Source organism: Miscanthus floridulus, chromosome 5 (assembly GCF_019320115.1).
Source record: "Miscanthus floridulus cultivar M001 chromosome 5, ASM1932011v1, whole genome shotgun sequence".
Classification (NCBI taxonomy): Eukaryota; Viridiplantae; Streptophyta; class Magnoliopsida; order Poales; family Poaceae; genus Miscanthus; species Miscanthus floridulus.
Genome location: NC_089584.1, coordinates 111,841,521 through 111,912,460, shown reverse-complemented (window position 1 = coordinate 111,912,460; position 70,940 = coordinate 111,841,521). Strand labels below are relative to the sequence as shown.

The following is a 70,940-nucleotide window of genomic DNA, read 5'->3' as shown; positions in this document are numbered from 1 at the left end:
CACCGTGACGATTACAGGAGCAAGCGTGCTTGGGAAGACGACGGTGAGGTCAACACCGTTAAAAAGGGTGGCGGATGTCATAACTATGAAGACGACTATGCCAAAGCATTGAAAGGGCCCTGCCAGCTCCATCCTAAGTCAAACCATACCATAGAGAATTGCCACGTCCTCAAGTCCATCTACACGCATCAACAGGCTCCGGATACGTCCGACAAGCCTAACGACATAGGGGAACAGCGCAACGAGGATAACGACGACGATGATGCAGACCCTCATCACAAGTACGTCAAGCCAACCGATCGTGTGCACACTATCATCAGAGGCAAAGTGTCCATCGAGACCAAACGAGAACGCAAGCTGCTCGCCCATGCTTGCTTGAACATGGCCAACACCGACAATCTCCTCACCGATCCGTGGCTCCCTCCGTGGTCTCACCGCAAAATCTCCTTTAGTAGAAAGGACTAATGGGCCGCTATACCTGAGCCAGGGCATTTTCCCCTAGTCCTTGATCCTTGTATCAACAAGGTTCAGTTCGACAGAGTACTGATCGACGGCGGCAGCTCCATCAATATACTATTCAAGAATAGTCTGCCTGCCCTGAAGATAGCTCAGGCAGACCTCAAGCCATACGAGGCATAGTTCTAGGGTGTTCTCCCCGGACAGAGCTCTACACCTCTCGGGCAGATCACGCTACCTGTGCAGTTTGGGACCCCGGACCACTTCCACACCGACTACGTCAACTTCGTGGTCGCTGACTTCGACGGCACCTACCATGCTATTCTTGGTCGACCGTCGCTCACCAAGTTTATGGCCATACCTCATTACAGGTATCTGGTGCTCAAGATGCCTACCAAGAAAGGAGTTCTAACCCTCTGAGGCAACGTGTACGTAGCTTATACCTATGAAGATGACAGTTTCAAAATGGCAGAGGCTCACGACCTCTCTATTCACATGGCCTAGACCATGCTCGATGCCAAGAAGACCTCGACCGACCACCAGGAGATCCCAGAGCTCGAGGCTCCATGTAAGAACATCAAGTCCAAGGAGCACAAGGTGATCCAGCTGGTCGATGGTGATCCCTGCAAAATGGCCCTTATCGGGGCCAACCTGGATCCCAAATAGGAAGATGCGCTCGTCAGGTTCTTGAGGAGCAACATGGATGTGTTCGCATGGAAACCTGCTGACATGCCTGGTGTACCTCGAAACTTGATCGAGCACTCCTTGAATATCAACGGTAAGGCCAAACCTATCAAGCAGAAGCTATGATGGTTTGCTCGCGACAAAAAGGAGGCGATTAGGGTAGAAGTTACATAGCTTTTGGTAGCTGGATTTATCAAAGAAGTGTATCATCCAGAGTGGTTAGCCAACCCAGTTCTTGTACACAAAACGAATAATGAATGGAGAATGTGCGTTGATTACACTGATCTCAACAAACACTACCCTAAGGACCCCTTTGGCTTACCTCGCATAGACGAGGTCATAGATTCAACCGTCGGTTGTGAGCTCCTTTCCTTTCTCGATTGCTACTCTAGTTATCACCAGATCGCTCTCAAAAAGGATGACCAGATCAAGACATCTTTTATCACGCCCTTCGGCGCCTACTGCTACACGACCATGTCGTTCGGGCTCAAGAACGTCGGGGCTACCTACCAACGCGCTATACAAGCTTGCCTCAAAGATGAGATAAAAGATGACCTCATCGAGGCTTATGTTGATGATATAGTTGTCAAAACCAAGGAAGCTCATACCCTTGTTGACAACCTAGAATGCACCTTTGCATCCCTTAATACATTCCAGTGGAAGTTAAACCCAAAGAAGTGCATCTTTGGTGTTCCTTCTGGCATACTACTCGGCAACATCGTCAGTCACAACGGCATACGCCCTAACCCAGAGAAAGTCAAAGCTGTCTTGGACATGAAGCCACCCAAAAAGGTGAAGGATGTTCAGAAGCTTACCGGATGCATGGCCGCCCTCAGCCGTTTCATATCAAGATTAGGCGAAAAAGGATTACCGTTCTTTAAACTACTCAAAGCATCCGAAAAGTTTGAGTGGTCGGAGGAAGCAGACGCTGCCTTCACATAGTTAAACACAATACCTTATGTCACCTCTGGTCCTCACTGCTCTAAGAGAAGACGAAATACTCCTGCTATATATTGCGGCTACTAATCGAGTGGTCTCCACGGTCATGGTGGTCGAGCGAGACGAGCCCGGCCACATCTACAAGGTACAGCAACCAATCTATTTCATTAGTGAGGTACTCAATGAGTCCAAGACTAGGTACCCACAGATTCAGAAGTTGATCTACACCATACTAATAACATCCCAAAAGTTGAAACACTACTTCGAAGGATATCGTGTGGTGGTCATGATTGAGTACCCTCTACGAGACATCATTAGCAACAAGGATGCGAACGGGCACATCGTCAAATGGGCAATGGAGCTATGCCCCTTTTCCTTGGAGTTTGCAAGCCGCACTACAATCAAGTCTCAGGCACTTGTCGATTTCATTGTCGAGTGGACAGACTTAAGCACGCCTACCTCTCCCGGATCCGATGAATATTGGACGATGTACTACGATGGCTCTCTCAACATTGACGGTGCGGGAGCAGGAGTCCTTTTCATGTCACCATCCAAGGAGCAGCTCCGGTACGTCCTCAAGATTTATTTCCTAGCATCTAATAATGCCACCGAGTACGAAGCATGCCTACATGGTTTGCGCATTGCAGTTGAGCTTGGCGTTAAACGTCTCTATGTCTATAGAGACTCTGCTCTAGTTATCAATCAACTCAACAAGGACTAGGACACAACCAGCGAAAAGATGGATGCATACTAGAAATTGATCAGAAAGCTGGAAGGCAGGTTCTATGGCATTGAGTACATACATGTGGCCCGGGACAAGAATCAAGCAGTGGATGCACTGTCAAAGTTAGGATCATCCCGAGCAAAAATCCCCCATGGCGTATTCATCCAAGACCTGCTCACGCCTTCCATCGAAGAGGAAGATTCCATGGCAGACAAGCCTCCAGACCAGCAATTGGTGGCTACGGTTCTGACGTCAAGCACCACCGAGCCCCCTTCGACCACTCATGAGCCCGACTGGAGAATACCTTTCATCAAGTACCTAACAGATGGCAGCGGTTACACTGATCGGACAGAGAATGAGCGCCTGATGCGTCGTAGTAAGCAGTACCTGCTCGTCGATGGCAAGCTATGGCGCAAGAATGCAAAGGAGGAAATCTTGATAAAGTGTATAACCCAGGAGGATGGCGAACATCTCCTAGACCAAATCCACTCTGGCTCCTGCGGCAACCACACGACCTCAAGAACGCTGGTCGGCAAGGCTTTCTGAGCAGGGTTCTATTGGCCGTCAGCAGTAGCCGATGCAGAGAAGCTAGTTCGCCACTATGAGGGTTGTCAGTTCTTCACCAAGAGAATCCACGTACCAGCACATGAGATCCAGACAATACCAGCCTCCTGGCCCTTCGCATGCTAGGGACTGGATATGATCAGGCCCTTCAAACCGTCTCCAGGGAAATTTACATGCATCTTTGTACTGATCGACAAATTTTCTAAGTGGATAGAATACATGCCTTTGGTACAGGCATCCTCAGAAAAGGCTGTCACGTTCCTCGACCAGGTCATCCATCGTTTCGGCATACCCAACAACATCATCACTGATCTGGGTACTCAGTTCACCGAGAACGCTTTTTGGGACTTCTGCGATGAAAGGAGCATAGTAGTAAAATACATCTTGGTGGCACACCCTAGAGCTAATGGATAAGTCGAGCGGGCAAATGGCATGATCTTGGATGCGTTGAAGAAGAGGATGTATAGAGAAAATGACAAAGCTCTTGGAAGATGGCTCAAAGAGTTACCAGCCATAGTCTGGGGACTCAGAACTCAGCCCAGTCGTAACACCGGCGTCTCGCCATACTTTATGGTTTACGGCGCTGAGGCAGTCCTCCCTGCAGATATAGCTTTCAGATCAGCATGGGTAGAGAACTTCGACAAAGGCAAGGCCAATGAAGTATGAGAGCTAGAAGTGAATAGCATAGAAGAGAAGCGGCTCGATTCGTGTGTACATACGGCCAAATACCTTGCTGTTTTGCGCAGGTACTACAACAAGAATGTAAAAGAGCGGTTCTTTGTGGTCAGGGACCTAGTCCTAAAGTGGAAGATGAACTAGGCTGGTGTCCATAAACTCACAACCCCATGGGAGGGTCCCTTCATGATCAAGGAGGTCACACGACCAACGTCTGACAGGTTAGCTCACCTAGACGGTACGGACGTACCAAACTCGTGGCACATCGACAAGCTTAGACGTTTCTATGCTTAACTACTGAGATATGTACCCCTCTTGTACTTTCGATTTACTTCAATAAAGCTATTATGATTTCTCCAACCACTCTAATGTGTCACTTCGACTTTTATGGTTATTCTAACTTAGCCAGTAAAAGTCAACCACCACTCCTTCTATGGTTTTCAGAGCAGGACCTCTCTCCGGTTCCTCCCAACACGTGCATGGGATCCGCTCTCTACGTTATGGGTGATCGGTAGGTCCCCCTTGGTTTGACTTGTCCACGTCTGCGTGTGCATAGGTCACGCACTACACACTCTGACTACATGGCAAACTAGGGCCGCACAAACTTTTTAGGATGATGTGTCGAGCAAAATGGTACAACTAAACAGAATGTTATCATGTTCTCATTCAGTTACACCAACATAAGTTTCAAGCTTAAATACGTTTTATACAAAGCAAACAAGCTTATAATGATATACAATTATGTTATTACAAGCTTGCCTAAAGAGGCCCAAGTCTACAATAACACAACTATGTCCTCCTTCTACAGCTCTAAGCCTATTACATTGGCTGGTCAGGGTGCGCGACACCTACTGCTCGCTGCTTCTGATATCCTACTCGAGTCTCTGGGACTCTTGTGCTAGTCAAGCTGAAGGGGATGGCCCCGCCAATGCCTGGCTAGTCGAGGTCGCAGGCTTCGTCGATTGGCTTGCAACTGATGGCGTTTCCAGCTGACTTATCGATGGCTTACCCTGTACAGGTGTTGTCCCACCTCCACACAGGTTAATGTCACCAATTATCTTTGACAACAGGTCCAGCTGGGCCATCCGAAGCTCCTCCGCCTTGTCTGGGTCTACCTCCTTTGGGTATCCAGCCTCCAGGTGCTTGAGATCAATCAGGGGGTAGTGGGCACGCACCATACTTAGCACATGGGCACCCGTGTACTCACCCGCCTCCTTCACAAACTCTTGGAACCATCCCCATGCTTGTCTGCATCTCTTGACCAGCCCAAGCTAGGGCATCCTTGGCTCTTCCTCTGTGAGCGTCGGGTCAACAAGGTCAAGGATGGGCAAAATGCCAGTCGCCACCTCCTGGCACCGGTTCTTCCATGTGTCCCGATCCTCGATGGCCTCGAGGCATCGTGCTTTCCAGCCGTCACGCTCTTTCATCATGGCTTCTAGATGCCTCTTGGCATTGACTTTTAAAACTGCACACCATACAAGACATCAAATGTAAAGGCACGATAAGATAAGGTGGGCAATAGAATGAGAATGGTGGTCTAGAATACTTACTCTTTAGTTCCTCCTTCATTTTGGTGGTGTGGTCCTGGAGTTGAGACTGGCTGCACACCAGTTTCTCGTTGTCCTCCTTTAGGCGACCACACTCTGCGGTCACGCGGCTATTCTCCTCTTGGAGGCGGGTTACCTCAGCTTCTAAGCCTACATTACAGCTATCATTACCAACAACGCAACAACACGTGTCATACACTTGCTGTGATAAATGACAACTTACTTGTTTTTTCCCGCTCTTTGTCATTAAGCTGGCCAACCAGGTTCTGGTTCTGTGCTTCTTGCTCTATCCTCTCCTAGTCGGGGGCTTCAAGTTGGCGGCGCAAGCATTCCACCTCGGCCGCCAGTTCTCTATTGTTCGTCATGATTCCCTCAATCTGGTCGAAGCACCTCTTTCGGTACTTTGCGGTCTTCATCAAGTCCGGCATATAAATAGGCTAAGTTAGACAGTTCGACTACATAATAGGGTCAAGTGGTCAAGCCAAACATACCTAGACTTCTATCACCAAATGCTTTGCTGCTCGTTTAACTTTTAGGGTCTATTCGACCTCTGGGATTTCTTCATACATAACCCACTCATCGTTCTGCCAGCGCGACACATATACATGTTGTCGTTTGTCTTTGGGATGGCCTAGGATCTCTTTGACTTCGTCCTCTTCGGCCTCTTGTTCAGGGGGTGGCGCTGGTCCGGAGATAGTAGTCTCCGCGACCACTATGGCTTTCCCACGAGCCGTAGCATCGACAAGCATGCTCTATGCCAACTCTGGTTGCTGCTCCTTAGCTTGGTCTGGTTCCCTTGGTGCCAAGGTATCCGCCTCAGCAGGGTTAGTGCTTGGAGCACTTGTACTTTGCTCAGCTATCTTCTCGACCAGCTGCTCAGGGACTAATGTTGGGCCACTCGTCTGCTGAGGTTCCGATGGAATTTCTTCTATAGGTTCCTCTGTAGTCGGCTGCTGAGCAGTTCTTTCCACCAGTACTGGCGAAGCCGTGCCACACCCGGCTAGCTGGTTAGGATTTTCGGTGGACGCCGACTAATATACCAGAGAAAAGTTCAGAAGACAATAGTATTCAATACAAATTATAAGATTACATCAAAGTTACAGATACTTACAGCTTGGAAGCACGGAATGACGTGGCGAAGGAGCGTCTCTTCGACCGCGCCTGCTCCACGTGCTCGGCGGGTTCCACCGGGTCTTTTTCCACCACCGGTACTGGCACTGGGGTTTGGTGCTCGACACTTCCCCCGCTTGCCACCCTACTCTGTTGACCCCATTTGTCTCCTCCTCTTTCGAGGGACGAGTCAGAAGACATCCGCATCTTCTGTTTCATCATATGAAAGGGGGAAGATGGCCTAGCGACGTTTGTTGGCAGCTGGCCGCTTGCCAGCAGCCCTGGCTGTTGCATCCTCCCCAACCCTGAGTACCGCCCAGTCGACGTCTTCGGTCCTGGCACTGGTCTAGGTGGTTGAGCCGGCAATTTGCGGCCAATCCACACCAGGGGGCAGAGACACGAACACTGCTGCCCGGTCATGACCATTACTCTGGGAAACATAAAGGAGACAACAGTCAATTTTTTGTTACAACATAATTCTACAGGTACAAGGAAGCATCATTTACCTTTGGGGGAGATCGGGCCAGCTTGAAGGCGTGCTCGATATCATTTAACATGACATAATTGGGATCAGCTAGGTTGAATAGCTCCCCAATTCTGGCCTTGATTTCTATCTTGTCGAGCGCCTCTTTTCTGGTCCTCATTGGATCTGTGCTCCCCTGGTACTCGAAGCTAGGATGTACCCTCTTCTGGCAGGGCTGGATCCTTCAGCTGATGAAGTTCCCGACCATGCTTGGACCATCCAGCTTTCCCCACGGGATCATCCCGTGCAGTTCTGCGATCTGCTCCAAGTGCTCGGGCTTCTCCGACCAGCTGTTCTTCTTCTCCAGAATCAACCCCACGTCGCACAGGGTGATCGTGTTCGGCTCTTCGCGGATGTAGAACCACTTCTTGTACCATTCGTCCAGTGAGGTGTTCCAGGGGCAGTGCAGGTACTGGGCCTTCATACTGTCACGCAGATTGAGGTATACGCCTCCGGCTATCTTTGAGCCACCGCTCCCTTTCTTCTGTAGACAGAACAGATAGCGAAAGAGGTCAAAATGGGGCTAGAAGCCATCATAAGCTTCGCAAAGATGGATGAAGGTGGAGACAAGAAGAATCAAGTTGGGATGCAGATTGCAAATCCCAATCTCGTAATACAAGCAGAGCCCCTGAAGGAAAGGGTGCACTAGAACCCCAAAACCCCGCTTGAAGAAATCCTTGAAAACCACAATCTCACCTGGTTGTGGATCGGGGAAGCTTTCTCCTTCCGGTGCATGCCATCCCACGAGTGCTTTGTTGTGGAGCACTCCCATGGCGACGAGGTCTTCGATGGTCTGCTCATTGCTCCTTGACTTCCACCACTCCTTCACCATGACTCCGCCTTTCTTCTGGTCTTCTCTCTTCGCCATTAATCTACCCTTGCTAAGGGGGTGGATGTGGTGGAGGGGGATTGGTGGTGATTTTTAGAGGAGTAGGGTTTGGCAAGAGGAAGAAGAAGGTTGCGGCGGTGAATGACAATGGGGATCGATAAAAAGTAACTTACCAGCTCTATATTATAAATAACCAAGAGCTCTGTCATTTCGTCTGCCCGAGATTCTTGGGAGATGTGCGCACGCACCGTAGATGGTTGTTTTCACAACCTCAAGATCTACGCCAATAAATGCGCCTCTTCGTTTCCAGTGTACGCGCCTCTTCATTGATAATGTGAGAGGGCCCACACTAACGCACCTCCATACAGGCACCAAGTGACTGTTTGCTAGAAAGAGTAAGAAGGCAGAGTGATATGTTATATCCATCTACTTTTTTGACCAGACGTGGTAGATTGGACTTAACAGAGTAAGGAGATAAATAAATACACCAAATAATAATACAAGCGGCGTTCATTTTTTTCGCTGCATGTCTTGAGCTCAATGATGGACCAGACCACTGCCATGCTCGGGGACTGCCCAGACCACTGCCATGCTTGGGGACTGCTTCGGCTACTACCGTGCTCGGGGACTGCCTAGACCACTGCCGTGCTCGGGGACTGCTCCGTCTACTAATGTGCTCGGGGACTATCTCGACCACTGCTCGGAGATCATTCTTCTCGGCTACATGTGATTTGTACTCACATACAGTTGAGAGACATTTATTTAGACCTTGCTACAAGGCTCATACTTCACCTTCCAGCAAGCTCGGGGACTACATCGGTACGATGCACCTGCCGGTGCATCTCGTATTGCTTGTACGACGATTGGATTCTTAACTTTAATGGAAATTCTTTTTTAGACCCTGGCACCACGTGCCTGTGTCACCTACTACTAGGCTCAAGGACTAAGTGGGCACACTTCACCTTGCGGTGAATGTGTTTGTTTAATCGACCCTTATGCTTTGACTGATTGTAAGGATTACTATTGTGCTCGGGGACTGTCCCGACCACTGCTCGGAGATCGTTCTTCTCGGCTACATGTGATTTGTACTCTCATACAGTTGAGAGACATTTATTTAGACCTTGCTACAAGGCTCATACTTCACCTTCCAGCAAGCTCAGGGACTACATCGGTACGATGCACCTGCCGATGCATCTTGTATTGCTTGTACAACAATTGGGTTCTCAACTTAATTGGGAATTCTTTTCAGACCCTGGCACCACGTGCCTACGTCACCTACTACTAGGCTCAGGGACTAAGTGGGCACACTTCACCTTGCAGTGAATGTGTTTGTTTTTCGACCCCTATGCCTCTGATGATCAAGGACGCTACGCTTCAAGACGCACTTATATTTCTGTTCAGAAATACAAGTGGGCACACTTCCTAGGACGGAAATCTTTTTCTTTTTTCTTAAGAGCACCATATATTCTTCGGACAACCTACTTCTTCGGTGACAATGGTGATCAGAGATGTCAAGGACTCAAGCCTTACTTGTCAGAGAAGGTTAAAATGGCATATCGTAGCATAATACATGGTGCTCGAGGACTAGCTGTGAGGGTATTAACCCCTATACCATTATGGCTAAGCTTGGGCTAGCCTAGATCGGTGGGTCTGGTCCACCAAAAGATGACGTGCGGCCCGGCTAACCTGATCAGAGTCCCGCATAAGGAGTCAAGGCGGATTTGGCGATCAATCAAGATCTTGGTCGGTTAGAATAGGAATCCTTATCCGGCCACATATGGCAATTGTAACTGGCTAGGATTAGTTTCTAGATCTGTAACACTACCCCTTGGACTACATAAGGCAGGCAGAGGACCCCTCTAAAAAACATCTCTCATTGATATACAACAATATAAATCAGACACAGGACGTAGGTATTACGCCTTCTTAGCGGCCGAACCTAGATAAAACCTCATGTCTGTCTTGCGTCACCGTCTTATTTGTGGCTTGCGCATCTGTTTGCTGACAATCTACTACCTTGGGCATACCCCTAGGTAGACTGTCGACCATATTTCATCGACAGCCACTGGGCCTCATCTTGGTTTTTCTCCCCTGGCTCTATTTGATAGGAGGCGACCTCAAGCCCTTTGTGGGCTAGCATTCAAACCTCGGCCAGTTGTCGCTCATATCGAATGAGGCGACTACCGCTTCATAATGCGACGTGAAGCGTTGAGATGCGGCAATTGCATATGCAACGCTTGAATATATCTAGTGAATGTACAATATAATGGAAACAAAAGCGAGGGTCGGTGATGTTACCTTGGTGGCATGAGTGATGGAAAGCTCTTACCAGACATGTCCGTGAGGGGTTCGGGTCCGACGTTTGCGATGGGGCCAGTGTAACCTACATGAGTATCATAGTTTTTTGTTTCTATCTCTTGACAGTGATCCAAGCCGTTTGATCAACTTGGGTGACCTGATAGCTTCTCCTTGAAGGAGATTTCGTAGGTAGACCCCTTAGAACCCTTTTTGAAGGTGGATGCTAAAGCTTGGGGTGAGGGGACAAAGAATTTGCTCACACTGGTGAACAAAAACGCCCTTGCTGCTGTGGTGTAGGGTCTAGTGGTTCGACTAGTTTTACTCAAATTTTACACCAGCACACCATGCTTCTGGTTTTTAAATGTAAGGAGGGGTCAGGCGAAGAGAATGTCTAAACAAATAGACACTTTTGGCAGCCCCAAGCGATGTTCGCACCCCTACCATTGCTGGGGTCGGAGGCTCAGTAGTGAATTTGATACGTAAAGTAAGTAAATAAGGGTGCTTATCTTTTGGCGACCATTTGGTGCCTCAACCCCATCGCTCGGGGTTCGCCTGGGCTGTCCAATCGATTTAGGAGGTCCAATGGTCTCTCCTTGATGAAGGTTCCATTATGGGGCCCTTCTAGGTCCTGCTTGGGAAAGCGAAGCCCAATCGCCGCTCTCGTCATGCCCACCAAGCGCGACGCAGGCGGGATCACCCTGACACTGCGCAAACCCAGGGCAACACGCCACACTCTGCCGGTATCCCATGCCTAGCTATTGGCACAAGGTCCCTGGTTGGGGACCTGTTTAGCCTGAGCCTGGACAAGGGAAAGACGCCGGTGGCATGCGGTGACACCCTGTCATCAAGCTCTGCCCCGCCACCTCCTGAGGAGCCAGCTCTGGTGGAGTAGAACCTGGTGATGGCACCATCCCCGTACCCCTTCGGGTTGAGAAATGCCTCCGCCTCCTACGCTTATGCCTACACTTCTGCTCACGCAGAGCCCTCAGGACGCCGCCAGCGCTTCACCCTCGACATTGACATCACAGCTTCGACCCACATCCATGTTGACTCCTCAAAGGAGGACGAGGTGTGGGCTAGAGCGAATTTCTCTAGACTCCACGACCCTGAAGCCATGCACCGCTTATTGGTCGCAAGCGACTACTGCTTTGGCTACTCCGACTCCGACGATGAAGGCACCTATGACCCCACTCGCGAGTGCTTTCACATCAGACTCAGGATGCCGAGAGCGGGTGAGGAGGATGAGGGGGTAGGCAACCGTTCCTCACTTCGCCAGGGAGCAGGCGCCGCCACACCTCCACGCGTTGTCCCACCAGCAGCACAGAACGGGAACCTTGCCCCCACACAACCTCAACGCCCAGACCTAGAATAGCTCTACGAGCTTCAGGCCAAGGTCGAACAAGATTGACTCCTTCTACAGCAGCTTCGAGACACTCTCGAGCAGGAGCAGCGAGGTCGCGGTGATGGCGGAGGAGCCCGACGGAGGGCCCGCGATGTCCACCACCACATCAATGATGATGAAGGGAGTGAGCAACCCCCAATCTTCAATCACGCTAGCCAGAATGTCGCGGCTGCAGCGATGCTAGTCTGCACGATGCCCAAGCCCTCTACCATGGAGGGGCAACAGGTCCACGACGAGCTCTGGGATCTCCTCGAGACCACCACGGTGTAGTAGGCCAAGAGTTTTGCCTCCCAACGGCATGGAAATGCCTCGGACCTTCCCATGGCACCGCATTAGTAGGATAGGGAGGCCTTGGTTTGTCCTGAGCCTGCTCAGGCACCGACAATCAATAGGGTCCCCATGCTGCGCGACCACCTCGACAACCGACGCGAGGCATGGGACAACCATGAGGTGGTCAGCAGGCGACGACGCCACGACAATGAGGGGCCCACCCATGGCTACCATCCACACCAAAGCAGCCGCTATGATAGTGGGGAGGACCACAACCCTTCTCCTGAACCGCCTAGCCCCCGAGTCTTTAGCAGGGCCATCCACGGTGCTTAGTTCCTAGCCCGGTTTCATCAATCGGCCAACCTCATGAAATACAGTGGCAAAACCAACCCTGAGCTTTGGCTGGCCGATTATTGCCTAGCTTGTCAGCTAGGCGGCGCGGATGATGACCTGCTCATCATCTGCAACCTCCCCTTGCTCTTGTCAGACTTGGTGCGAGCCTGGCTCGAACATCTTCCTCCCTCACAGATCCACGACTGGCGTGACTTGGTTAGGGTCTTCGTCAGGAATTTCCAGGGCACATACGTGCGCCCCGAAAACTCCTAGGACCTTAAAAGCTATCGCTAGAAACCGGACGAGTCTCTCCAAGACTTCATCCGGTGCTTCTCTAAACAGTGCACCGAGTTACCTAGCATCGGCGACTTGAAAATCGTCCAGGCTTTCCTCTCTGGCACCACCTACCGAGACTTGGTCCAAGAGTTAGGCCGGAATGTGCCAAGCTCAGCTGCCATGCTCCTCGACATCGCCACCAACTTTGCCTTGGGCGAAGAGGCTGTTGGGGCCATCTTCCCCGACAACGACGCTAAGGGGAAGCGGAGGGACGAGGCCCCCGAGGCCCCGGCTCCCCACTGTAACACCTCGGGTGTTAGCCTTGTATAACTTGACTTGCATAGCATGAGCATGAGCATCAAGCATTCATAAACAAGCATTTACAATTGAAACATTGGATTGAAACATCTGCAACATTTGCTTATTATCGCATGTTTCCTTGAACATATGCAACTTTTCTCATTATTTCATGTCTCCATGTGTATATGCATATGATCATGAGTGTACACATGTACTTGGTGGATGTAAGTCACACAAACATGTAGCAACACCTAGGTTAGCGAATAGGACAATGTTCATGGTCACCTTTCATGAACCAACACTTAAGATTTCATGTGATTAAACTAAATAGCACTATGAGTGACTAATACATGAAATGATTGTATGACCTTGCAATTTGCTTAAACATGTTTAGAGTATCATTATGAACAACTTTGATATTCATGCTTAGGGGTAATAAGGTCATTAAGCCATAGTTTGAAGCATACCATTCTTTAAATGTGACATGTTTGACCAAGTTTGAACTAGGTGTTAGAGACCTTGCATGGAGGTGGTCACTAAAGTAAAGTTGTAGTATTTGATATAAGGAACAACTTTTATTTTTGGGTCATTGAATGGTTCAGCTCCTAACATGCTTGGAATTGGATCACAAGAATCAGAAAAATCAACATGTCAACACTTAACAAAATTTGCTAAGTCCTTGTCAACTGATCGACTGACAAGCCATCTTTGTGATGATATTACTCAGTTTTGGTTACGAATTAGCACGAGTTCATTGAACAACAATTAAAGCTGGTACATAGGACTACACAAGTCGTGTAGATCATTTACGTTAAGGAGCTACGGTTTAATAGTTAAATCCCCTTGAAAACCCGCTGTCAGGCGTCCATCGCGGTTTCTGATGAACTGAGCGACGCAACTCAATGGTCGACCGGCGTCAGTGTTCGTGTGCCGCGTGGAGGCTAGCAGACGCCGTGTGTCGCCGGAGCCCCACCGCGTGTGGCAAGGCATGCCAGCGCGCGTGTTAACACCCAGCTACCTCCCTCACTAAGCCACGCCCTCATTTTCAACCTTCTGCTTCCTTTTTCACCCGCCGTAGTAGCCGCAGCACCAAGAGCCTCCGCCATCGCCGTTGCCAATCATCGGCTGGCCTCGTCGCTCCTCCGTCACCATAGCCGCCCCATAGTACTCCCACTGTCCCACCACAACCGCCCTGCCAGCTAGAGGCGCTCGGTAAAGCTTCAGCGCCACGCGCAGCCTCGCTGGAGTTCACCGCCACGCCACGACGCCGTGGCCAGGACATCCCCGACCACCTCTAGCAGTGATAGTGAGTGCAATAGCTTCGTCATCGTGTGTTGATGCTCGGCGTAGCATTTGATTAAGTTTTCATAGCCAGCCTCGGCGTCTCACCGTCGTCCGACTCCACCGCCCCGCCATTGACGCCACCGTCGTCGTTAGCTCCGGCGACTAGTCCTTTTAGTTAGCTCAATAGATGCATAGTGTCTTGGTGATCACATCAGTGTCGGTGCCGTCGCCGAAATTGTTCGCCGTCGGTGAGCTTTGGCCGCGCCACCGTCGTGCAGCGTAGCTGCCCTATTTTGGGTCAATGACGCGTGGGGTCCTCTGACCAGCGGGTCCCACCGGTCAGCGGCAGTGAAAGTATAGGATAGTTCATTTAATTCTAGATTTTGTACTGTTTTGTAATATTTGTATCTCCAGTTTGGTAGCTTCAATAATTGTGAAATAAATTTGGTAGTGTTCCTTAGGAAGTGAAGTATTTAAGAAAAATATGACCTTGACACTTACAGTAGAAATTTTGGAAGATTTAAATGGAGATTTGAAATGTGTTTTTGAATGTATGCAAACTTGTTTATTTTATATCTAGTGTTGCTATGCTCCAAAAATTATGAAATTTTTGTGGTAAGCTATTCTTGACGTGTATGAGCTCTGGTAAAATTTGAGGATCAGTGCATGCATAGATTTGTAGTTATAGATTTTTCTTTTATAAATAGGTAATCCTTGTATAAATTTTTATAAATTATTTAGGAATCCAATATTCATGAAATTTGTTGGAGGTTATCCTAGTACCATATGGATGCTAAGAAAAATAGGAAATCTGTTGCTTGACACTTTTCACTAAGGTTTTCTATTTTTGCTATTGTAAGCCTTTTTGTCTTGTCATTTTTGTATAGAATGTTTTACTATATAAAATGGCATGAAACTTTTACAGTAGTCTTTTGATAGCATTATTAAGGCACTGTAAATTTTTGAGAATTTATGAAGTACATCTGGTATATGTTTATTATTTAACCTAAGTATTTAAATAAAATAATAAAGGCATTTAAAGAAATAGTTTGGGCTTCATCATTATATTTTCTTGAGTGTATTTGGTGTGCTTAAACTATTGGTAGACCTTGTGTTGTAAAAATTTGAATACTCATATGAAGTAGAAGTATTGTTGCGTCATAATGCGAATTTGAATAGTTTCCTGACAGATTTTGGAGTTTGATAAGTTGCATGATAAAAATGATGTTTACTGTAAAAATGGTTAATAATAAAGTTGTAGATAATTTTATAAGCTTTCCAAAAAGTCCAGGATCACTACATTTGGATAATTAGAACTCCAGTTATGAGTAAAACAAGTAGCTGTTGTTTGTGAAGTAGTAGATGCATTGTTGAAGTAATTAATTACATAATCAAGAAGAGATATGCACCTACTCAGTAAACGCGATGCACTTGTTGTCACTTAAACCACATGCTGATAAGAATAATTGCAAGAATGCATTCTTCATGTATCATCACACCACCCTTGTTAACATATATGCATTCGCAATATCTTATGCCATATTCATGCATCTAGGATCGGAGGAAGAAATAACGTTGCTGAAATTCGACAAAGTAGAGGAAGGGGACTAGCCGGAGAATCCTCAAGTCACAGCTCCCGAAGGCATGGAGCAGAATCCTGAAGAGCTTCCGGAGTGTCCTGACCACCACCCCACTTCCTTTCTGCGAGACAAGCCCCGGAGCATTCTAAGTCTCCTAGTATTTTACAAATGATTACTTAAGTACTTATGATTGATGCATTAGGTTATAAGAGTTGAATGGAACCACTTGATGCATATAAATTCCTTGTCTAGATATTACACCTTTAACCAGTATAGGTCCAGGATCAAATATATGCTTAGCCATGCTTAGACCGGTAGAAGTTAGGTGATGTCCTATCACCTGCGAGATATAGGTGGATACCGGAGCACGATTGGCTATATTTGCTATCGTGGAACAGAACCATGGGGTAAAAGAAAATCGAGGTCAGACGGAGTCTATGCGTAGGTTGACTCATGTGATTCTGTCTGAGCCGATTAAGGACCGTACCGTTGTTGGCGCTTCTAACAAGATTGAACGCATGCCTCTCACTTAGCTAGCCGGATAACTCATTCCAACCGCGAAGCCAAGTAGTTCAACTCAGGCCGGGATCCGTTCTGTTGTGCGCTCCTTGCGGGGGGGCGATCAGACTAAGCCCAAGGGTAGGCTATGCCTGAACGTCCTGGCATCTGGTGTCCCAGACTGTGCAGCGTGGTACAGACCCACGAAATGTGGACCTGAGTTGTACCAAAGGTGACCTAAAGCTGCCTTCGCGTGATATGCCTGGATTTGTGTTAAGAATAAATTCCCAGCTGGTTGAAATCGATTCGAATCGCCAACTCTCCCGGATAGTGAGAAACTTGGCTAGTCCCAACATCGTAGTAACTATGTTATGGAACATGATGGTTCGAATGAATATGGAATTACAATACCTGCTATGGTTACTATTGTATGCTTTTAAATTGAGATACCACATGTTTGGCACAGGATAGCTGCTAATCTAGAGATAGATAGTTATAATTAACTTAATAAATGAATCATAATTGTACAACTAAGTCAATTGCTTTTATGCAAAATGTTGTCAAGCTATCTCCACTTATACAGCCTTGCATAATCCTTAGAGTCATTTTATTTCTGGTTTATGACGGATAAGTCTAGCTGAGTACCTTCTCGTACTTAGGGTTTTATTTCCCATTGTTGCAGATGGCACTGTGTATCATGGTTATTGCAAGAGTTGCTTCTATCCCGCTGTGGATGAGGAGTAAGCCTTGGGCAGGCTTCTTTATTAATCCCTATCTATGCTTTTATGGACCGTGATCCTACTTGGCACTGTATCAAACTATGTTGGAAACTTTATTTTTGAACTTAATTGCTTCCGCTTTATCTATCAAACTCGGTTTGTAATAACTTTTATTCATACTCTAATGATGAAAATGTATCTATGAACTTTATGTAATATGTGGCATGTATGTTGAATCCTGTACCATCTTGGTTGTTGTAATCGTTTATCGAGACCCGTCGTGGTACTCGATGGACTACCGGGTTTATATGGGTTCAAGTATGACAGTGTGACCGCTTACGGGCTGCCATTGTACTTGTACTCTTATAAATTGGTCGGTTCTACGATAGCCACCTCCCCAAGAAAAAGAAAAAGGGTCGCCAGGGGAAGCAGGAGGTCCTCAAGTCCGATCTAGTCGCTGGGGGAAGCAGAGCGCAAGAATCCCTGAGGCCCCAGGGGCCCTGGGCTCTTCGATGACATGTTGAAGAAGCCCTACCCTTACCACCAGGGCCCGGTGAGGCATGCCTCGAGGATTGCACCATGCTCTAGCGTTTCTATGCCAAGCTCGGGCTCCCCGACGACGATGCCAAGAAGAGGCACGCTAGCAACCGAGACGACGACAAGGACGACGGGTTCCCCGAGGTGCACAACGCCTTCATTATCTTTGGCGGACCCTCAGCATGCCTCACGGTGCGCCAGCGAAAGAGGGAATGCTGGGAGGTCTTCTCGGTTAAGGTGGCCACTCCCCGATACCTCGACTGGCCTTGGGAGGCGATCACCTTTGATCGGGATGACCATCCCTACCATGTTCCAAATCCTAGGCAGTACCCACTCATTGTTGACACGATCATTGGCAACACCCGACTCACCAAGGTGTTGATGGACAGAGGCAGTGGTCTCAACATCCTCTACGCCAACACCCTGGAGCTCCTAGAGCTCGACCGGTCGCAGCTCTAGGGTGACGCCGCGCCTTTCCGCAGCATCGTGTCGGGGAAACACATGCGACCCCTCGGGCGCATCGACCAGATCATTTGCTTCGGCACCCCCTCCAACTACCGCAAGGAGGTCCTTACCTTCAAGGTGGTTGGATTTAGAGGAACCTACCATGCCATCCTAGGGCGGCCGTGCTACGCCAAGTTCATGGCGGTCCCCAACTACACCTACCTCAAACTCAAGATGCCGGGTCCCAATGGCATCATCATGATTGAATCCATGTACGAGCATGCACACGACTGCGACGTCGAGTGCATCGAGTATGCCGAGGCTCTCATGGAGGCCGAGACCCTCATCACCAACCTTGACCGGCTCGGTAGCAAGGTGCCTGACTCCAAGCGTCGCGTCGGGATGTTCGAGCCCACGAAGGCTGTCAAGCTCATCCCAGTCGACCCTGCCTGCCCCGACGACCGGGCGCTAAGGATCAGCGCCACCCTCGACATCAAATAGGAAGCCATGCTCGTCGACTTTCTCTGCGCGAATGCTGATATGTTCGCATGGAGTCCCTCGGACATGCTGGGCATACCGAGGGAGGTCGCCGAGCATGCCTTGGACATTCGGGCCGGCTCTAGACCGGTGAAGCAGCGCCTGTGCTGATTCAACGAGGAAAAGCGCAAGACTATTGGCGAGGAGGTGCAGAAACTTTTGGCGGCCAGATTTATCAAGGAGGTATCCCATCCAGAGTGGCTAGCTAACCCTATGTTAGTCAAGAAGAAAAATGGGAAGTGGAGGATGTGTATAGATTACACCGGTTTGAATAAAGCCTGTCCGAAAGTCCCCTTCCCATTACCTCGAATCGATCAAATCGTTGACTCCACTGCGGGATGCGAGACCCTGTCTTTCCTCGATGCATATTCCGATTACTATCAAATCAAGATGAAAGGGTCCGACCAGCTCACAACTTCTTTTATCACACCATTCGGCATGTACTGCTATGTGACTATGCCTTTCGGCCTTAGAAACATAGGGGCCACATACCAGCGGTGCATGACCTAGGTCTTTGGCGAGCACATCGAGCGAACCATCGAGGCCTATGTGGATGACATCATGGTCAAGTCCAGAAAGGCCAGGGATCTCGTCGACGACCTGGAGATAGCCTTCAAATGCCTTAGAGAGAAGGGCATCAAGCTCAACCCTGAGAAGTGTGTGTTTAGGGTCCCTCGAGGCATGCTCTTGGGATTCATAGTCTCAGAACGCGGCATCGAGGCCAACCCAGAGAAGGTCTTGGCTGTGACCAGCATGGGACCAATCTGAGACCTCAAGGGAGTGCAGAGGGTCATGGGATGCCTTATGGCCCTGAGCCGCTTCATCTCACGCCTTGGCAAAAAAAGGCTTGCCTCTATACCGCCTCTTGAGAAAATCCAAACGCTTTTCTTGGGCCCCCGAGGCCAAAGAAGCCCTCGCCAAGCTCAAGGCACTGCTCACCAATGCTCCTGTCCTGGTACCGCCAGCTAGGGATGAGGCCCTCTTACTCTATGTCGCCGCAACGACCCAAGTGGTCAGCGTGGCCGTGGTAGTGGAGAGGCAGGAAGAGGGGCACGCTCTACCCATCCAACGACCTATTTACTTCATCAGCGAAGTGCTCTCCAAGACCAAAATGCGCTACCCCCACATCTAGAAGCTGATCTATGCCGTAGTCTTGGCTCGGCACAAGCTGCGTCACTACTTCGAGTCCCACCCAGTAACCGTGGTGTCATCTTTCCCCTTAGGAGAGATAATCCATAACTGGGAGGCCTCGGGTAGAATAGCCAAGTGGGCCGTCGAACTCATGGGGGAAGCCTTGACTTTTGTGCCTCAGAAAGCGATTAAATCTCAGGTCTTGGCCGATTTTGTGGCTGAGTGGACCGACACCCAACTGCCACCTGCTCAAATTCAGATGGAGTGCTAGACCATGTACTTCAACGGGTCCCTGATGAAGACCAGGGCAAGCGCAAGTCTGCTCTTCATCTCACCCCTCAGAGTACACATGCGCTATATGGTTTGGCTCCACTTCGCCGCCTCCAACAACACAGCCGAGTACGAAGCTCTCATCAATGGCTTGCAGATCGCCATCGAACTTGGAGTACGGTGTCTCGATGTCTAGGGCGACTCGCAACTTATCGTCGATCAAGTCATGAAGGAGTCAAACTGCCTTGACCCCAAAATGAAGGCATACTGCAAGTTGGTACATTGCCTAGAAGACAAGTTTGACGGTCTCAAACTCAACCACATCACGTGGAAATACAACAAGGCCATGGATGAACTAGCAAAGATGGCGTCGGCACGGGCTCTGGTCCCCCGAACATCTTTGCCAGAGACCTCCACAAGCCTTCCATCAACCACGTCTCGGCAGCGGGAGAGGGCCCACCGGTCAAGCTCACCGCAGGGCTCGAGGCCGCCTCTATTGCCGAGACCCCTTCAACCGAGCCTGAGGTTATGGAAGTAGACATAGAGCCTCCTGAGGCCAACCAGGGCATAGACTGGTGGGTCCCATTCCTTGATTGCCTCGTTCGAGGAGAGCACCCTACAGACAAGACCGAAGCCAGACAGCTTGTGTGACGAGTCAAGACTTATGTCCTCTACAACGGTGAGTTGTATAGGCGAAGTCCATCTGGCGTCCTCCAACGATGCATCACCACCGAGGCAGGCTAGGCCCTACTTTGGGACTTTCACACTGGGGCCTGCGGGCACCATGCGGTGCCTCGGACGCTCATCGGAAACACCTTCCACCAAGGGTTCTACTAGCCGACGGCGGTTGCTGACGCCACCAGGTTAGTATGCTCCTACGAGGGATGCCAGTACTATGCGCGGCAGACGCACCTCCTGGCCCAGGCCCTCCAAACCATCCCCATCACAAGGCCATTTTCCATGTGGGGGCTTGACATGGTCGGGCCTCTGTAGAAGGCCCCCGGGGGCTACACCCATCTGCTGGTAGCAATCGATAAGTTCTCCAAATGGATCGAGGCTCGCTCGATCAATCAAATCAAATCCGAGCAAGCGGTGCTATTCTTCACGGACATCATCCACAGGTTTGGGGTTCCGAACACCATCATCACTGACAATGGGACACAGTTCACCGGCCAAAAATTCCTAACATTCTACGATGACCACCACATCTGTGTGGCCTGGTCGGCCATAGGACATCCAAGGACAAACGGCCAAGTAGAACGTGCTAACGGCATGATCCTACAAGGCCTCAAGCCAAGAATTTACAACCGGTTGAAGAAGTTTGGCAAGAAATGGCTCACCGAACTCCCGTCGGTCATCTTGAGCCTAAGGAACACTCCAAGCCGAGCCATGGGGTTCACACCTTTCTTCCTGGTCTATGGAGCCGAGGCTATCTAAAAGCTCTAGTTTGGTTTTGATTAATTGATGAAACCCTAAGTGCTAACCTAGTTTATCAAGATGATTATGAGATAGGTAGCACTACTCCAAGTGATGAAGCAATGGCGAAGATCATGACAATGGTGATGGCATGGTGATGGTCAAATGCTTAAACTTGGAAAAGAAGAAAGAAAAACAAAAGGCTCAAGGCAAAGGTATAAAATGTAGGAGCCATTTTGTTTTAGTGATCAAGACACTTAGTGAGTGTGATCACATTTAGGATAGATAGTTGTACTATTAAGAGGAGTGAAACTTGTATCGGAATGCGGTTATCAAAGTGCCACTAGATGCTCTAACTCATTGCATATGCATTTAGGATCTAGTGGAGTGCTAACACCCTTGAAAATGTTTGTGAAAATATGCTAACACTTGTGCACAAGGTGATACACTTGGTGGTGTTGGCACAACTACAAAGAAGGTGGTGTTTGTAGGGTTGAGATGGATTCGGCGCTTTTGGGAAAATGAAATGCCTATTTTCTATTGCGCCGGATGCAAAATTCTTGGTGGTTGGCATATTTGAGCAAGGGTGAAGAAGTTAGAGTTGAAATGAAGTTGGTCGAAATGATGTTAGCGTTGGTCTACTGACCAGACGCTGGGTCACTCAGCAACCGGATGCTAAAAGGCTGCGTCCGGTCGAGCTGTCAGACGGCACAGTGGCTAGGGTATTGCACCGGACGCTGGTCTATGTCCGGTCAAAAAAATATGCCTCGGGAAGCTTACTAGAAATGACCGGATGCTGGGGCTTCAGCGTCCAGTCAGTTTTACCGGAGCGTCCGGTTAGCTTCACAGCCGTTGAAATCTGATGAACAGCGTTTGAAGCTGATGACGCGTGGCGTCCATCGGGCGACCGGACACTGAGGGCCAGCGTCCGGTCAGAATGACCGAAGCATCCGGTCAGAGCGCGTTTTGCCCAGTGAAGGGGTATAACGGCTCTATTTGATTGGGGGTCTATTTATAGCCCCATGGCCAGCTCAAGGGATAACTCTTGCACATTTTCATTGACATAGCATCCTTGTGAGCTTAGCCAAAGCCCTCCCACTCATCTCCATCATTGATTCATCATCTTTGTGAGATTGGGAGAGAATCCAAGTGCATTGCTTGAGTGATTGAATCTAGTGGCACTTGGTATTCGTGTTGCGCTGCAGATTTCGCTTGTTTCTCTTGGTGGTTGCCACCACCTAGACGATTGGAGCAGCGGTGGAGGATCAGCACGAGTCGGTGATTGTTCGTGGCCGCCTTCGGTGATTGTGAGGGGAGTTGTACCTTCCCCGGTGGAGTGCCGAAAGGTAACTTTAGTAAATTGCTCGTGTCATTGAGTTACCTCACTTGTGGGTCAGTTCTTGTGGTGTCCTATCGTGTGGACGAGGTTTGTGAAACACCTCTTAGCCGCCGAACCACCAAGTGTTGGTCGACACAATGGGGACTAGCGTGTTGGCAAACACGTGAACCTCAAGAGAAAAATCGATTGTCTCTTGTCATTTGCATTCTCCCGGTGATTGGCTTGATCTTCATCTTGTGATTGGTTCATCCCCTACACGGTGATATAATCACCCTACTTGCTTGTTTACATTCTTGCAAACTAGTTGATATAAGCTCTTTAGTGTAATTAGAATTGAGGGCTTGCTTTGTTATTTACATTCATCTAGTTGAGCTCTTTAGACTAGCAAGTTTGTGTGCCTAAGTAATCATTGTAACTAGAATTATTGGATAGGTGGCTTGCAACCCTTGTAAAGCTAGAGCAAGTTTGCATTACGCTATTTGTCATACTAATCAAATTGCTCTAGTTAATTTGTAGATTTTTAAATAGGCTATTCACCCCCCCCTCTAGCCATATTAGGACCTTTCACTATCCTCCCCACTGACTTGGAATATGATTCCTTGAGGCTACAGGTCTACAACGAGCAAAGCAACCACACCACCCACGAGGACGCCCTCGACCAACTGGAGGAAGCCCGAGATGTTGCGCTGCAACATTCGGCCAAATACCAGCAAGCCCTATGGTGCTATCAAGCCTGGTGCATTCGAAGCTGAGACCTAAAGGTAGGCGACCTGGTGTTGAGGCTGAGGCAGAGCAACAAGGACCGCCACAAGCTGACCCTGCCGTGGGAAGGACCATACATCATTGCCCAAGTGCTGAAGCCCAGGACCTACAAGCTAGCCAATGAGAAGGGCGAAATCCTCACCAATGCTTGGAACATAGAACAGCTACACCGCTTTTACCCTTAAATTTCCAAGCATTGTATACATTGTTTCTCGAAATACAATTAAGAAGCGTTCTTTAGTTGTTCTAATTTTTCGAGAAACCCCCCGAGCCCATCACGGGCCTCGGCATTACGATAACACCACAAGGGAGACATGGCTCTGCTTCTGCAGAACCAAGCCTCCCTCGGGGGCTAGATGGGGGACTCCCCCCTAAGTCCCACGCACCATTCTTTAGTCGTTCTTTGAAAAAATTCCTACGCCAAACTCTCTAGCACGCTCTGACAAATCGGTTGTGAAAAACCCAAGGACCGAAAGTCCGTCTGAGGGCTAGAAGGCCGGTAGAGTCACGAGATGGCCTATGCCTTCGGGCTACGGCACTCCCTCACCACCTTTCACCCAAGGGGCGGCTTAGGCTCCAAGGAGGTTTTTTTGTAAAGAAATTTGATCAGAGACAACAGAGGGCAGAGGCTCGGAAATATAAGAAAAACGATTAAGAAGCACGAGTACTTTAAAAAAGGGCCTCGATAGCCACAAGCGTTACGATACAAAGTTAATCCCTATTCTATTTACATGGCCTCTTAGGCCTAGGTCATGGCTCAAGGCCTCCAGCATCGGTAGACGGCGTGGGAGGGACCACCTCCTCTTCGAAAAGCTTGGCCAGTGCCGTGCCAGGGCCCTCTGCTGCCTCCATCAGCTTCACCACCTCCTCATCGACCTCCCCGTCATCATTAGGCAGGACGTAGCCATCACTGATAGCCTTGAGGTCAATGCCGATGTAGTGCATGGCGATGACAGCCAGGGCATGCTTAACACCTGTGTGCAGCGCCCCTCAAAGTCACTCGCGCGCTTGGCCGCTCAACGCAATCAGGCGGCTCCCGAGGGAGCTTCCTGACTGGACCCCCTCAACCTCTAGGGCCTCACAAGCGGTATGGGTGGCACTCTTCAGCACGTCGTGCTCCCCAATCTTGGTCTCGAGCACCGCCTGCATGGCGACAGAGGCCTCGGCTGCCCAGGTGACCTCTGTCTCCAACTTTGCGCTAAAGGAAATGGAATGGGGTTGAGCACAAAGGAAAATAAGCCAAATAGGGACAAAAGCCTATGGGACTCACCCTTGGCCTTCTCCTCCTAGCGTCGGGCCTCGACCCGAGAGGCCTCGGCTTTCTCTCTCCAGCACTAGGCCTTGACCCAAGATGCCTTGGCCATCTCCTTTAGGTGCTGGACCTCGACCTGGGAGGCCTCAGCCACCCTAGAAGCCTCTCCCTCTAGCTCTGTATCACACCAAGGAGTTAGGGGCCAAACACAAGAAAAACAAATAAAACAAGGGGAATACGACTCACCCTTTGCCTTTCCCCTCCAGAGCATAGCCTCGGTTCGGGAAGCCTCAGCCGCCTTGAGGGCCTCATCCAAGGCACCTTTCGTCAGCTGGTGCGCACCCTACTCCATCCCTAGCTGTCTAGTAAGGGCCTTGATAGAGGTCATGGCTTCTCCAGCCTAGGACCTGAAGGCATCGCAATCACCAGCCACCTAGGCTAGCTCCTCCTCCAACTCCTTGACCCACGCTACCAAAGGGGCGACCTGCTCCTGAGCCATGGCTGCCTTGGCCTTCGCATCGGCACAACGGAGGTGGAGGTCCTCCACCTCCGTGCTCCACGCCGACAGAAGCTCGTTGGCGCCGATAAGCAGGCCCTTCTACCACTAGAGCTAGTCTGAGACGTCCCTCTCTCACCAGAGAAAGACCGACTTCCCGAGGGACCGGGTCTTGAGCTCCTAGATAAGTGGAATAGCGGTCATGCACTGCACGAAAACTTAGAAAAAGATGACACCACACGAGAAAGGAAGGCGCATACCTGGGCGACGCCGGGCAAACTGTCAGCCACGACGGACAACGCTGTCCGCAGTGACCGCTCCGCCAGCTGGTGGTACTGCTCGAAGGTATCCTAGCGCCCCCCATGGCCATGTCCTCAAGGGCGAACAGAGGCTCCCCTCAGGGTCGTCCTGGCTCTGCCATAGGACACGCAGGTGATCCCTCCTGCGGGGCTCAGGTCATACCCACACAAGGGCCGACCTTCCCTTGCCCGGGGTCAGAGCCGACTGTTCCATGGTGCCGGCCACCTCGGCGTTGACCACCTCCTACGCCCGGGAAGTATTGTCGGAGGAGATCGGATAGACCTCTGCCTCCCAGGCGCTCTCCCGCAATAGCAGCAAGCCTTGGACCAGGGGCGTCACTGAGGCCTCCGCCGCCTTCATCTCCACTTCCTAGACCGACGGCTTCGCCATGATCACATCGGCCTCGGTGGTCCCGGGGGCTCTAGCCTCCGCCATCATGGTCTCGGTGGTCCCGGGAGCTTCAGCCCGCGCCACTGCGGCCTCGGTGATCCTGGGCACCTCGGCCTCCGTCGCCTCAGCCACGGAGGCCCGAGGGGCCTTGACCTCGGAGGCCTCGGCAACTGAAGGTGCCTTGGCCCCATCTGACTCGCGAGCCTTGGCCTCATAGGGCAGAGGTGCTCCCTCCCCCATCTGTGTCAGGGTTGCCTCAGTAGCCCCTCCTTGGGCGACCGGCTCCTTTGGGTCGGCCCTCGCCGACACCGCGCCATGTTGTATGGTGGCTTGCGCCTCCGCCACCTAGTGGGCGGTGGAGCTAGGGCTCACCTTGAGCGCCTTAAGGGGCACCAAGGTGGGCACCTCCACAGGTCGCTTCCAGCTAAAGACAAAATAGTTATGGGGTCAGCATGAGACCGAAGAACGAACAAAAAAATGCTGCAACTCTGCCGAACATACACTTACCTCGAGCGGGGCTGCAGCCACTTCGACACGGTGACCCTCCTTTGTGAAGGTGGTGGCGGCGGTAGAGGCACGGCCTCTATATCCGCTGGCACCGGCCAGTCCTCGATGGACCCCGGTGCCCCCTCGGTCCTCTATGGGGGTAGTTGCATCGCCCCCACCGCCACCTGCTCCACCGCTGTCGTCGAGCCCACCGGGCTGATGGCGCGCTTTCCCAATGCCTGTGCCTCGAGCATGTTGGCCTTGGCCCCAGGGTGGGCGATCGCTAGCCCTGAGGCATCTCCTCCTCCTCCTAGGAGCGCCGGGCTACTTGCCGACGCCCCGAGCACCATCTCCCCAACGTCGAGGAGATGGTCCAGGGGACCCCGCCCCATCTTACTCTCGTCATCTTCGCCCGTAGAGTCCACCGATAGCGATGATGACAGAGACGACTCCACTGGGAAACCATCATGCCTCTGCTGCCGGTGGTGCTTCTCTAGTTCCTCACGCGTAAGGATCTTCCTCATGCGCTTTGCCACCTCGGCGTCCTTTCGCCTCTTCTGTGCCTCGGCGTGCGCCCGGTTGGCCGCCCACCACCATGCGTCCTCAGGAACAGGCGGCGGGGAGTCTCACATGTCCCTCATCCCCTGCAGGAATGATGAACACGGATAAGAGAACAACAAACGGTGAGAAACGAGGAGGCCTCGGGGGCTATGGTGGCGTGTGACTTACCAGCGAGAGGAACCCCCGTGATGGGTGCATCATGAAGGGGGTCAGGCCACCGCTCCTCAGCTTTGCCTCCACCATCTCCGTCACCTGACAAAGAATTTCCTCATCGAAGAGGGCGGAGGCAGACATCCGGATGCCCTCGATCAGCTCATCCAGCCTCATCTCGAACAAGCACCGCCATCGAGCCATTAGCGGCAGCACCCTCCGGCGGTGCAAGGCGGCCACAACCACAGCCGCAGTAAGGCCGTGGCCCCGCAGCCTCTCTAGCCCCTCTAGGAGCAGCTGTAGCTTGGGCTGATCCTCCCTCAGGACACCATACTTCCACTTCTCCAGACAACTCTCCATGATTTGCCTGGTGTAGGGGGAGTCCACCATCGTCGTTGCGAAGGTAGAACCAACTGGTGTACCAGCGGTGATTGGTTGACATGAGCTGGGCTAGGATGTAAAGGTGCTGACAGTCCTGGCACACTTGGAGAGTGTAGCCATAGGCCCTCACCACCTTCCTCATGCCCTACATACCCATCGGCTAGGTGGTATGCCCTGCCCAGAAGAGGTGGAGCCACAGCTCCCAATGGGGAGCAATCCCCAGATACCCCTCATAGACGGCGACGAAGATGGCCGCCTGTGCGATGGAATTGGGGTTGAAGTTGTGGAGCTCCATGCCATAGTAGTGTGAGAGCACCCGCATGAACTAGTCCGCCGGAAGGCCGAGGCCGCGCTCGTGAAAAGACATGAAGCTCACAACGTAGCCATCGTGGGGCCTCGGCTCTAGCTCACCCGACGGAGCAATCCACTCTGGCCTGTTGGAGTCAGTAACTAGACAGAGAAGACCGTCGTCGATGAGCGATTGGAGCATCTCCACGGATATGTCGGACGGGCCCCAAGGGTCTGCCTCGATGACAACAACATTGCTGGCCATGAGTGCGGTGGAGAATTCACCTGCGGCGGTGAGTCTCTCTCTCTCTGCCTCACCCATCTCCCTTCTTCTTCCCGGTGCTCTCTGCTCTAGCAATGGCTCAAGGGTGGCAAAGGCTAATACAGCCATGGTAAAGAGGGGAGGGGCGAGGCTCGTCACATATTTATGTAGGGAGAAGGCAAAATGGATGGGCGATGAAATCAGGGAAGTTTCTCTCAGATCCAGCATAGTTAATCCAAATCCGATTTTACCGCCCATGTGCCCACCTTTTCCTCAGTAATCGTGTGAACAGTTATGTTCCACCCGCTAACACAATGTCACATCCAACCGCTGCAGTGGTAGGCGCCATTCTGCCTCCCCTAGAAAATTGCCTTAAAAGGTGTGCCTACCGTTGTCAAGCCAATGGGGGAGATATCCCTCCACCCTATTCCTTTCAGACGAAGGAACTAGGCGCCGAGCCCGTTACAGTCCAGGGGTTCGAAGGCTAGGCCCTCGAGGGTTTCGACAGCCACCCCAGGGCAACAGAGTTAGGGACGACTACGGGTGAGCCCATATGAGACCGAGACCCAAGCAAGCGAAATGCTTGGGATGCCCTAAGTCGTGTCCGAGACCGGCAGGGAGGTCTCCGAATGGGATCCCACCGTAGGGAGGCACCAAGCCACCAGGGCCCAGCGAACAGCCCTGGCACCCACTAGAGAAATCCTCTGGTACTCTTGGAGTGCATCTCTAGACCGCTAGCCAACCCCTAGCGAACGGGGCACGGGCCTCCACTTAGACTTACCCGATAACAGCTCACCGGAAGTGCCACCGCTCGCGCCCATTGAGGGTAGCCTGGCATATTCCACCCCTCCTTCCGAGCGAAAAGGAAGCGCGAGGGTCACACAAAAAGTCAGGGGAACTCCCGATCGCCCTCTCACTCCGTGCAGAGGCTCGGGGGCTCCTCCTGCGATCCTACCAAGACCCCGTGACCCGAACTTGCACTTGTGGGCTCGGCGGATACGATAAAATCCCTCAACTCAACATGGAAAAAAGACCATAGAGGAATAAATCCACTCCCCTAGGGCCTCGGAGGCTACACCCAGCGGGTGTGCTCGCGCGCACCCACCAAGGCCTCGAAGTATGAAACACTATCCCGGCAGGAGCTACCGTAGGTCAAGCCTCATCAAAACCTCAAGAAGAGCGCTCACGCTCTCCCTGAGGCTCGAGGGCTATTGTCGGGTATCATAAAACAGGGTACCCTGAGCATATACCGAAAATATCGCCTAGACCCCGTTTAACACAAAGCCAAAAGGCAAACCGTTGGTTAACCCCTGGCCTTGTCCGAGCCCACTGGCTCTCTGCCTCGCTCGAGGCCTCACACGGAAGGCCTCGACGGCCTACCAAATCTCTACCTCACTCGAAGCCTCGCATGGGAGGCCTCGAACGGGGAACCAATTCTCCATCTCACCCGAGGCCCCATGCGTAAAGCCTCAGATGAGATGCCGATTCTCCGTATCGCTCGAGGCCGGCTCGGCAACAACCCATCGCTTCTGCCTTAACTAATCTCCCCAACTAAGCGTCACGTCTCGTTAATGCGCCAACCACTCCCGCGATATCAACCAGACGATGGCTCGACACTGCAGAGTGGCCGATGAGACGGGAGGTCGCATCAATGCCATACCGTCTAGGACAGGATGGGGTAGGGGTTACCGGCCACTGTGCTCTGGTGCTGTGCTCATGATCAGCACCCGCACTATACTATGCCACCTAACTCCTGCCCTAGGAACAACACGGCATGGGGAGTCAAGTTTGGGTCACCATAGCCTCAAAATCAGCGCACAGGACCAACTGCTCCCCCCGAGCCTCGGCAATATACTTTAGGGTCTTGACAACCTCGGGATTTGTGCCCGCCGAGCCTCCCATGATGGCTCAGCCTCGGCACCAATTGAGTCTCGGCTTCTCACGCAGTCAACACACGGTGACCGGCGCATCGACCGCCACCCCTCGCTTCAAGCTAACACTAGAGATCCCATGACGTACAGGGTCGGATGTGACCGGTGCGTCGCCCCAGTACTTCAAGGACGGGACCACTCCATCGACCATGCCGCCATAGTAACAGGCTACAGGGCTCGGACATGCCGCCTCCGTTCACACGACGCTGAATAGCTAGCGCATGTATCACCCATGTCCCCCTTCAACTATAAAAGGGAGGGACCAGGACCATTTCTGGGGGGGCGAAGGTTTACGATTAGGCCGACGCCCACGTGACGAACTCACTCATAAACACATGGACAAACACACGAGCTTCCCTGCTACTTGAGATCAACGTCTCAAGCAACCTATGCCGCTCCCCGCAGAGACCTGGGACTAGCTCCCTCTCTCGCCCCACTTGTAACCCCCTACTACGAGCATTTCGGTGCAAGGAATACAAGATCGAACTCTCAGACTAGACGTAGGGCGCCCATTGCCTGAACCAGTATAAACCTTGTGTCTCTTTACATCACCATCTAGGATTGGGCACACGCAGTACAAATTTACTAGTTGGTTGAGGGCCCACCAGTCCGAAACACCAACACCATTTGTCAAATGCCTTGGTAGCAGACTCCCGCACATCAAGGTGGGTGGAGGAGGAGGTGGTGGTGGCATCAAGCTTGCACTCAATACCATCGAAGAGCTTGTCCTGGGCAGTGCAGTGCTTGCCGAGATCCTCGAGTAGCATCTTCATTTCTGAACTCATAGCTCCACGGCGACGCTGCAAGCAGGTGAAGTGCTTGTGGTCGGCGATAGAGGCAGGATCCAGATCGGTGAAACGCACCACAAATTGAGAATCCTAGATTGGAATTACATAATCCTTAACACAAGCTGCAACTCATAGACTTCAATCGAGATTAGACCAACTAGATCTAGTGGATTAGAGCAACCGATGGAATTTGGCGAACCAAAGATCGATTAGCCGAGGAATGGTGTCTCTGATACCACTTGTGAGAGATAGCAGAGGGGATCGAGGGAGATTGGGGGAAGGAGTGGAGAGCAAGGCAATTGGAGAAGAAGAACATGGTTCGGTAGGATGAGTTCTTATCCGAGAAATTTAGAATTCTGTTATATGACATAAGCTACTCCTCTCCCCCTCTCTTCTCCTACAACTAAAAAGAATAAAATGTTGACATCTTTTGGTGTGACATTGGTTTTGGTTCATCCGTCTGCCTGCCTTGCGATCCCGACGTAATCCCGTGAAACTTTTCGTGTAGCCAGGTGGGATCGTGAAACTTTCGCAATCACCACGCAATAATCATAGTCTCGGATGAAAAGGAATCACCGTAGCCTATCGCTCACCCATGATGCGCAATCATCTTCACCCATGCCTGCCTGCCTGTGATAGCCCACGCCGTCGGACCCTCATGCCTACACCGGTACCTTGCCCTACCCTTGCTCAAACACCGCCGAACACCTGTTGCTGTGCCCGTCGCCGTGCCTTGTCTCCACCGGCTGCTCGAGCCTAGACGTCTGCCTTGCCGCCGCCACCTACGTCTCTGCATCGACGGCCGCCTTTCGTGCATCCGTGCCGTCGGCCGCCTCTACACGAGTCCACGTTGCTGGCCACCTTCTCTGTGAGTCCACGACGCCGGTAGCCTACAACATCCACTCTAGCAAGCAGGGCGAAGGTGCCTCCACGATGCCGACACATCTTGGGTTTCACGACCGTGGGTTGTTGGAGCCCTTCATGTGGACGTGAGGTACTGCTGCTCTCTCTCAATCTCAGATCCGGATAGTAGTGGTGGAAATTAGTAGGTGTAATGCTGCTCTCTTAGAATATGTGGGGGCAGAAATTAGTAGGTGTAAAGCTTTTGGTTTGATTTAGTGAATCCGAGGATTTTTCAGTTTATTTGAAATGGATCTAACTGTTTCCTTGCATTTCGGTCGGAACTACAGTGAGAACTTTGATTATTAGGCATTAGTGAAAACATATGACTATTGTATTTGCTACGTCGTAGGAACCTAGAAGGTAAGTTATCTCCATACACTTTTACAACCATCTATAGACCGGCCACTGTATAAGCTCCTATTTTTTCTTACTGGCTTTGCATCATCTTCAAAGAGAGTTTAATAGCTTCATGATTGTGTAAGCAGTAACTTTCAATATCATGCTTTGTTCTTGCAGCTCAAACCTCTTCCTTTTTTCCAATTAAATGTATAGCTACAACGTTATCATTTTATATAGCTGCATTGTCGGGTTTGCTGTATGCCATCATGGGTATTCATCGATTCTCCAATTTGGTTGCTGTGATGATTCATATCAATTTTAGATAGCTGCACTGTCAGGTTTAGTGTATGCTATCATGACTATCAATGCATTCTCCAGTTTTTGTGCTGTGAAGATTCATCATATCTGCAATCAGTAATTCAGCGCACTTGGGAATTCTTGTGTTTTTCTTTTCCAATTAGCCATTCACAACCAGACCTGAGATAAAAAGATGCAAAAAATAATTCAGTTATTGTTAGGCTTTTTTGCCTCGTAGTGTCTGTTTCTGTTGATATGCTTAGATTAGGTTCTTATATATAAATTTTGAATGCTTAATTTTAGGAACAACTGAAGGAATGATGCAAGATGAGTATTAGTGCATGATGCATAACATGTTGTCATTGCCCGCATCAGATTTATGTACTTGGTACCTTATTAACCTTTGCATTTGTTGCAGTTTAGGGACTTGGCGCATAAACACTTCAGTATTTCCTAGGTCTGTTGTGCCCATGATCTATCAGGCTATCTTCATACCTTGCATTTGCGTATATTACATTGTCGCATTTCTAATATATTGCATATACTTTCTTGGTTTGTTTTGAACTGTAGTAACATCTTGATATGAACAAGATTGCTGAAACAGACGATAAACTTTAAGGAGATCAATTTGTCCAACAGGGAAAACTCTTACCTACCAGACTCATTTTTAGTTCATATGAAAAATTTATATGCACATGTATTTGCTGGATTGAGCTTCCTTGTGGTGTTTGTGGCTCCAATTTTGCATCTATTGCCTTCATGAGTTTCCCTTCTTTATTGGCCTTCAACATTTCCAATCTACATAGGAATTTTCTCTCTCATATTGGTGTAGGCAATTTGGATGTCACTATGGTCAATTAGGCGTAGTCCTTAGTGTTTGATATAATGAAGAGTGTCGTGCCCTGTTCTCAACATCTTGCCATAAAGGTGTTAGTCTCTTGAGGGATACCTTGATACTGAATCCATAAATCTTTAAATTGGCAATTGCTATTTTTGTAGTCCATTACTGAATAAAGGGGAAAACGAAATAAAGCTTTTCCTAAAATGTCAGCTTATTGCATTAAAGTATCTGAACATGGTGATTTCCTAACCTCAGTATTTAAACAAAAACAATACATGAGTATCTTTCTTGTTGCCCATGTACTTTTAGTTTCTGTGTTTAACCCGTGTTTTCTCCTTCATGAACAATTTTTTGTGCTCCTCGGAAAAATATTGATTGGAAGACTGCATTTTATAGCTTCTGTTATTTCAGGATGTTATTTATTGAGCTCTTAAATCCTTCTTTGCTTTGCAGCACACTTCATAGTGCCGTTACAGCAACCCTAACATTGCAAATCTCTCCACACGCCACATGTTAGTGCCTATTTTTTATATTTATGCTGTTTACATTGGATGTATATTGATTGGAAAATCTGATTTTACAACACCTGTTGTTTATTGATGCTACATCATGTCCGCTTTTTTGTTTCCACCCAAAGGGTAGAACAGGAGCGACAACCCACAGTTGTCACCTTGTGTGGGCTCCTTTTTCCTTCTAAAAAATCTCCACCAATCACCAAATCATATGAATCACCAGAAAATATAAAAGCAGAAAAAGAGATAGTACTGATGAGATCTTTCAAACTAAATTGGTGGATCAGCTAATAAGTAGACTAACTATTAAATGCAATGCTTTTTCTTGCTAATAACTACTAATTAGGTAGCCTACCTAGATCTCTTGAGCCTTCCTGATGCGTAAGCGTGAGCTAGATAGAGCACGAAGAGCTGCAATATCTCCTGAACAAAAGGCGCTTTTAAATAAGAGATGGCGTGATTTGTATGCACAGAAAAATGCTACAAGAAAACTACAAATGAATCCACAAGAGAAGGAGTTGAAACGAAAACAGAGCAAGAAAAAATACAGTAGGATGGTGAGAGAACAACGAGCCAACAATTTGCATCCAGACTCAATAGCCATGGAGAGCCTCACTTTAACCCTCAGTTTATTTTCCCTTCTTCACCTCAATCGCATGAAGCGTCTTCACACGAGATGGAAATATGCGAATTGAGGGGCACGCCTATTAACGTCGCGCCAACTGTAGTTCAAAATGCAGAAGTCCAGACCCCTGAGGTGGCTACGACACAGACCATACATAAGCAACGAGTGACCACTGGAGAGAGAAATGCCCTTCTATCCCGTCGCAATCGGGCTTTTGAAGCAAACATTGGAAGAAGGGCTAAAGGGTGTGTGGATGGAAAGTGCAATGATTCGAACGACCCAACTCAACCGAGCGTGGTTTACAACGGTAATTAGCCTTGATCAGTATATATTGTCGGTACTTTCACCTTCGCTCTTCTATTCCAAAAACTCATACCTTTGTTACTACAGGTAGTGTCACCTAGGAAACTCTAGTTCCACCACCTAATAATTGCACAGGTACATAGACACAACCATCTATAGTTGACAGTACCTCTTCAATGCCTCCAAACGGTGCACAAGCTCATACGCCAGACTCTATGGTCGAGGATGGTATTTTCTTTATTAAATTTATCCTTTTTTGTTTTTTGTATGCCATTATGTTTCTCTCATCATATATGTGGTCATGTTGCACAGACTATGATGAGGATGTCATATTTGAGGATGACGAGGAAGAGGATGAGGCATACATTTTCGCCAGACAAGGTACATCGTGTAATAGTCAAAATATTCTTTCATAAACTTTCTTTCAACACGTAACACATCAACATTTTGTCAGAAGACGACGGCAAGGGAACTGACGTCGAGCACATTCTCGACATGGATGAGGAAGAGAATAGTGAGCCTAATGTCCCGAATCCATATGACAGGGTTTACGCTAATGTCCCATCAGAGTCACACATGCTACCATCGGTGTCGAACTACTAGCACTGCAACGCAAAGAAATTAGAGGGTGAACCGCCCGGATTCTGTTCTCAAGGTGGAAAGATTCATCTTTCAACTCCTAAGACACCACCAGAGCTCATGAGGTTGTGGTCAAGCTCGGACGCTGATGCTAGGCACTTTCGTGCAAACATCAGATATTTCAACGGCCACTTCTCTTTCACTTCTCTGTACTGCCACCTAGATCGTGTGACCACTAACATGCGAATCTGCGGTGTCTACACATTCCCTGCCCATGGCTAGATTTACCATAACATACGATCATTTGGTAAAGAGGATGGTGTCGAAAAGAAACACCTCAAGCTTTATTTTTATGACGACAATCCGTCCCTCGAGCATCGGATGAGCAAGTGCCGTGAGCAATGCACCCAAAAAGACAGAGAAGTTATAGAGCAATTGGTTAGTATTTTTAATGGGAATCCATACTCTTAGCAACTAAGGAGTATGGGACACGTTGAAAACCTCGAGGATTATCGGGTCGAGTTGAACCTTGACCAATGGCTTGACTAGAGAACATATAATGTGCCATTGACATCAGAGGTGGCCGTCGTCTGGGTTGAGGGGAGTGAGCATCACGGCCAATTAAGCATAGTGTCCTGTAAGGCAAGGATCGGTCTATACACGGCATTCGCTCATATAATGCATGCTACGACTCACTGTCATACTCGGTGTTCTTTCCAATGGGTGAGCTCGGGTGGCACAACTGCATTCCAAAAGTGGGTGTGACTATGGCTCAAGTTGATCGAGCTCGAGCAATCCGCAAAAAAGCGTGCTGAGAATGCCGACGATGATGATGGAGGTAACTTGAACTCTTTTCAATAATGCAATATAAACTCTTTTCTGTTAACGCATGATACTAATTCGAACAATGTCTCCCTATAGAACATGTTTCGAATACATGTGTCTTCGTGCGCGACTACTACTGCTACAAATTCTAGATGCGGCCAGGAATATTTAATCCAATACTCTATGGCCGATGTCTTTTCCAGCAGTTCACCGTCGACACCTACATCGAGATTGAGAGCTCGCGTTTAGACTACATGAGGAACAATAAGGATACTTTGAGGGCTGACCTATACCAAGGCCTGGTGGACAGCATGCATTCGGGTGAAGGATCTACTGAGAATGTCGGAAGGCGTATTGTCCTGTCTTCGTCATTCATCGGAGGACCCCGTAATATGAGGCGCCGATAACTGGGATCAGATCAAGAATGAACTCTATCCAGGCCAGACACCACAGGACCGCCCAAATCTCGTCACACGGGTCTTTAGAGCAAAGTTAGAGGCGATGAGGAAAATGTTGATGGAGAAAGACATACTTGGGAAGGTGAAAGCCTACGTATATGTAGTGGCGTTGGTTCCGCGCATTCACGAGGATAGCTTCTTTGTATTTCTCATTGTTACACCAGGGTCATTAGTTTGTGAGCACGAAAGAAATGGATATCGGAGATTTCTTCCTACCAATATAAAACATTATCTTAGCCGCATCATAGAAAGGTCTATAAAGTAGAGTTTGTGAGCCTGCGACGCCATGCACTCCGTGACTGTGTTAAATTCATAAACTTTGCTTTTTGGATTAAATATCACTTTAACGTTGGTATTTAATTTTTACAGTACAGTTATCTTATCATGCGATCCATGTGTTTTTAGTATAAAATATTAGCTACCTCGTAGCAACGCACGACCACGCTACCCCTCTCCTTAGGCTCAGCCTCATGCCGCGCGTGCAAGCGCCTTAGCTGGACCATATACTTCGGGTTGGGCTTCTTGAGCCTTGCTTCCCTGGGCCGGCCTTTATCAGTAGCAACAGTATCCTGGGCAGGTGTGCTGCTGACATATACTATATACCTCCAGCCCGTTGACACGTGAAATTTAAATCACGCGTTTTATCTGGGTCGGAGGTGGAACCTCCCACCAATTGAGGTATTTGTTGCCTCTTGTATTTTGCCTTTACCACTTGTGGTGCCGACTCAGCTTGAGTAGATCCGATCCTTGCCTCTCGAGTCTCGACCCTTCGCTGAGACCTGATCCGAGACAGACTTAGGCGCCGTTCGGCTACGCTGAACGATTCCAAACTAGAACGTACAAATTATGAAAGAGACCGGTCGGCTGGGAATCAATTCCATGCATCGCTTCATCGTTTCTCTGGCTTATAAATCGGTTAATGCTGTTTTGTTGTGAAAGAAAAATACTGTATTATGACTGATAAGTATGGCTAATACGATCAAGTGAACGGAGTGTTAGCTTGTTATTAATCGACGCAAATCATTAGCACGCCTCCGAACGTGTCGTTGCTGCTCGTGCGTGTGCTGTGTGCATCATCACGGTACGGCGGCAACAGGAGTGGTACTTATGTCGCTGGCCCTGCCAAGTGAGTGAGCCTACGTGCAAGCAAGGTACTTGCTACGACGATGGATGGTGCTGAACGTGAACGCGATCGGAGCACATCCGAATCTGCCTGATCATTTGCCTGCGTGCTCCGCTGGCGACCCATGCTCGATTGCTCGCTTGCTGCCCTACGACCTACTCTTACGTAATGTTTCGCTGATGCGATGCGTGTGCGGTGTGCTCCCAGTTTATGCCGCTAAGATTCTCCTGGATCTCAGTGGCAGCTGCAAACAACAGGTCCATCGGGCCGGGCCGTGCTCGTGTCGGGGCTAAAAAAGCAGGCTTCGTGCCGTGCCGTCGTGCCGCGGGCTGCATGGACATCTATAGGTCCATGTCCATGCAACTAAAAAAAAGTCCTGAGAAGAACTCTGATTTTCTGCTACATCAATTTCACATCACAAACTCTACTACGCGATGGGTCGCGCGATTCGAGAGCGTGCGACCCGTCGCCCTCCTCATGCTCACCTCCCCCCCTCCTCAGCTCCTCCTTCCCTCCCCTCCTCTGGCAGCGGCGGCACCGGCGAGGTAGGCCACCTCCTCCTCCACGCGATCGCAATCACGTCCACGTCCTAGCCTTCTTCCCCAACTCTGGCTAGGGTTCGACGGTCGTGCCCCACCCTTCTTCCCCAAATCTAGCGGGCTTAGAAGGGGCCGGCCGGGGGAGGCAGGCCGGCCAGACAGTGGGGAAGGAGGCCGGACGGCGACGTGGAGGCCGAGCCAGGGAGGGGCGGGGGTGCCATGGCCGGAGGGGTAGGGGAAGAAGGCGGCCGCCGCTGGCGCTTCGACGAACCCTAGCGCCTGCGGCGAGGTGGTGGTCGGCGGCGGGGGCAAGGACGACGAGGAAGGCGGGGACGGGAGGTGGGCGGCGCAGCCATTAGCTGGGAATGACGGGTGAGGAAGGCGGAGACGGAGGTAGACGATGAACAGGGGTAGTAGGGTTGTGCGATCCACGAGTGCGCTGCAGGTCGCGCTTTAACCTCTCCCCATTTCACATCCATTGCATACGAATTCTCGGGTGGGCCAATCCGCCAACACAAAGTCAAATGCATCGTCATGTGAGAGAAAAAAAAAACTAGCCATCTCGGAGCATTGCGCTGGGCACTGCCAGAGTTTTCGTGTAGCACGTACGCTTTCAAGGTCTGATTCGTCAAGGTTTCATAGAAAGAAGATAGAAACAAAGGCTCTGTTTGCTTGAACTTATCAGCCGTACCGTTTTAGCAAAATAATATTGTTTTTCTTTTACAATAAATTAGCATCAGCATCAGACGTTTTTCTAGTCAATCGAACATAGCCAAAGATGAAAAAGGAGAAGAGTCGGGCACCCTGGGCCCGATGAAGCTTTGGCTTTGGCTCCTCCGAAGACCGATTCAGGCGTGGCGTGTGGGTGTATGGTCATGGCACCATCGGTATAATGTACTGTCATTATTTGCATCATTGGCGATGAGGCTCTAAAAAGGCCTACGTACTCGAGATGAGACACGGTGTAATATGCTGGCATCAGGCTCGGTGGCCTAGCTAGCCTAGCCATGGATAATCTTTGTGGGTGGCTCGCTGAGAAACTTTTTGACATGCCTGGAATGGAACAGACACAAACCTGAACAATTGGTTTTCACCTGTTAGCTGGCGCCAGCGGAGGACGAAGAAGGTTCATCACGCAAATCTCTCTCAGGTCTGCGACGCATGGCATGGCATGGCAGGCAGAGACACGCACAGGGCGTGTTTGTTTACCTGGACGAGGACCAGATGCGGCTCGCTAGCTGTAAAAGGCCGTGTTTGTTTGCCTGAACGCTATCTGGGCCTACACCGCACGCTGCTCAAAGCAGCTGGGAGCCAGGCTCCAGAGAAACGAAGGTGGGGGTCGTTTCTCTGGAGCGCTCATGGGTGGGTGGGTGGCGTCACCTTCCCTGAACCCACCGCGCTCCCCCTCTGCTCGTCACCCCCTTCGTCCGCGCTCTTCTCGCCTTGGTCCAAGGGGTAGTGGGAGAGGAGGCTGTAGACGGACATCAATCTGGTGCGCCACGCGCTTTGCGAGGCCCTCACCCCGCTCCCCCTTGGCGCCTGCCGCCGCCGCGGGGCCGTACGTCCTCAACACGGTGGCCGCGCCCGCACCGGAGGAGAGAAGGCCGCGGCCGGATCTCGGCCGGCCGGTGGTGGCGCGCGGCGCAGGACCAAGGTGACCGCATCGTGTGCCCGGTGGAGCTACCTTCTCCGTCTCCGGTCCTGCCACGGCGCGCGGGGCACACCACCGCCTGCCCATGGACGAGCTCAAGCACCTCCTTGTGTCTGCCTCCACTGTGCCGCCCTTGCGTTCTCCCTCTCCCGCCCCTCCTCTCTGCGAACACACTGTGGCCGATGAAATGCCAGTGCAGGGGTAAGTCTACCATATGCAGCTCAAAGGTGACCACATCTCGTCGTGCAGGCAAACATACAGGATCTCTGCCGAGCCTGACTCTGCTAGGAAATGTAACCAAACACCTGCTAGACCTGTCATCCGGTAGTAGCCTGGTCTTTCTGGTCCGACCAGGCTGGAAACGTCCTGAGAAACAAACGTGCCCACGATGTCCTCGTATCCCATTTCATTGAGCGAGCCGGGGCGCTGGTGCACACTGTGCACTCACACATGGCCAGGTCCGCAGGCCAGTACGTGCCCACGCCGTATATTCGTCCTCCCGTCCGTCCGGGGACCTCCACCTCTACAACTGCCTCTGCCTCTGCCTCTGCCTCTGCCTGCACGGCTAGCTGCACCTGACAGACAATGTCCAGCTTGATGCACTACACGCAACGTGGCTGCAAAAAATTGCAGTTCCATGGATCTACCTGGTGCAACCAATGGAGAGCTAGCTAGTAGTCATCCAAGTGCCGGAAAAAGTCTACTTAACCCCCTCACATTTCATACTTATCTACTTCGCCCCCCCAATTATGAAACCGTCTGTTTTACCCCTGAACTTTCTAAAACCGTCTATTTTACCCTCTGGGTGGGTTTTTGACATCGGTTTGCTACAGTAACAGCAGGTTTGCTAAGCAACGGTGGGTTTGCTACAGTGTCAGCGTTTTGAATTTTCTTTTTTTATTTATTTTCGGTGAATTTTTGAAAAATAATAGAAAAATCATAAAATGAAAAATCTAATTTTATTGGACTTCACATGAGTAGATCTACACAGTGAATATATAATACGGTATGCTTTAGTATAAATTTTTTTTTGTAGCTTTAGATTAATTGGAAAATCAAATTTTGTCTGTAATTAATTAGAATTTATCTATAACTAAGTTATATATAGTCCAATGAGTACGAAATTTTTACTATAGTTCAAGCATACAATAATTAGCGTACCATAAAAATTTCACCACAATTGGACCATAGAAGCTGCAGCTATGAATTATTCCAATTAATTACAGACAAAATTAGATTTTCCAATTAATCTAAGGCTACAGTAAAAATTTTGTACTAAAGCATACCGTATTATATATTCACCATGTAGATCTACTCATGTGGAGTCCAACAAAATTAGATTTTTTATTTTATGATTTTTAAAAAATTCACCGAAAAAAAAATTAAAAACCACGGGGCACTGTAGCAACCCAGTGTTACTGTAGCAAAGACGCTGTCAAAAAACCGTCCATGGGATAAAATAGACGGTTTTAGAAAGTTCAGGGGGTAAAACAGACGGTTTCAAAGTTAGGGGTGAAGTAGACCAAGTATGAAAGATAGGGGACTAAGTAGACTTTTTCCTCTGCCTGTGTTGACGTGTTGGGTTTAGGATTCGTGGAGCCAGGCAAGGCAAAGGCATGGGTGGTGGTGTCGCTGCCGATGGGGGCAAGGCAAGGGGGAGTTTGTCGCTGCCTGCGCTCTGCGCACAGACGCACAGTGGAGTGGAGCATCTGCATTCTGCAAGATCCAACCTTGGTGGCTTGTTTCTAGCATATTTTTAGCTCCTCATCTGCTGCATTTCCTTTCATAGATAGAGAGCGAGCAATGACGTGCTACTCTCCTCTTCCTCCTACTCTACAAAAGATTTCTCTCACCTTCTTTCCCAACTACTAATAATGTTTCTGTATTTTCACTACAGACAGCACGTCCGCACTTTGGATGCAGATTGCCACAGATTCATGAAGAAAGGAGTTGTGATTATTGCCCCCATTTCATGGACGGCCGTCTTTTGCATCGAAAACAAAATGACGGGAAAGAGGCTCTGGTCCCTCTACGTCGACATGTACACCTGTAGTGTTGTACAACGTGGAGGGCCTCAAACATGCAGGAACTGCGCCACATGGATCCAGCAGCCAGCAATCAGAGATCCATGGAAACTCGATCGTAAAAGATTGAATAGATGACGCATGAAACATGTCTAGTCCAGCCAAGTGGTCGATCAATCGAGTCTAGGCCTGGTTTAGTTGGCGATTTTTTTTGAAAATGGTACTGTAGCACTTTCGTTGTTATTTGACAATTAGTGTCCGATCATAGTCTAATTAGGCTTAAAAGATTCGTCTCGTGAATTTTGTCTAAACTGTGTAATTAGTTTTATTTTTTATTTATATTTAATGCTTCATGCATGCGTCCAAAGATTCGATATGACGGGAAATCTTGAAAAATTTTGCAAAATTTTGAGAACTGCACCTAGTATACTGTTTTGCTCCGTTTCCTGAAACCATTGTCCTGGACGGATTCCTTGCATGTTTGATCCTTGTTTCCCTGATTGGATCTCATGATCTTGCTATTCTTTGTTTTATTATCGACCACTTGAAGATTATTAAATCCATTCTCTTTTTTTATGAAAATATTAAATCCATTCTCTTTCTGTTCCACATTTTCATTCCTTTTTGTTTCATGTAAAGTTAGTTTTGGGCTCCAACAACATTACCCAAAATACAAGACTCATTTCACGTTTGGGTAGCGCTACAGATAAAGGTTGGGTAGCGCTACAGATAAAGGTTTCAATATCTATTTTTTTGTCTTCTCCAACAACAGAACTCAAAAGAGAACTCTTTCTGCAAATGAGTCTTCAGAAGAGAGAATACTCATATTTGGATTTGTGCCTCTGTTGTAACCTAAAATGGGTCTTGCATATATGTACTCTGTTGGAGGCTGATACAGTACCATCCAAGACGCCTGTTTGGAACAAAGGAATACAAAACGGAAGAACAGAAAACAAATGCAGGAAAAATATATAAGTGTAGTAGCAAAATCAGAGAAACGAAAAAACACACGAATAAGATAGGAGGTGGTGTTTGGAATGCAAGAAAATTATACTATGGAATGATAAAAGTAGTTTGTTTGATAGATGACATTGTTGCATTAAATAATGTACACATGGTTTTTCTATATGCATATCGGAAGGCTAATCCTCTAATATCTGACGAGTTTTTGTACGCAGCTGCCTCGGGCTTCTACACAGGAAGAGAAAACCAAAGATCAGAGTGGATGTTTGGTTTCCAGTGAAATGAGCATCTACCTACAGTATTCCAAAGGAAAGGAATTGACTCTTTCTGTGTTCCAAACGCATACACCGAGTTCCTTTCCTCCATCCTGTGTTCCTACGAATTTGCTTTGGAATTCCCTCAATCCAAAAGGGGCCTTATCTAAACATCTCTTGTTTGTCCTACTGTCAAAAGTTAGCGCCTCTTTTGTTCCACTTATTTTAACTTCACATGTCTATTTATCTTTCTTCAGAACTACTATCTCAGGTCTTGTTTAGTTCCCTCCTAAAATACCAAATTTTTTAAGATTTCTCGTCACATCGAATCTTTGGACGCATACATGAAGCATTAAATATAAATAAAAAATAAAACTAATTACATAGTTTAGACGAAATTCATGAGACGAATCTTTTAAGCCTAATTAAACTATGATTGGACACTAATTGTCAAATAACAACGAAAACACTACAATATCGTTTTGCAAAAAAAAAAAAATGGGCAACCAAACTGGCCCTCAGATATGTCCATGGCCTCGACGCCGAACTACCCAAACAGGTTCAGAAAAGGACTGACGCGGGCAGACTCGCCTTCTGAAGCCAGAAGCCTCATTATAGCCTGTGTGGGTCTGCTTTGTTTAGACCAGTCAGCATCGGTTTTGTACAGCACAACAGCTGTTTTGGTTGGGTCATAGGTGTGCTCCTGCGTAGGGATAAAAACGGATCGGATACGGACGGATATCACCGATATTACATTTGTTTTCATATTTTTGTTCGGATTCGGATTCGAATACGGATAGTGTCAACTATGTCGGATAGAATACGATTGGATATCGACATCATAAATATGCGATTTGAGTATTCGGATACGGATACGGATACGGATACGGATACGGTATCGGATGTTAGATATCCGGACTCGGATACGGACAGATCTCAACCCCTCTAAACGGATTCGGTTTCAAATACGATCGAAAAATATCCGTACCGTTTTCCTCCCTACTCTTGTGGGCTGCGGCCCGGCCCTGCACAGGGCGTCAAAGAAACATTCGCACAAGGCCAACACCACTGCTACCCCGGCCTTTAACTTTGATCCCTTTTTATTTATGCTGTACTTTTTGTTTTTGATTTGTCAACAAATGCTGTGGTACTTGGCTTGTGGTTATTGTTCATGTCGGAATGTAAGCTAGTACTTGGCTTGTGGTTATTGTTCATTGCAGTAAACTAGATCCTTCCCGCGATTCGCCAAGAACGCAAGAATGACGCCTTTGGTGTTGAATTGTTCATGTCGGACTGTCGGAGTACGCTTTTGATCTCATCTGAATATCTGATCTGCGGAGTTCCAACACGTGAAGTGCCGATTCGTCTGCTTGCTCGGAGAAAGGCCAGAGCCCCGCGGTTCCGGAGGGAGCAGAGCACCGAGCACCGCAGGCACAGCTTCTGCTTGCTCCACGGCCGCCGGGCCTGCAGGAGCCGGCAGCGCAGGCGCAGAGCAGGGCATGACCGACAGAGCGGTGGCCGCGGGGCAAGGGGCCCCGCGCTTTCCTGGACGGGTAAACGGCGGTTGGTGTGGTGACAGACAGACCAGGCCCAGACCCAGCCGCGGCGGTAAACTTCCGGCCTGATTCGTTGGCGGGTTCGCATCATCGTTGGTTTATAAAGAAATACTGTTGATTAGTTTATATGAGAGAAAAATACTATTCTGAATAAAAATTTATGATCATTTACGACAAGCCATAGTCAAAACTAATCGTCGTGCAGCGCAGTCATCAGTTACTAGCGGCTGCCGGCCGGCTGGGGCAGGGGCCTGGTCGCCACCGACAGCCCGCGTCCCGGCTCCACGGCTCCACGCAACGAATCAGTCGCCCGCACCTCACGTGCCCCGTCGCTTCCGATGCCTGCTGTGCTGCCGGTGCAGTTGGTTGCGCTCGCGCTGCGTCTGCCGTCTGCGTCGCACGCTCGCCTGCGCCCTCACGCCTCACCTTGTCGTCGCTGCAACTGCCAGTGCCCCGCGGCCCCGTGACGAAGCCCCGCCCAGGCGCCTGACCGCACAACTGATACTTGCCGGATCCCGAGACCGAGACCACCGTCTTCGCACGGTTAATCTTTCTTTGCATGGCGGATTAGTTAATTGATGATCAAGCTGATTAGCCCTGCCGAGTGGCGTAAAGGCCGCCTCTCCTCTCGCTCTCCTACCGTGCTCGTGCTCGTGCTCTACTCCAGCTGGAAGCAGAAGCGAAAGGGAAAAAAAAAAAGGAAAGAAAGAGATGAGATTTCTACGCAGAAGTAGGAGTGATAATTGATTATTAGCAGGTGGCGGTGGTGGTCGCGGTAATCATAGGGGCTCATAAAGGTTGGACTTGCCCGGGCCCAGGCGGATTGGATCCCCGCCGCGACGTGGTGAGCAGTGTGGGCTCCTTCCCCTGCTCCCTGCTCTCCCTCTCCTCGTGCGGCCGCGCGCTCCACCTCTGCGGCCTGATTGCTTCGTTAGTTCATATGATTATTGATTTGTAAAGAAATACTGTTACCTAGTTTATGTGAGAAAAAAAATACTATTTTGGTTAGAAATTTATAATCGTTTACGACAGGCCATAGCCAAACGAATGGGCTGCTGGTTGTTTATAAGCCCACTGTTACTCTTTTGTCATGGGAGGAAATACTTTAACACGACTAAGACCTCGTTTAGTTGGCGAATTTTTTTAGAAAATAGTACTATAGTATTTTCATAGTTATTTGGCAATTATTGTCCGATCATAGTCTAATTAGTATTAAAAGATTCGTCTCGTGAATTTCGTCTAAATTGTATAATTAGTTTTATTTTTTATTTATATTTAATGCTTCAGGTATATGTCAAAGATTCAATGTGACGAGGAATCTTAAAAAAATTTGCAAAATTTTAGAAACTAAACAGCTGATAAGCCCTGACTCAACCAAACAAGCGAACGGGCTGTTGTGGGGTCCTGTCCGGCCGGCCTCTTCTACCTCACCAGCATTTCCCTCCCTTGTCCCAGCTCGTATTAATCAATGGCCCCCTCTTCTGTCGTGTGACTGTGTGAGTGTGTCTCCGGTCGTTCACCTTGGCCACAGGTGGTCTCGTTGATGAGGTGAGGTGAGGGTCTGTGCTCAGGGGGGAGCCAAAGCCCAAAGCCAAGAAGCGGCGGCGTCTAGGCTTGGGTTCTGCCGCGAGGTGCCAATGGCGCAGTGGTGGGGCCGGGAGGCGCGGGGTGGCGGCGCGGGCACGTCGGTGGTGGTGAAGATGGAGAGCCCGGACTGGGCCGTCCCGGAGTCGGCGGCCGCGGCGGCGGGGGGCAAGGCTGGCCGCGGCAAGAACGCTCGCCAGATCACGTGGGTGCTGCTGCTCAAGGCGCACCGCGCCGCGGGGAAGCTCACGGGCGCCGCCTCCGCCGCGCTGTCCGTCGCCGCCGCCGCGCGGAGGCGGGTGGCGGCGGGGCGGACCGACGACGACGCCGGCGCCACGCCGCCCGGGGAGAGCCCCGCCCTGCGCACCAGGTTCTACGGCTTCCTCCGCGCCTCCCTCGTCCTGTCCATGCTCCTCCTCGCCGTCGACGTCGCCGCGCACCTCCAGGGCTGGCACCTCGCCGTCGACGTCCCCGACCTGCTCGCCGTCGAGGGCCTCTTCGCCGCCGGGTACGCGTCCTGGGTGCGCGTCCGCCTCGAGTACCTCGCGCCGGCGCTGCAGTTCATGGCGAACGCGTGCGTCGTGCTCTTCTTGATCCAGAGCGCCGACCGCCTTATCCTCTGCCTGGGTTGCCTCTGGATCAAGCTCAAGGGCATGAAGCCTGCTCCCAAGGCTGCTGGCAAAGGGTCGGATGACGTCGAGGCCGGCACAACCGGGGAGTTTCCCATGGTGCTCGTGCAGATTCCAATGTGCAACGAGAAGGAGGTGAGCTGGAAACAAAAGCAAACAAAGTTTTCGATTCTCTGTCCGATTCCTTTGTTGGGATGTGTTCAAGGTCGCATTTGGGGATTGGGCCTTGAGTGCCCTAGCCGCATTGGTGGTTGCAGAGACCGAAAGATTCGGTTTTCAAGCTGAAACTGGGAGGACTCAACAGATGGTCGATAGGGTAGTTTTAGAGTGGGGAAACCTAGGCTGTAGTGCCACTAGCGGAAAAACAAGGGGGCTCGCTCTAGTTCTTGGTATCATCTGGGGATTGTTGTGATGCATACAAATGGTATGGGACGGTTTCAGTTTCTGGCAACAACTCCCGAAAGCACCAGTACATGGTTACTACGTACTTACTACTACAGTTAGTCAGTTACTACCGACATTTTGGTGAGGTTTTTCTTCTGAAAGTGTTGTTGGGTTAAAATTCGATTCTGAAATTGGAATTTGTGGTCATTGGTCAAAGAAAAATAAAGCCGGTCTGGGGTTGGGAGACAGGATTCTAGAACACATCCGTGTCTATCTTGTTTTGCACCTTGGCCCCCCAAACACATTTAGGAAGTTGGAGGAACAGAAAATTTTCACGAGTTCTGGACATTTTTTTTTATCTTTTGCAAAAGAGGACTACCATCCATTGAACTGATCGTAGGCTTGGAGGAGGAAACCACTGAAACAAATGGTTATTATGTTAGCATCTTTTTACGTTTTACTAAATTATTACTACTTCAGGAAAGGCTAAGATTAGAATTTTTTTAACAATCTTGAAAGCAGGGAATTGTCGATTAATTGTGCATTTATTTTGAACTATAACAAAATGTCCCATTCCTTTGATTTATATGTGTGCAGGTGTACCAGCAATCTATTGGTGCTGTTTGCGGTCTGGATTGGCCAAGGCCCAACTTCTTGGTGCAGGTGCTAGACGATTCTGATGATGCTGCCACTTCAGCACTTATTAAAGAGGAGGTGGAGAAGTGGCAATGCGAAGGCGTTCGCATATTGTACCGACACCGAGTAATTCGTGATGGCTACAAGGCTGGAAATCTCAAGTCAGCCATGAACTGCAGCTATGTAAAAGATTATGAGTTTGTTGTTATCTTTGATGCTGATTTTCAACCCCAGCCAGACTTCCTGAAGCGAACTGTGCCCCATTTCAAGGTTTGGCGGACATCTTTTGCTTGCATTTTCATCTAAGGATGAGTCCATGTGAATTCAATTGTCTGACTCATTGTTTGAGGGATTTCCAGGGCAATGAGGATGTTGGGTTAGTTCAGGCAAGGTGGTCTTTTGTGAACAAGGATGAGAACTTGTTAACTAGGCTGCAAAATATAAACCTTTGCTTCCACTTTGAGGTGGAGCAGCAGGTTAATGGGATCTTCCTCAGTTTCTTTGGATTCAACGGAACGGCGGGAGTGTGGAGAATAAAGGCACTTGAGGATTCAGGTGGATGGATGGAGCGGACAACAGTGGAGGACATGGATATTGCTGTCCGAGCACATCTCAAGGGCTGGAAGTTTCTGTTCCTTAACGATGTTGAGGTACTTACATATATAACATTTTACTTTATGGTTATATTATATTATATTGATTTGAGACTTGTGATTACAAATGAGTGTTGCATGATTATCCTTTCAGTGCCAGTGTGAATTGCCAGAGTCATATGAGGCATACCGAAAACAGCAACACCGATGGCATTCTGGTCCCATGCAGTTGTTTAGACTCTGCTTTGTGGATATTATTAAATCAAAGGTGTGGACCTTTCCTTGGATGCATATTTTTCAATTTTTTTAAATGGTTGCGAACTTGCGATCTTTTTTCGTGCATGATTTAGGATCATTCATCCTTTTCTTCATGTCGATAATGTTTTAGCAGCCCACTCAATGTGATAATTAGCATGATGGATTGTGAAATAGATTTCTAGAGACTGAATGTCACTTATGAAGTTATGTGTCTTCAATCTTCCATTATTCATACTGTGATTGCCCACAATTTTGAGGACTTGCTTGAAACCTTGAAATACGCTGCAGAAGCAGAAACAAGATAGAAAAAAGTAACTTATATTGAGTACATTATTTTATACTCCCTCCGTCCCTAAAAAAGAGTCATTCTCGCTTCCCAAAAAGTCAACAAATTTTAAATTTGACCAAACATATTTAACAAAATATTAATATTTATAGTACATAATTAGTATCATTAGGTAGATCGTTGAATATACTTTCATAATAAACTTATTTGGAGATATAAATGTTGTACGTATTTTCTATAAACCTAGTCAAAGTTGAGAAAGTTTGACCAACATGATTCCCATAGCGACTCTTTTTTAGGGACGGAGAGAGTATGCCCGTGCCAGTTATGTTTGTTGCTTTTTTTTTTCTTTGAGAAATGTAATTCCAATTTGACATATTCTAGTTTATGGCATCTCTCTCTCTCTCTCTCTCTCTCTCTCCTTTTGAGCCTCATTACTTATGTATTGTCTGCTCATTTAATGTCGTAGTGATGTTTATTGGTTAAATGTTTCCTATAGGCTATAGCTAAGGCTTGGGTAAATAAAATTGCAAACTAACTGGGCACTTGGGCAGCGCACTTCTATCAAAGAAAATAATATCAAAATACAAAGCTAACGAGTGACATTTCAAGTACTTACCGATGTCTATGTTTTGTTTGTTCTGTGGGACTCGATGATTCTTATATATCCTTTGTGCCATTCGTAGAAAAACAAATATAGTTGCTCTCTATGATTATATGCTCGACAATAGGTTATCATGTTTTCTTTTCTGAAAATTTTGACCCTTCTTTAGTGCTGGGGCTAACCTTTCCTTCCTTTTGCTGCAGATTGGATTTTGGAAGAAGTTCAACCTCATATTTCTTTTCTTTCTCCTTCGCAAGCTTATTTTGCCCTTCTATTCCTTCACTCTTTTCTGCATCATCCTTCCCATGACAATGTTTATTCCTGAAGCTGAGCTCCCTGCCTGGGTTGTGTGCTACATTCCGGCAACCATGTCCTTGCTGAACATCCTCCCAGCCCCCAAATCCTTCCCATTTATTGTCCCCTATCTCCTATTTGAGAATACCATGTCAGTAACCAAATTCAACGCCATGATTTCTGGCTTGTTCCAGCTCGGGAGTGCCTACGAGTGGGTCGTCACCAAGAAATCAGGCCGTTCTTCCGAGGGTGATCTCATTGCCCTCGTCGAGAAGCAGTCTAAACAGCAAAGGGTAGGGTCTGCACCCAACCTTGATTCCCTTACAAAGGAGTCTTCCAATCTAAAAAAGGACTCCAAAAAGAAGAAACACAATAGGATATACAGGAAGGAGCTAGCACTCTCCTTCCTCCTCTTAACAGCAGCTGCTCGGAGCCTGCTATCGGTGCAAGGAATACATTTCTACTTCCTTCTGTTCCAAGGGGTATCATTCTTGGTTGTTGGGCTCGATCTAATCGGTGAGCAAGTCGAGTGATGGAATACAAGGGAGAGCAATGGGTATTTATTTTGCTGCGAGTGTGGGCAATGCGACCAAAGAGCACTTCAGGTTAAGGCAAAGCACGTTACATGATTCAATGCATACATGACTACACGAGAAGATTTTGATTCCGGATTAAGAGGGGTTATAGTTGGTCAGGGATACTTGAAACAGTGAAATGTGGATTGTAGATATATGGCTTGGGACTGTGGACTGAAAGGCTTGGGGGTCTAATTCTTTTGTAAGAAAATCTTGAGTGGTTAGATGGGTTATTTTGCTTACTTGACGGTTTACCTTCAAAGGGGGATACTGTTGGGGTCCATGTAATTTGGCCAATTGCTACGAATGCATACTGAATTACTGAGACTGTGATACTTGTTCGTTTCTTGAACTGTCACTTGTGGATAGAGGATTGCAACCCAGAAAAGGGAAGATGTTCTGCATGACAGCATGAGTGCTTCAGTAGTAAAACTTAGAACGTCTACGGTTTGTGAATGCTAGAGCCTGGAGGGCAAGTACGGTTTATGGGAGGAATATCTCTTTGAAGTATGAACGATTACTGTTTTTATCCTTCCCATCTGTATTAGTATTTAGTATTCAGAGTTTCAAGCGTTTGATTTGTATTGCAATGTCATGGGAAAAATGCAGAGCTTAAGGAAAAAATCGTCTCTTGTGTCGCAACAGTCCATGTGGGAGTGGGACTAGTTAAGCAGCATGATTTTCTTGTGCGATGGCGATACTGATTTGCAAATGTGTTTTCCTGGGCGATGGAAGGCTGAAGCTCTGTGCTGACTCGTTCTCTGTGGCAGTGCTGCAGCGGTACATGCGGGCGCGGCGTGGGCGTCAATGCGTCACACTTCGAGTAGTTTTTTTTTTAAAAAAAAAATGTCACTTCGACTAGTGAGTTTTTTTTAGGAAACTTCGACTGTTTTTTTTTAGTGGAAGAAACTTCGACCAGTGAGTAGTGACACCTCACTCCTCACCTCGTGTATGCTACCTACTTTTTTTTAAAGGGTAGCACTGACTTTATTTATTCGGTAGGATAAGATCATAAGAATTACAAACTCTATCCGGAGGCTTCAAAAATCAAACATGTCTGTCTTTTGATAAATTTACAGAGCTTCTAGCTAATATATGGGCGTCGACATCTGACTTCCGTCCTTCAAAGACAAAATCTGCTCCAGTGAAACTCTGCCATGCTGCGACATGACGGCCCGTCCATGAGGAAAAAGTTTGCATTACGTCCTTCAATTTTCGCGAAAGTCCGCTTTTCCTCCCTGAACTTCAAAACCAAGCAAAACACCTCCCTCAACTTTTAAAACCTTTCATCTTACCTCCTGGCCTGGTTATAAGCGGTTTTGAAGGCGGTTTTCTTTTTTTATTTATTTTAGCTGAATTTTTGAAAAATCATAGTAAATCACAGAAAAATCATAAAATAGAAAATCTAATTTTATTTGACTCCACATGAGTAGATCTACACTGTGAACATATAATATGGTATGCTTTAGTATAAAGTTTTTGCTGTAGCTTTAGATCTATGTTTTTTGTAATTAAATGGAATAATTCATAGCTGCAGTTTCTATGGTCCAATTATGGTGAAATTTTTATGGTGGACTAATTATTGTATGCTTAAACTGTAGTAAAAATGTCATACTCATTGGATCATGTAAAACTTAGTTATAGATTTTATTTAGGTTTATGCTTGTTAAATATAAATAAATCTATAACTAAGCTATACATGATCCCATGAGTATGAAATTTTTACTATAGTTCAATCATACAATAATTAGCTCACCATAAAAATTTCATCACAATTGAACCATAGAAACTGCAGCTATAAATTATTCCAATTAATTACAGAAAAACATAGATCTAAAGTCACAACAAAAACTTTATACTAAAGCATACCATATTATATGTTCACTATATAGATTTACTCATGTAGAGTCCAACAAAATTGGATTTTCTATTTTATAATTTTTCTGTGATTTACTATGATTGTTCAAAGATTCAGCCAAAATAAATAAAAAAGAAAAAAAAATACCGCCTTCAAAACTGCTTATAACAGGGCGAGGGAGGTAAGATGAACGATTTTAAAAATTGAGGGAGGTGTTTTGCTCGGTTTTAAAGTTCAGAGAGAAAAGACGGACTTTCGTGAAAATTGAAAGAGATAACATGGACCTTTTCCAAGTTCTAAAGCCCGCGCACATCCCTATCGACTAAGCGGACTACATAGGCCCAGATCACGTACCGGTCAGCGAACGCCACCTTCCAGCCCACTTGTCCCGAAGTTCGGCGGACCCCTAGGCCCCAGGCCCTGCCTAGCCCCCTCCCCTTCCATCACGGTCACAGCGCCTCCAACTCCAAGCGCCGTCTCCGCCTCCGCCTCGAAAACTCTCTTCCTCGCGCGCTGCAGCCAGGCGGCCGACCGGCGTGTGGACCTCTCGCCCGCTCCCGCCCGCCTGCCCGTTGCCGCGATGGCTACCGCTTCCGTTCCACCAGCATCTTCCTCCGGCGGCTGGGACTTCACCTGGTGAGTCCTCCCTCCCTGCCCGTCTACCAGTCTCCCTCCCTTTTATCCTTGGTCGGCCGTGTGCCGATGCAGTCAGATTTGCATACCGTTTAGGTGCATAGCTTCCTTCCTCAGCCAATTTGCCATTACGATTCCTTTGCAGTGCGACCGCTGTTGACTCTGCAACGTTATGCTTGTGTCTTGTTCGACGGATTTCCTCAAAAGAAACTAACCGTTATTATTAGGCAGAAAATTGAAGTATGTGTGAATGAATGCCTAGACCATCCTCTTTGTTCAGATCCTCTTTGATGCAAAATCGAAGTAAATACTATGTATTTTCTCCATGTATTACCGTGTGTATTTTTCATGAATGATTGTTGGGAGAACTGATTGAGCTTGTGCCAATTGGTAGCCTGTAGATGTAGTTTGGCAAGTCCATCCTTATTATGACATCGATGGACTAGGGGTAACTTGATATCAGTATTCATAGCTTGCTTGGTTTCCCGATTGACCTCGACACCTTGCTCTGATGATAATTTGAGATGATATTTTACTGATGTGTCAAAAAAAATGCAATGTACATGTTACCCCTACTGCCGTACCGTGCCCACACATTTTATTTCTGCTGTAAACGATTTCTGAGTAGAAGGCGCAGTGCAACACTGACATATTAGTTTGGCAGTAACCTTGAAGTTGATTATGGGTCTGAGGAAAATGCATCCATAGTCTACAAAACGTTGGCGGTTGACAAGGAGGTAAAGTAGTTGTACTCTACGTACTAGCACTTCATGAACTCATCCAGTTTTCTTGTTGCCGACGACTTTGCAACTTTGTATTGCAGTTGCAGCCTGACAAGGTGAAGAGAGAGATGACTCTATCAGGCAGCAAGCTGGCCGTGTTAGTATATCCGCTCTGTCATCCCTAACTGTCGTCTATGCATTGCTGTATCAAGCCATAACACTGAAAAGTCCTCTTATTTTGGGAATTCAGGCGCTTTGCAGCTGTGGAGGCCCGGTTTCTACGAGCATCGTTTAACGCATTTGTGGATCTTATGGGACTCGCGACGAAGCTTGTCGAGGAATATGGTGTGGCCACGGAAGGGCATTCTTGAATCTCTATGAACAATCTCATACACTGCATCATGCGGAGTTAGTCCGCCTGTGAGCACTTTGGACAGTCTGTACCAATGGAACTGCACTTGATTTGTGTGAAGCTAATGTATCGCTGTATTTGCCCTTGATTAGTCCAATCCTATTCGGAACAGTGAATTCTTTTTGTCATACTGTTGTGAAATGGACTTTCCTGTAACGTTAATGCAAAATGTACAGATAAGAACAGGCTGTAATCCGTTGTGAAAAATCGTACGAACACTTCTAATGCTTCATCATCCCATTTCATAACGCGTACGGGCATTTTTTTTTACATCTAGTATTTTCAGACCATGATATATCCTCGATACGTAATCAGAAATAGACTCGGCGGACATGATGTGCGTATATGGTGAGCTACGCTATCGTCTTGTAAGCGTTTGTATCCGTACCTTTGAATATAGTAACTAGAACTCGAAAAAAACTATACTAACTACTAACTAGTTGTCAAGTTATTATTGCTTTTTGATCGAGATCAATAGAATTATACAACAGCCTGTATTTGAAATGAGAGATGGTACAAATAGCACTCCGATCTTTTTTAAAAAAAAAACACACACACACAAAGTGCATATAGCACTACCAAGAACAGCGCAGTACCGCAGGACACAATTTATCCACCGTTAATGGGATGTGTGATACTGTAATTACTGTTGAGCGTGACCGCTCTCACCTCTCAGCGACGAATAGAAAATGGAACGTGTATCCTGCTCAACGCTCATAAGCTTAGCATGCAGAGTTCATCCTTGAGATTACATGTATGGTGTATCATGTTCCTTGAAAAGGAACTCTGAAGATATCAACATGTAAGTGATACATGATATTTGACAGCTTATAGATGATTCTAATATATTACATTCAGAATCTCGTATCAGAAGCAGCTCATAAGGACAGCGATATAGCAGGAATGCAGAACCGCGTCTGGAACTTTATGTACAGAGAAAAAAGATAGACTGCTTAGATACAACTTGGAATTGGGGCGCGCCGAGAAACATTGTTGCGTGATTCTGCTACGGCAATCAAAGAACCAGACAGTGAAGTGGTAAAACCAGAGGCACAAAGCAATTGAGTGTTCTTCACTTCTTCATGAAGCCACCATCTAGCAATGTGCTGATAGCTGGTTCGCATGATAGCAGCCCCCTAGTCATCCTCTAGATCGCTGAAGGATACATCTTCCTCCTCCCCAACTGCAGTGGTGTTGCCAGTTTTGCTAGGCACATGATCCACATCCTGTAGCCAATCATCTACTTCTTTTTCATCATCATCCTCTGCAGGGTGAGGGTTAGATTTCTCAGTGGGTAAACCCTTTGCCTCAGTTTTCATCACCAACTCTTCTTGAATTACAGACTTGTCAACTATTTCTGCCTCAGTACTTGAGATAGGATGCTTGTCAGACTCAACATTAGGCACAGGGTCAGAAGTTAGTTCTTGGAATGATGGCGCTTCAGATACTCCACGCTTGTCTTGGATGCTTGAGGGTGACAACTGACTATCTTCTGGTTCTGTAGCATTCCTGTTTTCTGATAACAGCTTGTTCTTTGTCGGTGAACTTTGCAATAGTCCTTCTCTTGCTTCCAGGATCTGCGTGAAACAGGAGAATTTTATGAGGGGAAATGCAACAAGTATAGATGCACGCTTCAAGATCCTAATGAAATAAAAGTGCAACAAGAAACTTCCCTACCAAAATTACTAATAACAAAAGGAAAGGTATGATTCACGACTTCCATATTTATTATAATGGTACTAACGGCAGTATGATGTGAAAATATGATTAGACTTAGCATGTGTAGTAGTTATGGAATGCTTCGTGTTCTCATATATGATATGCAAATTTAACTATATGAATTAGAAAGTTTAGTTTAGTTGAAAAGACAAGTAATTAATGAAGGATATCCAGAATACTAGTTAGGCAGTACTTCATTTGAAAAACTGGCATCTACCTTTGGAAGGCTTCAGTTTTCAGAAATCAAAATCACCCCACAACATAAATATCAAAAGGAAAAAAACGTCAACGTTGGAGATACATCTCCTCAATCTCACTCTATCTGATAAGAGCTACAATCTGGAAATGGACATACAAATAGTTCTACGTTGGACATGCATGTCCTGAATCTCACTCAGTCTGATAAGAGCTGCCACTTGGAAATGGATATACAAATGGTTCTTGATCAATGGACTTTACATACGAAGATGACATTTGCATCGAGCGTAATCATCAAGCTTTGCGTTCCTACATCGTCTAGTACTCATCAAGCTTTATGTGCTATGGTGCTTACATCAATTATCATACAACGATATCAATTTGGGCAGTTTTGCTTATAACTTTTGTTGTTGCCATATTCCCATCAGCTCAGCGATAAAGTCACTTAAGCTTCAAACAAGATAATTTGTAACTGTCATGATACACGCTGGATGTATGATTGTTAACAATTAGCACAAATGTACAATAACATGGATCCACAATCTACAGATAGTGTTAACCTCATCTTAGGATACAATACAATATATAAAAGGCAGGCTAGCCAACTTTTCCCATATAGTTTGAGGTCCATTAATATTTTAGCTAAGGTTGACCCCAGCCTCAGGTTTGTATTAGTCAACTTGAGCTCGCGCTACTCACAAAGTCACAATGGGAAATGGACTAGTTCATACTTCAGAGAAAGGATAGACAATAAGCCAATTAAACAAAATGACAGCTTATAGGGGGTAAGAAAATGGTTTCCAGATACATATCTCACATTCAAAAGACCACAATTCATAACACATAAACAAGTAATTTTATTTCTGACAATATCTATGTAAGCTGTCTACCAAATCAAGCCTATAAGCAGATGCTTCTGTTTAAATAATTGTAGTCTGCATGAACAGCAAGAAACAGACATGATAAAAATATACAATTAGAAAGAAAAATAGAACAAAGGAGAGGGAGTATACTTGTGGTGTTGAAAGAATTTCAGCATCTTGCTTGCTGAGTTTCGAATGGAGAAGCACAAAATATATCTTCCAGAAGCACGCTTCACTCATATTGGTAGAGCAAAGCTCAGTCCTGAGGTACGACAGGCTTGGCACAAGGCGCTCTATAGCAACTGCATGTCCATACTGCGCATCTGACAGTTCAAAATCTAAAAACATGGAAGCATATCAAATGTAGGTAAGAAACTGAGGAAATCAATCTGGTATGCTAAGGAACATTGGACATACATCATACATGAAGGAATGACATGCAAAATTGTGTCAACTCATTCAACTTACAGATATTGAACCTATAATTGTCAACTCCAAAAACAACTCCGACCCAGTTGCAAGTTTGAGCAAAAGTACAGTAAACATTGACAGTATCACAACCAAAACAACACTTCCCCAGCAAAACCTTTGTAAATATAAGCAAAATATACTCAATTCCAACATAAACAATGATGACTAATGATGATTCGAGTCCAGATGCTAAATTAAGATGAATAGATTTAGTTACACTCTAGAAACAGTAATTTCAGTAGCAAGAGAACACTGTATTGTAGACAAACAAGCTTAAACAACTAAAGTCAACCCTCAGATTCTTCCCTTATCCACTACTACTGCAACAAAATGAGCACACAATTGCGCCAAAACAATCGGTTCCACCATCTATGAATCAAAGCAACAAAATGAACAGTTCAAGCATTTCGATCTGATGCCACTGGCTCTTACCATCCGTGTGTCGGTCATCAACAAACAAGGGGAAATCGAGCCATGTCTTTGGATGCTTTGAGATGTTACTGACGAACACCACTACCTCCTCGGTCACACCGACCGCCTCGCCCTCTTCCTCATCCCCCTGATCACCGGGCCCGAATGGCAGGAACGACGACGCGATCCTGGAGATACCGGTCTTCACCCTGCCCCCGATCTCCGCCAGGTCACTCCGGATCCCGTCGATCTGTGGGGACTGAGGCACCTCCGCGGCGGTGGCCTCCTCCTCCTCCGCCTCCTCCTCGGTCTCTCGCTCAACTGGCGGTGGCGCGAGGAAGGAGGCAACGCCCCAGAACCGGCGGGTGAGGGACTCGGTCAGCTCCGAGATATCGCCCTTAACGCCGCGGCTCGGGGTGTCCGGCTGCTTGTCGGACTCCCCGGTGTCAGCGCTGGTGGGGTCGGCGGCGCGCGGCGGGCTCTTGTCGCCGGAGGGGGACTCGGATTCATCGTCGTCAGAGTGGGCGGAGGAGAGTGTGGCGGCGATGGAGCGAGCGAGCCATGACATCGCGGCGAGCTCGTGCCGTGCGTGCGTGCGGACTGGAGGGCGGCACTGAAGCGTGGGGGGTAGGTGGAGTGGAGTAGCGGAGAACGGAAAGTGTGGCGGCCGGCGAAGGAGGGGAGGGGAGACGAGGATCAGTGCGTTGGATACGGATAAAAAACCAGAAATGTTAGAAAAAAAATCCGAAAAAAAACATATAGATTTTTTTAGCTGCTGCAGAGCTTATGGCAACAACATCCTCCGCTGCCTGCCTGCCTGCACCGCACCAGACAAGCGCGTGGAGTGGAAAAGCACCGGGCCGGCCGGGCCGAGCTTTTTACAATTTGGTCTTTTTTTTTTTTTTTTTTTGAAAGTTTCTCTCAAATAGATCTCTGGCGGAAACAATTTCAGAAATAGACCCTTTGGCTCGGCGCCAGCTCGGCGCCGTCGATCCGGGCGCCGGCGCCAGTCTGAATGGCGCCGAGCCACCTGCATTCTGCACTTCTTCTTCGAGCGTTCTTCCTCTTATTTCTCATTCGTCTCGGGTTTTTTTTTCTCGCCACTTCACCCTACCTCACAATCACCGGCAACTTAGAATTTTAGCTAAATCCCTAAATTTACCGTTAGATGGATATATAAAATTTTGGCTAAGTCTTTAAATTTACCAAACGTATGGTTAGCAAGCAGAACAGAAGGGTCGATTGATGCGTGAGCAGAACAGAAGGGTTGACATTGCCCTTTGGAGGCCTACGTTTGGTGAGGCCGATGGTTAGCAAGCACATCAAACACCCTAAATTTACCGTGAGATGGATATATAAAATTTTGGCAAGTCTTTAAATTTACCATGAGATGGACATGCTCAAATTTGTTAAGCCTGAATTTTTACTATGACCTGGACATTGTCAAATTTGATTTTTACCGTGGGACAGACATATGCAAAAATGGCTCAGGGAAGAAGTGCAGGCTGGGTTAAATGCAGGTATCTCGGCGCTAAGATCGACGGCGCCGAGCTCGGCGCCAGTCACTCTGGCGCCGAGCCCTTGGCAGGCCATTTTCCCATGCTCAGGACCTCGGTGCCAGTGACCATGGCGCCGAGCTCGGCGCCAGTCACTCTGGCGCCGAGCCATGGGTCCATTTCTGGAATTGTTTCCGCCAGGGGTCTATTTGAGAGAAACTTTCGAAAAAAGGGCCAAATAGTAAAAAATTCGGCCGGCCGAGCGGTGCGTGCGTGGCCCTGCCTGCTGATGCGTGATCTGTGAATTTATAATTTGTGATTGTCTGGAGACAGAAGAAGGCTGGAGGCTGAAAGTAGAAGGAGGATGGAGACTGTTGGATCTTAATTCTAAGGTGCAAAAAATTTATGTGTTGAAACTACATAAAACACATAATTATTACTAAAAAAAGTTCTACGGTCATGACGCACCACTAAGGTCTCCTTTGGTTCATAGGAAAAATAGAAGAAAAACGTAGGACTAGGAATCCTATAGGAATTTCCACTGTTCATGCCTTTGGTTCATAGGAATGGAGTATAGGAATAATGCAGGAATTTTTCCTTTGCCTGCTGTTTTGGAGGAAAACTACAGGAAATCTAACATCCATTTTTCCTTTGCCTGCTGTTTTGGAGGAAAACTACAGGAAATCTAACATCCACTCAAAGCTCTTGGTAGAAATCCTACGTTTCTCCTGTGTCCTATCCAAATGATCACTCCATCAAAATTCCTATGTTTTCTAATCCTCTGTTTTGCAACTACGTTCCTATGATTTTCCTATTCCTGCGATTTTGCTTTCCTGTGTTCCAAAGGGGGCCTAAACCATCAACTTCGACTTTTTTTTAGCCTCACCTCTAGGTACAACTATAGTATCTGTTCGGATACATACACAGACCACTATACACACGCACATTTCACACACACATAGTATACAAATAAACCTACAACTATACGTAGACGACGAACGCAGCTAAGATATACTCGAAGATCACCAGACTTTGAGCGTGGTAAATATATCACTTAACCATTGTGACACATCTATATGAAAGATGACTAAAATTATTAATGAAAAATAAATGTCCGAGGTGAGGCTCCTGGGTTGGACCGGCCGCTTGAAGCACCCCAAGCAAGCCAACTGAGCTACGGATCATCCTCCATCAACTTCGACTGAGACATGAGCGTATCCGGCCACCAATGGGCGATGGCCCATCAGCCGCCGCACGCAGCCCCGTTCTCTTCGGCCGGCTCAACTTAAACAGCTTCACAATTGATGTAGACCCTGTCCCAAAACCGTGGTCAAATCCCTCTCGATTTCCAGCGGAATATGCGCGAATTCTGACCATTTCCCTTCACGGCCCGTACTGAAAACCGCCGGCCCCACGCGGCCACGCCATTCGCCGAAGCGAACCAGCGTTAACCAAAAGTGTACACGGACCCATCAAACCAAGCAAATCACTGCTACTTTTCCAACTCCGAGAGCAGCCCCTGGACTTTGCCGCATTAAAGGAAATGGAGGGATTTGATCTATTCGGCTCATATTAAAGTCGACTCATAAGAGAAAAACTGTTTTGTTATAAGAGAAAAATACTGTAAATTTTAACGGATAAATCGACTAATAAGTTCAAACAAACTGGCACAAGCCACGTTCAGACAACTAGAGCCTGTTCGGGAGGCCGTATCGTATCGTGGATTATTTACTGCTGGCTGGTTTGGTGTGAGAGAAAAACATTGTTTCTGGCTAGAAATTTACAATCATTTACGAGCAAGCGAACAGACTGTAGACGAGTACGTACAAAGTTACAGGCAGCCCTAAGGAAACACCCAGGGTTGCCATCATTGTGCTCATCACTGCCCTGCCCCACACATGCCGAGGTAGCCATGGCGCGTGTGGACCTCCTTGTCTCTATTAGTTAGGGCGTGTTTAGTTCCGAAAATTTTTGGCTTTTGCTTACTGTAGCACTTTTATTTGTATTTGGCAAAAATTGTTCAATTATGGACTATTTAGGCATAAAAGATTCGTCTCGCCAATTACAGGCAAACTGTGCAATTAGTTATTATTTTTACCTACATTTAATGCTCCATGCATGTGCCGTAAGATTTGATGTGACGGAGAATCTTGAAAATTTTTTGTTTTTGGGTGGGATCTAAACAGGGCCTTAGTGTAAAGTTTTAGGTGTCACATCTAATGTTATATAGAAATATCATATGAATGTTCAGATACTAATAAAAAATAAATTATAGAATCCACCGGTAAACCGCTAGACAAATTTATTAAGCCTAATTAACTATCATTAGCATATTTGTGTACTGTAGCACTTTATTGTCAAATCGTGAACTAATTAAACTTAAAAGATTTGTTTCGCAGAGTAGTCGTAATCTGTGCAACTAGTTATTTTTTAATATATATTTAATACTCTATACATATGTCAAACATTTGATGGGACGTGATATAAAGTTTTAACGGAGAACGTAAACAAGGCCTTAGGGCATGTACAACCCATAGACGGGGCTCCGTCTCTAAGCGCATCGAATCTACCATACGAACAGGTATAAAGACATGTCATACAACCCACAGACAGGAATCCGTCTCTGAACTGTTTAATGCTTTGCATGTAGCTAGGATCAACTATAAATAAATTTTTGTATATCATTATGTGGCTATTTGATAGAAAATATATCAAGGATAAATAAGAGCAATATGATTACAATATTTTTATATATAATTACAATATTCTTGTCTAATCGTATAAATCATATATTATATATAATTGCAACATTCGTGTCTAATCGTATCAAAGAATGAGTTCACATTAATTAACATGCAGATTGAAGGTCTTTGGTTGACCATGCAAGTACTGTTGCATGAGGCACTGTTATCTCTCTAGAATCATCTAGCAGTCGGTCTAGAGGGTAGACATCAAGAGCAGTAGACAACGATAACGTTGTAGACCTAGAAAGCTATCTAGAGGAAGGAGAATGTATCGAACCTGAGATCCCAGAGGGAGTGGATCCAGAGGCCTCCATCAGCTTCGTCGGTGAAGTCTGCTCACGGGCAGCGATGGTTGGAGTAGAGGTTGCATGGACGTTGATGCAGTGCAGACGGGGCGTAGCAGTGACGACGTCGAGGGTCAGCGGAGCTTCCCGTCGCTGGCTGCGCGCCCTCGTAGATCGGTGTAGGGTTTGTCGGTGGGGTTTGCGGCTCACGGCGAACCTCGTGCTTTGAGCCATCGGCCCCCACCTCTTTATATAGCGCAATACGACGGGGGTCCACCAACCATGTAGGGTTGGGCGCCCCCGATCAGGACACGTGACCAAGGCCCAATAAGCCGTTGGGCTTATTGGTTAGGAGATCAATCTAACATTCTCTCCCTTGATCTCATTATTACTTTTATCTTTAAACTTTAAACTTCAATCCTTTTATCCCTACTCATTTCTTCATAGATGATGCATAGAGCATGTCTCATCGTCACGGTCAATCGCCGATAGATTTAACAGCTACAATGCACGTCTCTGATCTGAAATAGTTACTTTAACTTTTAGGCTCTTTATAGTCCAGGAATTATATGCTTTCCCTTAAACCCATGCTGGCTACATGTTCTCTGAACACGTTGGGTGGTAAGCCTTTTGTAAGCGGATCCGCGAGCATCTTTTCGGTACTTATATGCTCAAGACTTATCATTTGATCTCGGACTTTATCCTTCACAACATAGTACTTTATGTCAATGTGTTTGGCAGCACCACTTGACCTATCCGATATTTGCCATTTTCAAAATGGCAATCATAACCATCATGGTCCAACTTTGATACACTAATCAGGTTTCTTTGCAAAAAAGGTACATAAAGAACATCTCTAAGAAAAAGTATAAAGCCATCTGGAAGCTCTAGAGGAAGATCTCCAACGGCCTCAACATCTGCTTGTACTCCATTTGCGACTTTAATGAAACTTTCGTTTCTTTGCAAAGTTCTCATCGAACGGAATCCCTGTAATGAATTAGCAATATGAATAGTTGCACCTGAATCAATCCACCAAGTAGATTTTGAAAACTTTACATACAAGGATTCATTTACGAACGTAATAATGTTCTCACCTTTATTCTTCATAATCATCTTTAAGAAATCAGGACAATTCTTTTTATAATGTCCCGTCTTCTTACAGTGGAGACACTGGTCTTTAGCCACTGGGAATTGCTGGTTCTGAGACTGTTGCATGGGACCTTTTCCAGATGACTTGGAGGAAGAGCTGTTATTATAGTTCTTTTTCTTATCTTTTAGGTAGTTGATAGAACCACCTTGTGAAACTTTTATTCTTTCCTCCTCCTGCACACACATGGCTATGAGTTTTTCTAAATCCCATTTTTCAGGCTGTATGTTGTAATTAACAACAAAGGTGTCAAATTCTTTGGACAAAGAAGCAAAAATCAAATGAATAAGAAACTCATCCTTGAGTGCCAAATCCATTGGTTTGAGCTTAGATGCCAGATTGCTCATTCTCAGTATGTGCTCTCTAATGCCACTGCCGCCACCAGAGTACCATTCTGTAACTAGCTGCTTGATCAGCTAGGTTGCATATGTCTTTGAAGAGCCAGTGAACTGACTCTTTATTCTATCTAGGTACTCTATGGCCATGTCACAGTCTGGAATTGAGCCCACAATAGCAGGCTCAATGGTGTTCTTTATCACTGCCAAACACTTCTTGTTGGCAGTGACCCATTTTCTATGCTCAAGGTCATAGGATATTTTTACGGGAGCAAAATCCTGCTCTCTATTCTGCCATGCAGCATCAGTCTCATCAGTCTCCCTCACTAGTGCCACAGGTTCTCTGGGGCACGGTGTGGTGACAACCCAGTCCACCTCAGCGAGGATGAAAGCCAGGTCTATCTTTTTCTTCCACTCATTATAGTTATCACCTTTTAGAGTGGGGATCTCTTTGATACAACTCATCAAGTTGTATCCTCCTGAAAACACAATTCAAATAGGGTGAGAACAGAAATAACAACAATAATTGTATGCCTTAGTTTAACGTTGGTCAAAATTAAAACATACAATTATTTTATACATTAAATCTACATCACCGTTGGGCAGAAATAGAAATAATGCATAATCATTAAAATTATAATATTGCTATTAACAACGTTGGTCAAAAAATAACAATATCATAATCAACTCATATTTATCTCTTGGCTCTTAAAATCAAATTCTCCCGTTGATTCGAATTTAATTAAAAGTCCATAATTACTTTAAATACGCAGCGGAAACATTAACATTCAATAATCATTTTTCTATTTTCCAGAAGCAACTTTACTATTTACTGAACAAAAAATATCGTTGGATAAATTTTGTACAGAAAATTATCATAAAAATTCAATTCAAATTGATTAAACTATTTTCTGGAAAATAAGAAAATCAAAAACTGTGACTGTACTTTTGTTTGGCCATTTCGGCCCAATCCAGCAACCATGCGCGCGGCCCAGCGAATGCGGCCCATGGCCTGCTTAATGCGCTCGCTCCAGCGCTCCCGGCCCAGCAACCCGCGGTCCAGCCGCGCGCGCCAGCGCTTCTAGCCCAGCTGCCCGCGGCCCAGCCGCGTGCGCTAGCGCTCCCCCACGCCCAGGTCGCAACCTGGGCCTGGGCCGGGATTTTAGCCGAGCAGCATCGCCCGCCTAGGCCAAAAGAGGCCCGAGCCCTCCTGGCCGTTGATCTCAGATCGACGGTGGAGCACGCAGCTCGGGGCATCAAAAACCCCGGCCGACCGTGCCTCCCTCAACCCTAGCTTCATTTTCATTCGCATGCTCTCTCTCTCCGCCTCACTGCTCCCCCCTTCTCTCCTCAGTCAAACGCCGAGCGAGCGACAACGGCGAAGCAGCGAGGTCCCGGCGCCGTCGCCGGCCCCCTCGCCGGCGTGCGCGCTCCCCAGCGGGTGAGCGCGCCGCCGTCGAGCGGCCTAGCCGCGGCGCCCCTATGGCCGGATCCCGGCGAGCCGTGCCCCCTTCGGCCGGCCTTCCTTTTCCCCGCGCGCCGGCGTGACTGCAGTGCCGCGCAGACGCCGAGGTAGGCCATCCTCTTTCCTCTTTCTTTTGATTGATTGGTTTGTTCGGATTTGACCTGATTTGACGATTAGGGTTAGGGTTTGCTTTTCCAATTTGAAATCGGTTTTTTTCCTTTCTCAGTCAGTCCCCTTCCTAGGTTAGGGTTAGGGTTGGATAGCTTTTTCCCCGATTTTATTTCTTCTCGGGTAACTTTTAATTTCTTTTCCCGAACCCGATCTAGGGTTAGGGTTTCATCAGATCCGATCCGAGATCGTGATCTCATTCTTTCTCTACCCCTATCTAGATCTACGTGCTAGTAGGCTCTGGTACCATTGTTATCTCTCTAGAATCATCTAGCAGTCGGTCTATAGGGTAGACATCAAGAGCAGTAGACAACGGTAACGCTGTAGACCTAGAAAGCTATCTAGAGGAAGGAGAAGGTGTCGAACCTGAGATCTCAGAGGGAGTGGATCCAGAGGCCTCCATCAGCTTCGTCGATGAAGTCTGCTCACGGGCAGCGATGGTTGAAGTAGAGGTTGCATGGACGTCGATGCAGTGCAGACGGGGCGTAGCAGTGACGACGGCGAGGGTCAGCGGAGCTTCCCGTTGCTGGCTGCGCGCCCTCTTAGATCGGTGTAGGGTTTGTCGGTGGGGTTTACGGCTCACGGCGAACCTCGTGCTTTGAGCCGCCGGCCCCCACCTCTTTATATAGCGCAGTGCGACGGAGGCCCACCAACCATGTAGGGTTAGGCGCCCCCCGATCAGGACGCGTGACCAAGGCCCAATAAATCGTTGGGCTTATTGGTTAGGAGATCAGTCTAACAGGCACATGGTTGACAAAATTCAGAGTACAAAGTACACAAGATCTCTGGAATTTCCACTTCTACTACACGGTGGATGTAGGTCTTTATTGCTGAAAAATAGATAATGGATCAGTAGTCAATTTCAGAGCATCAGCTCAGATCAAACGAACCTTCAAATTCTACCAATCTTTGTAGAAAGCCATAGCTGAACAACAGTCATCAGTCATCAGTGCACGAGATGAGATCAAACAAGTTTTCAATGGCCAGAACCAACAACAGACTAAATGAACAATCGCATACACAAAGACGACGGAAGGAGAAGCCAGCTGTTGGCCTGGGCACCTGCGACGCGGAAGCCGGCGACCGGTGGCCGAGCCGACGCGCGAGAGAAACGCCTTGATGTGCTTGGCCAGGGACGTCGGCGGTAACGGACGGCAGAAGAAGCAGCGCGGCATGCATGAAGTCGAGGTCGCCGAGGACGGCGCAAGGCGCGATGCCATAGGGGTAGCCCGAGCGGGCTACCCGCCGATGACAACTGCGCCGGCGTCGCCCCGGCCCTTCCCCGCGCGGCGTCCTCGCGCCGTCGATGGCCGCACGCCTCTACCTCCCTCCTCCCCTCCTACCGATGTCGCATCTCTGCCCCGCCCGCTGCCAAGACCGTCTGTCGGATGAATTCTTGGCGCGCAACAAACAAAATCGCGCCAACCACATCTGGATCCCACGCCCTCGCTTGGAGACGATGCAAGCCGTACAACGCTGCTCTCAGCCGGCGTCTCAACCTGGGAGCACGCGCCCGCATCGTCGCTTCGCGAGACGACGCGACCTCCGTCTCCTAGCATCGGCGGGGTGTTTTCTGCAAAATTTACTCTGTGGAGACGGGCTCGGTAGACCCGTTGTACGTGCCCTACTGCTGCTCTATAAAGTGCCACGAGCCTAGCTTCGCAGTAGCTTGTAGTGTCCGTCCTTGTCTCTCTCGGGATCCGAAGCCAAGTCCACGTAGCACGCGGGCGGATGAAGAAGAAGAGCGTCGGCTGCGGGTGCCTTGGCGCGCCGATGCGCGCGCTGTGGCGGGCGTGCGACTCGGCGTGCGACCTCTACGTGCGCGGCATGTCCGGGTGCGCGCGCGGTCTGCCGTCCGGGTCGTCTGCGGGCATCGTGGGGCGCGGCTTCGCCGGCTCCGGCGCGGCGTCCCAGCGCCTCCGAGTCAGCTCCGACAAGGCCGACGACCTTCTCCGCGCCGCGGCCTCGTCCAGCAGGCGCCAGCGCCGCGTCGCGGCCGAGCCGGCGACGGCGGAGGTCGTCGGCTACGGGGCCGGTAAGATGCTGGGCAGCGCCGGAGGTCTGGTCGGCCCGACGGCGCCCCCTTCGCGGAAGAGGGCCGTTGTGGCCACCATGGGCACCATCGCCGAGGACGCGCCGTGCGAGTTCGGCCCACACGGCGCCTGCGCTGTCTCCTCGATGAAGCCGCCGCGCCGCGGGGGGTTCGGCGCCGTCACGTGGGGAGCGACGACGTCTTTGCACGCTGACCCATGCATGGGGGTACTCAGCTAGGAAGATCGCGCCCTGCCAGTGGAGAATTAGTCATCTCATGTGTCATGGCACCACTTTTCTCCTCGTTCTCGTCTCTAGCTTGACGTGTAAATTACTCTACGATAACTACGAGAGCAGTGTATCCTTAAGAAATTAAGTATAAACTATGCATGCGTGAGGTACGTGATTGCCAGAAAATTTCCACTAAATGGTAGTATAACTTCAGCTTTAACACGGAATGCTACACGGGAACTCTGGGTTTGATTTTGATTTTAGAGTAGTCTCGGTGAGAGTTTTATTTGTATTTAATATTATGACATATTAACAAATTTAATGACTTCATGAAAAAAAGAGATAGAGAGAGATCTGAATGAAAAGCAGATGACCTCTCGGTGTTGTTTGGATCCAGTGACTAAAATTTAGCAGGCGTGTCAGGAGGATGTTGCATGGTGTGTTCGGATACTAATAAAAAATAAATTACATAATCCATCAGTACTCCACGGGATGAATTTTTAAGCCTAATTAATCTGCCATTAGCACATGTTTACTGTAGCACCAAATTGTTAAATCATAGACTAATTAGGCTTAAAAAATTCGTCTCATAAATTAGTCGTAAACTATAAAATTATTTTTATAATTAATCTATATTTAATACTTCATGTATATGTCCAAACATTCAATAGAACAATAATTAAAATTTAGAAGGGCAACCATACGTCACCTTACGCGTTAAAGCGATTGCGTAAAGTCAGTCTCAATGCAGGCTTACACTGCTCCGTACACTCCTATGCGCATGTGCATCGATCTCCACGCATAGTTGTCGAATCTGCACAGTCTGAGACGGTGACATGCATCTGACGCTGAAATCCACCAATGAAGCGAAGTTTCGGGCTCATTTAGTTGGCGAAATTTTTTAAAAAATAATACTATAGCATTTTTATTGTTATTTGATAATTAATGTCCAATCATAGTCTAATTAGGCTTAAAAAATTTGTCTCATGAATTTCGTCTAAACTGTGTAATTAGTTTTATTTTTTATTTATATTTAATGTTTAATGCATGCGTCTAAAATTTTAATGTGACGAAAAATCTTAAAAAATTTTACAAAATTTTGAGAACTGAACAGGCACGCTTGCAGAGGTTGGGGGCAGCACGCGGTAACCTGGCTCCTGTCTTCTCGACCCGTACGGGCTTTTTCTCCGCCCTTGCACGACATTTCTCGGTGCTGATCGCGGCCGCGCAAATTTTTTTCGTTTCCTCGGTAGAAAACGCCGCTACCTTATCCTTCGTTTCGACCGAAATGATAGTAGATTATTACCGTTGACTAGTTTAGTATAAAAAAATATTATTTTAACTTATAATTCATAATCGATTACGATCAAGCGAACAGGCTGAAACTTGTTTGCGGACGCTTGTCACTGCCAGCGACAACGGCTTTCTATGCGTTTCTCAGTGATTGATTTGGAAGTGCAGTGATTTGGGCCTTGTTTAGATGGCAAGTTTTTTTACTCTTTCTTCATCACATTAAATTTTTTTGGACATATGTATAGAGTATTAAATGTAGATAAAAAAATAACTAATTACACAGTTTGATCGTAAATTACGTGATGAATCTTTTGAGCCTACTTAGGCAATGATTGGACAATAATTATCAAATACAAACGAAAGTGCTACAGTACCAAATACTGATTCCTAACCCCAATCTAAAGGGAGTTTTCTACACTGAGGTACAGTACCTGTCAGTCAGTCTACCTGCCCGCTTCATGAGATGGCTTTCCGGACGAAGGAATTAGCGCCGTGCCGTGTGGCGTGTCAGGTCGTCCGTGAAGAGCGACGGCTAAGGGGTTGTTTTGCACAGAATATTAAATATAGACGGTTTACAAAACTAAATGTATAGATTGAGACTATTTTGTAAGATGAATTTTTTAAGTCTAATTAGTTCATAATTTGACAATGTGGTGCCACAGTAAACATGTGCTAATGATGAATTAATTAGACTTAATAAATTCGTCTTGTGGATTACTGACAAATTTTGTAATTTATTTTTTATTAGTATCCAAACACCACATGGCTCATGGGACACTCTCATATGACACCTGCTAAACTTTAGTTCCTCGATCAAACACCCCTAAGCTAGGCTTTCATTTGTCGATGATCAGGTGTGTGTGACACAAGAATCCGATCTGGAAAGTGTGGAAAGTGTGTAGAGTACCATTTTTCTTTTGAAACAACGTAAGATTGGCAAATATTTCAATTGGTGCAATCGAAATCGTCCGTTCGCACGCGAACACTTGTGCGTAGTTAAGACCGAGTTAAACGACGTGGCTAAAAGTTTGTGATGAGTCTCTTGAAGAGAAACAGAATGTCTAGCTAAAGGATGTGTAAAGGAAAACGAGACCCGAAAGGCAAAAAAGTAGGTGGTTTTTTTATTGATAAGAACAAAAAGATGAAAAAAAGAAAAACTTTTTTTTGTGGTAAAGATGCACGACTATATCTCCCAACCTTTGGAAAGAAATTACATAGGAGTAAGACCGAGGTCCCATTATTCTAATCTAAAGGGCCTCGTTTGACAATGTGGCACCGTCTTTTCCATAATATCGAAACAATTTGATAACACTCTTCCTCCTTTTCCCTTGGTTCCTGGTTTGTGAGCCCGGCCCGTTGTACTATGTCCCCAGATGAATGGCTACGCGTTATGCGACTACAAATCATTTGATCGCACATGTTTGAACATTTTCGTTTAGATATTTCATCCAGGATTTTTTTTGTTCTACGGAGAAGAAAGAAGAAATGATCTAGAATAGAATAATCGAGTGCATGCACCAGCTCCTGGAAGAGAGAGACGGGGGAGAACCGGAGAAGTGCTGCACAGATAAAAAAGAAGTGTCGACTATTGACACTCGTAGAGCGCTATCTGCTCGACCTGCGAACTTTTTTTTTTAAAGCGCCACCTTAGGCGGGGCGGCCTTCCGGGAGGCCAGGTGAGCTTTCCACTGGACCGCTGGCCCATTCGCAACCTGCGAACTCTTCGCTCTGTCCAGTGGCGGACCTAGGGCCAAATCCTAGCGGCCAAAAATCAAAAGCTACAGTACAGTCTATAGGACTATATATAGATATATATATGTATGTCACGTAAAACAATTATTCTCCAGCAAAGTTTGCAAATCGAGAGAATTTCTGCATCTATATAGTTAATAGTACGATACAATAGCTAAGAAATATCACGGAACATTGAAAATAAATACCTATTGTCTAGTGACGATTTGGTGCATTCGCATTGTCCACTTCCATGTCCTCAATAACAACTCCTAATAAGAAAAGGAGCAAGCAAAAGGTTAATAAGAAAATGATCAAGTAAAGGTTAATAATAAGATCTGGTGCTGAGGATGGAGTAGCT

General features: G+C 47.7%; 5 protein-coding genes across 5 annotated transcripts; 4 read left to right on the top strand and 1 right to left on the bottom strand.

Annotated features, from left to right (window-relative positions):
• Positions 1 to 18,190: 18,190 nt before the first annotated feature.
• On the top strand, positions 18,191 to 18,493 carry LOC136455125 (uncharacterized). The gene has a single exon (XM_066455276.1). The coding sequence runs from the start codon at positions 18,191 to 18,193 to the stop codon at positions 18,491 to 18,493; it is 303 nt and encodes a 100-aa protein (XP_066311373.1).
• Positions 18,494 to 46,000: 27,507 nt separating this feature from the next.
• On the top strand, positions 46,001 to 50,967 carry LOC136453058 (probable xyloglucan glycosyltransferase 1). The gene is made up of 5 exons (XM_066453635.1): positions 46,001 to 46,872; positions 47,719 to 48,027; positions 48,117 to 48,407; positions 48,505 to 48,618; positions 49,702 to 50,967. The coding sequence occupies exons 1-5, from the start codon at positions 46,162 to 46,164 to the stop codon at positions 50,323 to 50,325; spliced, it is 2,049 nt and encodes a 682-aa protein (XP_066309732.1). The 5' UTR covers positions 46,001 to 46,161; the 3' UTR covers positions 50,326 to 50,967.
• Positions 50,968 to 52,409: 1,442 nt separating this feature from the next.
• LOC136453057 (EKC/KEOPS complex subunit PCC1-like) lies at positions 52,410 to 54,222 on the top strand. The gene is made up of 4 exons (XM_066453634.1): positions 52,410 to 52,861; positions 53,523 to 53,595; positions 53,682 to 53,737; positions 53,831 to 54,222. The coding sequence occupies exons 1-4, from the start codon at positions 52,806 to 52,808 to the stop codon at positions 53,949 to 53,951; spliced, it is 306 nt and encodes a 101-aa protein (XP_066309731.1). The 5' UTR covers positions 52,410 to 52,805; the 3' UTR covers positions 53,952 to 54,222.
• A 453-nt stretch (positions 54,223 to 54,675) lies between these two features.
• Positions 54,676 to 58,375, bottom strand: LOC136453055 (uncharacterized). The gene is made up of 3 exons (XM_066453633.1): positions 57,676 to 58,375; positions 56,923 to 57,110; positions 54,676 to 55,569 (listed from the first exon to the last, which is right to left on the bottom strand). Exons 1-3 carry the CDS (start codon positions 58,220 to 58,222, stop codon positions 55,129 to 55,131), a joined length of 1,176 nt encoding a protein of 391 aa, XP_066309730.1. The 5' UTR covers positions 58,223 to 58,375; the 3' UTR covers positions 54,676 to 55,128.
• An 8,616-nt stretch (positions 58,376 to 66,991) lies between these two features.
• LOC136453054 (uncharacterized) lies at positions 66,992 to 67,650 on the top strand. Its single transcript, XM_066453632.1, has one exon. It carries the CDS (start codon positions 67,025 to 67,027, stop codon positions 67,562 to 67,564), a length of 540 nt encoding a protein of 179 aa, XP_066309729.1. The 5' UTR covers positions 66,992 to 67,024; the 3' UTR covers positions 67,565 to 67,650.
• Positions 67,651 to 70,940: the final 3,290 nt, after the last annotated feature.

Excerpts from the sequence above, each read along its gene's own strand:
- LOC136453058 (XM_066453635.1), top strand. The coding sequence starts at position 46,162 with ATGGCGCAGTGGTGGGGCCGGGAGGCGCGGGGTGGCGGCGCGGGCACG. Across the intron at positions 46,873-47,718 it reads CAATGTGCAACGAGAAGGAG|GTGTACCAGCAATCTATTGG; the intron begins GTGAGCTGGAAA and ends ATATGTGTGCAG. Across the intron at positions 48,028-48,116 it reads GAACTGTGCCCCATTTCAAG|GGCAATGAGGATGTTGGGTT; the intron begins GTTTGGCGGACA and ends AGGGATTTCCAG.
- LOC136453054 (XM_066453632.1), top strand. The coding sequence starts at position 67,025 with ATGAAGAAGAAGAGCGTCGGCTGCGGGTGCCTTGGCGCGCCGATGCGC.
- LOC136453055 (XM_066453633.1), bottom strand. The coding sequence starts at position 58,222 with ATGTCATGGCTCGCTCGCTCCATCGCCGCCACACTCTCCTCCGCCCAC. Across the intron at positions 57,111-57,675 it reads TGATGACCGACACACGGATG|ATTTTGAACTGTCAGATGCG; the intron begins GTAAGAGCCAGT and ends CCATGTTTTTAG. Across the intron at positions 55,570-56,922 it reads AAATTCTTTCAACACCACAA|ATCCTGGAAGCAAGAGAAGG; the intron begins GTATACTCCCTC and ends TGTTTCACGCAG.
- LOC136455125 (XM_066455276.1), top strand. The coding sequence starts at position 18,191 with ATGGCGGTCCCCAACTACACCTACCTCAAACTCAAGATGCCGGGTCCC.
- LOC136453057 (XM_066453634.1), top strand. The coding sequence starts at position 52,806 with ATGGCTACCGCTTCCGTTCCACCAGCATCTTCCTCCGGCGGCTGGGAC. Across the intron at positions 52,862-53,522 it reads GGCGGCTGGGACTTCACCTG|TAACCTTGAAGTTGATTATG; the intron begins GTGAGTCCTCCC and ends TTAGTTTGGCAG. Across the intron at positions 53,596-53,681 it reads CGTTGGCGGTTGACAAGGAG|TTGCAGCCTGACAAGGTGAA; the intron begins GTAAAGTAGTTG and ends TTTGTATTGCAG.